Here is a 72,089-nt window from a genome sequence, read left to right on the forward strand (position 1 = left end):
TCTCTATATCTTACTCAAAGTATTGAGTCATTGTACATCCAACTCAATATTTTACTCTACCCCTTAGAGTTTTCTTATGGTCTTCAACTCCTTATCTTCCAACTATTGGACTTAGGGTTGGAATATTGGTCTGGTTCTAACTTATGGGTTTTACTTCTTCTAAGGTCTCGTGAAGAATGTTTGTGGTGTATCCACTCAATTGTGGACATCCAATGTGAATCCTTCAACTAAATGATTATAGATCTAGCTATTTGGCTGACAAAAATTTTATTTGTTCGATCACAAACTTTTGTTACAATTAATTAAATCGTGGACTATTTGTAATACCAACTGATACCAGCTGTGGTTATTATACCAACTGTGGCTATTTGATATCTAAAAATGGATTCTGTTATAGGTTCTGATCAACTGGACGAGACATCTTCTGCTTTATCTCGCAATATTGATCCTATACCAATTGTGGTCTTCTGATATCAACTATGGTCTTCTTATATCTGCTATGGTTTCATAGGTCATCTTTCTTCATTCAGGGTTTATTTTGCAAGAAAACCACTGTGAATATAGTATCCAAGGTGATTTCCCATGCATTCCCTCTTCTATATTAATTATGGATCTGCTTGAGCTTCACCATAATCATTATCTTTCTCACCTTCATGCTTCTTTCGTACTAAAGTACTCCTCTATTGAGGTAAGCATGAGTTTCTGATTGTACTTCCTTCAGAGTATTGTGGTTGCTTCCCACAACTTTACTTATTTCTTCTGATGAACCTTCATCTTATCTTCGGAATCTTTAGAATTCGCCACTTCCTCACATGAATATCATTACCCTCTAGATCTATAGCATCAAGTAAGAACTTGATATTGCAACATGCATTTGCATATCAAAGTCAAACTTCATGTATGGATCTAGTCAATCAATGAAAATCCAAGAAGATTCAGCTTTGTGCTTATATTACACATCATCATAAGCCTGAATATAATAGTTGAGTAAGACATCTCTAAATATCAGGCTCTGATGTGTAGTATACAACACCACATAAGATAGGTTTATATCGTGATACTTAGCACGAATACGTGAATTCTACTATTTATCTCAACATTTATCTTAATTGCACATTTGCAATGAGACAAACTTGAAACAGAATGGCCTAGGATAGTTAAAGTTAACCTAGTTTTCTTTGGAAGTTCTAACAAAATAGTATACCATATATACGTGCTATTGAGGACTACTTCTAGTGATACATTTAGTTCTAGCATGGCTACTCTGAATACCTATTTATTAGGATATATCTCCTATACTTCCAAGTGTTTCTATCATAAGACTATGGTCTGGATGTGCTTGGCACACTTCCCATGGTTTTTAAAACACAATTCTTGCACTATTGTTGAACAACTGGCTTCTTATTATTCTCCTCCTAAATATTTATGATGTTCCACTCCATCACATTTTGATTCTCAAGTGAATCTTATATGGTTACTATCATTACTATGTAGATAGGCATATTTTATTCCTATCCCTCTTCCTTATTTCCCATGATTGACTCATCATGGTCTATACTACTCATATCACTTGTTTGTATCACTTACTATCAGTTGTTTCACAAGTTTAGATAAATTTTACTTACCCTATTACTTGTCTGGGTCTACATCTTCTATTAGGATATCTTAATTATCTTCATCACTTGATATTACTTCTAGTGCAGGTCTGAGTAATTCTTATTTAACTATAACATGTGTTGGTTCACATCTTCCAATAGGATATCTTCCTTATGGTTGTACCCTCTCTTTGGACTACCATGTATTGTATACCAACTGTGATCTACTCATCTATGGTTTGAAGGACTTAATGTATGCTACATATTTGGGATTAGCTAACTAACTTCACTTAGGAAGGATAGATAAGAAAGGTTGACTCAAGTGTGTCAGGATTATTCTCAAGTGAATATCCATCTCAAGTCATAAGAAGTATTTGGTTTACCTAGGAAAACTTCCTATAGACACTACCAATCCTATAGGTCTCCTTTAAAGGGTTTTAATCCTAGGGTCAATCTGCCGGTACAATCGGGGCCCAAAATATCAGGGGAACAACCCCGAATCATCCGGTTTGGAACTGATACGTCTCAAATGTATCTATAATTTTTGATGCTCTATGATTATTTTACACCAATTTGTATATGTTTTGCTCATGCTTCGTTGAACTTTTATACATTTTCTATTAACAATGTGATACAGTGCTAGTTCCCTATTTTCTATTGTTTTGTATTTCAGAAAAGTTGTACAGGAAAAATTCTCGGAATTGGACGAAACAAAAGCCGAAATCAAAAAAATTCTGTAACGAAGACAGAGTCCAGAGGGGGGGGTCGAAGAAAGGCAACAAGGTGGCCAGACCAGCCCTAGGCGCGGCCTGGCCTTGGCTCGCGCCTAGGGGTGGTGTGGCCCCCTGGCCTCCACCTACCTCGCCCTTCCGCCTATTTATTCACGATCTCACGAAAACCCTGAATACCCGAGCCTCCATCCACGAAAAGTTCCGTCGCGGCTGCCATTGCAGACCCTAGCTTGGGAGGGTTCTGAAGCTCTTCCCGGCACCCTGCCGAAGGGGGAGATCATCGCATGAGGCATCTACATCGCCATGCCCGCCTCCGAAGTGATGCGTGAGTAGTTCATCTGTGGTGACCCAGCATACCACTGCATGGTGTAGTATGCAAGTCTGATATAACACCAATGAAACACCGTTCCACTAGTATTATATCGCTCAGAGTGGTACAACAGAAACATATGCGGGTCCAAGGTATGTCTATAGAATTACAACATCAACTCTGTTACATAAGATCATCATAGCCTCCTACTATACAATGAGGTAAAACTGCAAATAAATTCCAGAAGAACGACTCGTAGTCTAATCTTATCACGGACTCTATTAGTAGAGTATTTAACTAGCTACAGAGGCTAAGAATAGATTCTAGCTAATTAGGAGCTAGATTTAGGAAGCTAGTTCCCTTCTATGGCTAAACTAGGTTTTCTCCTTGATGGATGTGGTATCTGACTCCTCTGACAGGGTCCTGTATCTTGAAGTAGTTGTTGACGCCTCGCTCTTCGAGTTGCACTGTAGATCCTCCTTCGATGCCTCCATATCTAAGCAGGGGATTTAAGAGTGGGATGAGTACGAGCGTACTCAACAAGTTCATTATAGGAAAGAGGTGTTTAATGCACTAGCTACAGCATTAGACCAGAAAGTCTAATACCAATGCAGGTTTTCATAATCATTTCTTCAAAAGGTTGCTTTTATTCAGAAGAACTATGTCCGTCAGCCTTCACCGGTTTACTAGAACTTCATGGAGCTCCTTTCCGCGTTCGCGATTCCTTATCCCGAACGAGGAGTGACAGGTCACGGTTCTTTACACTCTGCAGAGGTGTGTTGCTTTACCCATAAGAGATCTTAACCTTGGTGCCAACCGGGCGCGCAACCCGTCCACACTTCCTATGGTGTGAGGCCCGGTATAAGGTCTAGCCAATCATGTTCCTCCGCTACCTCAAACACCCACCCTTTGTTGCATACTCCGACCCTGGGTCCACGCCGGCCCCATTATTCCCATAGATTTCAGGGTGGACTCCGACCACGACGTCAATGCAGGGCTCTACCATACATTCCTACGCCGGCAGATGCAACCCATCATAGACCTCATTACCGTTGGGACTTCTACGGGTTCCCACCCCTGCATCAAGTCTCGCAAGATCATGAGCACCCGGTAATGAGCATCCGTTGATGAACGAGAGGTGGAAACACTTTTGACTACTCCGTCCCACTCCGGATCTTATGGTTAACACGGATATTACGGCACAAGAATCACTGGCGACATTTGTTGTTTAATCCTAGATGGATATAACCCTTGCAATGGAACCTCCACCATATCAACACAATCCATGGTTCCATTGCCCACCACATAGTCATATTCATAGTTATGAAAATAGTGGTTTTGGTTTTTATGCAATAGTGATAACCATAATACTTTGCAAGTAATTTGATAGAAATACTCAAATGACATGAGCAAGTGATGAACTTGCCTTTCTTGGCTGCAAGGTTATGCAGACAAGGTCTTCGATGCGTAATAACTCCAAATTCTGAAATAGCATCATCGTCCGGTAAGGACGATGTTTAAAAGATTGGCAAGGATGTAATAATGCATAAGAATGAAATGCAATTCGCTCTAAGCGTGACCTAACCCCGATGATTTAGGATTAGTGAGTGGTAATGATTAGTTTAGGGTGTGTTGCATTTTTAGAGTGATTCACAAACAAGGTTCTTATTCAGGTGTGATTACTTGGTATTATAAACAGGTACTGTAATAAATAATAATAACAATAATAGCACATAACAATAACATTTGGTATAATCTTAACATGTAATGAATAGTGGCTGGTTTTAGCACTATATGGCATGGTTAATGATTAATTATCATATACTTTAAAAGAATAACTTTTGAAGAACATGTTCTTTAATAAAGAACAAGTATGATAATTAGGTTGAGGGGGTTCTATGGTTGACTATGGTTTCATTTAGTTTCTTGGAGTAAGTATTAGATGGATCACAACATAGTTGGATTCATCAGTACCTAGGGCTGGTAAGGTTGAGTTAAGCCTAGGCATCTTAAGTAATTAATTACACATGGGTGCTATCAAGATTGGTTTATCTTGCTAGTGATAGCTGGCTATTGTCTATAGGTCCTATTAGGCAGGGTTGATGATAATTCTTTGTTTACTTCAAAAGAATAACTTTTGAAGAACATACTTCTTAAGTAATAAGAAGTATCCCAATTAGGTTTAAGGTTGACTAGGGTTTGCTATTGGATTTACTAAGTAAGAAATAGTTGATTCCTAAGTAGGATGATTATTGATTATCTAACACTAATAGGGTTTAGTGGAGTATGGTTAGGTAATGCAGGTAATAAGCCTGGTTGCTATTCAGGTTCATCACAATGGTGTGATTCTAAGCATGGATAGGTAAGGTTAATGTCTCTGAGGTTTGGAGCTAGGGTTTACATCTGGTCAACCCCATTTGATCATCTAGGTCTGATGAAAATGAGCACAAGGGATACCCACCTATTAGTGATAGGTCTTTTATATTTTATGTGGACATGATGAGTATTTAGTTGCTACTATGGTTCTATGACTACTATTCAAATAACATGATCACATGTTAACTTGGGGTGCAGGTTTGGAAACCATTTAAGGTTCATATGAAGTAATGGAGCTGGGTTCTGAATGGCATTAAGGTTTTAGGATCCCACATGAAATTATGAACTACTATTTAAGGTATAATGGAACTAGGGTTTTCTAATTACCATCTAGTTCTAAGATTAATAACTTCATTTTAAAGTTGAAGTTATTATTAACTTGGGAATAAAAATAATATTGAATTTGGCATTTTCTTATTTTTAAAGAATTAATAATTAAGACAATTATTAATTAGGGTTTAAAATCCTTCTAACAAGGATTTAATAAGTTAATAGAAAAGGAAAAATTAATTTTAATGTTTTCCTTATTTACTTACTGGTTTTTATTTATTTTATGAAGTTTTCCTAATTATTGAATTTTTAATTGAATTTAGAATTAAAATTAAAGGCTTAAATAACAAGTATAAAATAATTGAATTTTTATAAAAATAAAAATTCCATATTATATTTTTATTGGATAGAGATTAATTTTCTAAGAATTTTGATACCTTACTTATATTTTTCTGAGTTATAATGAATTTTCTAAATTATTTCGAAGTTGCAAGCATTTTCTGGAATTCAAATTTGAAACGGATTAACTAAACGCACCCGGCCAGGGTACACCCACAGTCAATGACTGGTGGGGTCCTAGCCACGTCATCCGCCACGGTGGCGTCGAGGTGGCAGGGAAAGGCTGGCCGACGGCCGATTCTTCGATCGCCGGCGCTGGGCTGCTCCCGCGGGGTCATGCGCGGGCTCGTTAGAACCAGGGCGACGAGACGAACATGATGGTGGCGGCGCCGCTCCCTAATGGTCGCCGGAGCGGCGGCGGCGTCTATGTCCGACGGCGGCGCACGGTGGCCGACGGTGAGAGCGAGCTACGGCGCTAGCTAGGGCTCGATATGATGCTCAAATGACGCGCAAGATCACCTGGAGGCTTCCTGTAGGGTCGCCGGCGTTGATTGGAGACGGAGGCGTCGCGGCGGTCTCCATTTCTCTCGCAGCTCCGCGAAAGGGAACGGAGAAATTACTCCATCTCCGAGCTCCCCTCGGCTTGTGGCTCCACCAGACGAACGAGGACATCAAGGCGCTCCTCCTGAGCTCAACGGCGCGTGTTGGGGTGGTCGGAATCGTCGGGGCGGGATGGTTGCCGGCGAGCTAGGGTTTCGGGAATTAGCGCAATTGAGACGAAAAGAAGGGAAACTGAGGGCGTCCTTGCCATTTATATGATCTTCGGCGTGTGCTGGCGGTCAGCGTTGGCGGCGGCGACGCGGGACGTGGCGCTGGCGTCGCCGTGTCGAGCTCCTGTGCTTCCCAGAGACGAAGACGAAGACGTCGTGTTCCCCTTCGTATTGATCCACGGCGAAGGGGTACGTGGGTTGCCTGGGCCGTGCTGGGCTGGTGCTGATGGGCGGCTTACTGGGCTGCTCTGTTGGGCTGCACGGCCAGGTAAGGGTCCAGGTGGTTTTTCCCCCTACTCTTCTTTTTCTGTTTTATTTTCTGTTTTCAATTCTGGTTTTTATAATTCAAATTTGAATCTTCTTATTTTGCAGGTGTTTGACAATTGATATTAAGATTTGATAACAATGGTCACTGCATTATTTTATTGCTCAAGACAAATGTGTAATGCATGATTTTGTTTATATCCTTGTGGTTTCCTTTTTACATTTTTAATTAAGCCATGAATTTATGTGGTCTTTGAAACTCCTTTTCCTCCTTGCAATACAACTTTCTTTTGGATTATTTAAAGTGTATAATTAGTGCTCAAAGCATTTTAAAGATTATTATAAGGTCTTGGGTTCTTAATTGAGAGTTTGTTTCACTTACATATTATTTTATGGAATCACCTATTTATTGTAGTTTTGTAAATTCTCTTATAACCCCCTTTTAAGATGAACACTATTATTATTTTTGAAAATGTCTAGAGTAAATATTGTTCTCATAATGGTTTGGTCTTGATTACAAAGGTAAGTGATTGATCACCTCACATGGTTTTAAATAAAGGGTTTCAACTATGTTCATCTTATGCTCCATAATTAAGTATAGGATTTAACTAGTGAGCAATCCTAGGGTTCTAAGCATATTCACCTAATGGGAATTGGTTTGAATCTCAATTATGGCCTGGTTTTATATTATGATCACCATAGTGATACATAAACCAGTGTTGAGATTTAATTCAAGGTTGTAGAAATGAGATGACACCATTTTGCATGCTAGGGTTTAATCTTCCCTAACCATGGTAAGGTGTTTACTTACTTAATATTTCATGTGCTTCCTAGTTACTAAGGATTTGAGAAGTGGTTTTATCTTCTACCAATTAACTTCTATTGTTAACCTCAATTTATCATTAAAGTAACTACACTGGTTATAGTTCTTTTTATAGTTAACTTTGGTCATATGGATTGATGATTTCTCACCATATCAAGTATGGAGTTTTACTCTAAAGCTTTCTTAGATGAAGAATAAGTGGAATGTAGGTGTGGTAGAATTCTACTTGTGATCACCAAGTGGTTCACAAGTTAGGGTTTAGGATATAAGTCTAGGTTTGTTTACTAGTTACCTCCCTATGATTTCATGTGGGGAATAATATCTAATAATCATATTAGGGTTTAAGTTATCCTCACATACCTCAAGAGCATGATCATGGATTAGGCATGATCAACTTGTTCTTAATATCTCTACCTCAAGTTCTTAGGGTTTATGATCATCACTCAATTTATAATGATCAAGGTTTGGCTTCCTAAGGGATCTCTCATTAAATGGGTTTCTCACTTCCATGATCAAGCATTGTCTTGATGAACTAAGGTATAGCACTTCTATTTTATTTTCTAGGATGAGCTATTATGGTGGCCTTTATAATTGATATCCCAGGAGATTGCCTGAGATAATTCTTAGGGTTCTTTCCAGGGAATGATGATATAATCATCTGAGTATATGGATAGTTCTCTTTCCCAAGTCCAAGTGTTGCCTCATTAATTTGAGTGTAACACCATAACTTGAGTTCTCTCATATAGGAATAGTTATTCTAGGGTTTATGGTGTACTCCTAATATTTTAGTGCAATGGTTGTCCTTTATTCTTAAATAGGTAAAGCTAAGATTGGCATGATTGGTCTCTCTCTTATTTGGGAAGGACTTTAATACTAACCTAAGGTTAGGCTTCCTAGAGGTTGATGTGATCATCAATGTCTATGTTAAATATAAATGATTTATCTCTCTAGGAATTGTCTTAGATAATATCCTAGGGTTTCTCTTAGAGATGATGATTTGAATACTTGGATGTATATCCAAGGTTTAACTCAAGGTTTGTTATTGCTTCTCTAATAATTATAACAGAACTCTCACCTCTCTAGGTTTGATGTGTAATAACTTGGAATGGAGAAGAATATCTATTTCTGAAGGGGATCTTCTTGTTATAACTCCAATGTTGAAGTGGAGTGAATACCCTGAGGTTTCATGGTAGGATTAAGGATTAGTTTAAGACATGAAAAAGATAAGTGAAGAATGGTTTCTCCATTTTATTGTTACTTGGTTTGCAATTGAATTGGTGTTCATATGTTATGACAAGGATTACCATATTATGATCTTTTATAAGATCAAGTAATTGATCCTTGGTTAATATATTATTGTGTTAATTTTTATTTCCATTTGATCTAACCCCTTAGATCAAATCATCTTTTCCCAAAACAAGGTTTTAAACAAAGTCACATTGAGGTTTATAGCGCTTGACTTGATGAGCTACTTCAATTCCACCAAGGTCAAGTGAAGCTTCAGTTACTGTGACTGTTTTACTTTAAAGCGCGAAAATTCCCCAGATTTTCTATGCATGAATGCAATGCACACATCTGTTTCCTCTATTTTTGTAACCCCAATACCTGGGATATTACATCATCCCTGGACTATGGGTCCATAGCAGTAGCTAGATGGTTGTCTTCTCCAATTTGTGCCTCATGTTTAGATCTTATGAGCTTCCCTACATGATCAAGATCATCCTTATGTAATGCTACATGTTGTGTTTGCTGGGATCCAATGAATATTGAATACTATGTTGAGATCGATTATATATTCTTGTCATATGTTATTTGTGATCTTGCATGCTCTCTGTTGCTAGTAGATACTCTGGCCAAGTAGATGCTTGTAACTCCAAGAGGGGGTATTTATGCTCGATAGTAGGTTCATGCCTCTAGTTTTCTGGAAGAGTGACAATAAATTCTAAGATTATAGATGTGTTGTTGCTACTAGGGAGAAAACAACAATGTTTTATCCAAGGGTAATTCTATTGTTTACTTTACACACATTGGTTAATGCGATAATCTGTTGCTTGCAACTTAATACTGGAAGGGGTTCAGACGATAACCGAATGGTAGATTATCAGTCATAGACGCAGTTCGATTACGGTCTATGTATTATGTTGTAATGCCAAAACGAATCTCATAGTAATCATCTTGTCATGTAGGGTCGGTATTCTGTCAATTGCCCAGCTGTAATTTGTTCACCCAACATGTTATTTATCTTTATGGAGAGACACCTCTAGTGAACTGTGGACCCAGTCCTTTTCTTTACACTGATAAATTTATCTACTGCAATCTTGTTCTGTTACTTGCTGCAAGCACTGTTTTCTTTAATTACTGCAAACATCTCCTTCCACTCGATACATTTAATCCTTTGTGTTCAGCAAAACCGGTGAGATTGACAATCCCACTGTAAGTTGGGGCAAAGTATTTTGGTTGTGTTGTGTGCAGGTTCCACGTTGTTGCTAACATCGGTAGTGCGTCTTGTCAATAGTCAGCCAACAACACCTTCAGAAGTCACGTCTTTATCCTACTAGTCGATTAAACCTTGGTTTCTTATTGAGGAAAAACTTGCTGTTGTGCTCATCATACCTTTCCCTTGGGGTTTCCCAACGGTGTGCAATCTGCGCTCATTAGGAACTCAAGAATATCATAGCTAGAACTGGAGGGTGATACTGCCATGGGTGTTTTGATGTCACCCATACGTTATGAAACATACCCTTCTTGATAGTACTATTTTCTTAACGACTCAAGTCAATGTAGATCGTTGAGATACCGCTCTTTTCTATTTTTTCACCTTGAGGGTTCTTCATCCATCTATGCTTCATTCCAAGTTTGCTGGCCAAATGCTTTTTTTAGTTGGATGTAGTGAAAGCCACATGAATCTATAATATCTAAATAGGAGCAACCCACTAAGTTGATTTTTCTTAACATGCAAGCATGCCACCTCACCAGTCCATATAATTTATTTTTTCTGATTTTTCTTTTCATGAGAAATCTCCGGTTCGTGTATTTAATTCTCACATAAGCACACGATCGTGCAGCCCATCTATAATATCTAAATAGGAGCAACCCACTAAGTTGATTTCTCTCAACATGCAAGCATGCCACCTCATCAGTCCATATAATTTATTTTTTCTGATTTTTCTTTTCATGAGAAATCTCCGGTTCGTGCATTTAATTCTCACATAAGCACACGATCGTGCAGCCCATTATTGAGGCCACAGGCCTACAACACACGGGAGACACTAGCCTACAATCCATCAAAGAGCTCCAGATTGACATTGACAATAAAAGAAGCAATGAATCAACCGATCAGCAGCCACCGATGCTTCCTCTTCTCAATCAATCACCACTCCTCTCCCCCCGACGACCGGACAATTCATTTCGTTCAGTTCAGCTTCAGAATATCGTTCGTCCGACCAGTCCATCAGTTGGCTGTTTGTCTGCCCAAATTTAATATGTGTGCGATTGCTCTTCTGGTTTCTGTAATCGATGGGTCAGTATAAGAGTCTAGCAGCAAAGAGGGAGAGAGAGCGGTAGGATCAATTCATGTCATTCTTCCACTTGCTATCGTTTCTGCTACGGTGATTTGGAGGAGCTCAAGATGGCCGTGGACTCCCTGTTCTGTCCATATCCTCTCCCTCTCTGCAGTATGGTGGAGTGTGGATTGCCGTTGTTTTCTGCTCCAGCAACAGTCAGGCATCGACAACTCTGGGCTTACGTACCATAAACTGCTAGATTATAATGTTCATTCATCAAGGCACTCAGTTCAGATCAATTTTTACAGCCAGGGGTGCCTTGTGCTGAATTTTCCCCAGTTTTAATCTGACACCATAACATTCACAGGTAATATTGTCTGTTCATTGTTCCTGCAGCTTACGTTTTTTTATTGTTACTTTGCCTCAATACTTACATAGTATTGGCGCCTTTCCCTATCCACACCAGAACGTTACTATATACACTGGTTCGATTATTTGTACATCTCAATTCATCACACTGTATATGATGTACATTTATGTAGGACAGGTTTAATGCGATGAAGATTTTCTTTTGTTACGTACAAAGGAAATAGCAGAAGTAGAAATAATCCTACTTAAAGGATCAAGAAAAAAAAGGATTGTTCATATATTGGTATGCACAAATTTACTACTACTAACAAATTTCTTTATGTTGGATCATCAAAGTGTTGTGATTTTGCTTGATCTTTGGAGAAAAGTTTCAACCTTTACCCTGTTTTCTTCTTTCCTTTTGTCCGGTACTCCAAGGGAAATTCACTCTTTGGCGGCGAACTTTCATAAAAAAAAATCCTGACCGAGTGAGATACCAGAAATTCACTCCTCACAGGATTTGAACTCCAGCAGGAATACACGGTTACGCCTCTGCCTCATGTCGCAAGTACTGAAAAATCTGTTTTCATATTGTGATTCAATTTTTGCAAGACCGTTCATACTTTTGCGATAATAAATGTTATATTGGGTACCGTGTAAGGGATAATGATATCTATGCCAGCCAATATTTAATACTAAACATGGTTAAAAGTATTATATTGCTATGATATCTGCTTTCTTTCTTTGAATTTGACCAAATATTGGTCTTTTCAAACATTTGCCATATGAAGGTCTACATGAAATATTGTAAATTTAGATTGTAGCATGTAATTCCGCAGCAACGCGCGGGATATCATCTAGTATACATAATTTTGACATGCACTTCTCATGTGGATCAATTACTATCGTGAGATTCCTAGTAAGTTGCATCATGTGCCCATAAAAAGACCCCTGTAGCAACACATATTTTACCACTATTTTACTATGCATTATAAACTTCCATCCATAAGATGGGTTGCAAGGTGTGTGTTTCAAACTTTATACATGATACCATTATAGTTTTATTTCGTCACTTGGAATAGTATTTTCAGTACATAGGCTGCAACATTAAATACAATTTGTTTCCGTTTTTTAAGACCGTGGAAAAAAACATAGACCACCACGTGCAAATGCAAGTTTGCTAAGGGTGTGTTCGGTTGGTGTCACAGCATGGAACGTAATGTGTTGGACCTGCACCCAGAGCAGATTCGTGTGTTCGGTAGGAACTGAAACTAGAATGTAGCGATTCCTGGAAAACAAATATTCGGCATAGATTCGGAACTGGGCGGTACCTCTAAATCGGTGGAATCACTCGGTACCGAGGCGAGCTAACGAAAAAAAGAAAACCAATCTCACCTCTCACCCCCGTCCCGAACCCTATCTCACCCACCCCACGCACGACCCTCTCCCTCGTTTCCTTCTCTATGGCGGCGCTGGAGCCTCTCCCTCTCCGTCTCCCTCGGCTGCTCTATAGTGGCGCCCTCTCCCCCCGTCGACTGGAGCGGCGCATCGGTAGGCAAGAGCAGGCAGCGGCGCAGCGGGGCAGGAGCAGGAGGCGCAGCGGGGCAGGAGCAGGAGCAGGCGGCGACGGGGCAGGAGCAGGCGCCGGCGCATCGAGACCTCGAGCAGGCGGCGACACATCGGGACGGTATGAATCCACCCCTCCCCTGCCTCCACCCCCAACTCCTCCCTCGCGTACTGCAATCTGTACTTCTGTTGTATACATGCAATCTGTTTGTATACTTGCAATCTGTTTGCTATATGGTTCTGTACTTCTGTTTGATGTATAGTGGTTAGACAAATTTTGGTTCTATTTTGATAGAAAACATGCATTGTAGATGGTCAAGAGCATGAGTAAAAGGAAAAGACTGATTAGGGGAGGTGCTGTTTTTATGACACTGGTAGCTGTACTTGTTCGTGCTATCATGAGGAAGAAAATAAGACCCCGTATCACCTATGGCCCAAAGGAATGCAAAGGAGCTATTCAACCTTAGGCACTCATCTCTACGGGTGACGGTAGAGCGAGCATTTGGTTCTCTCAAGAGACGTTTCAAAATTTTAGATGATGCAAAACCATTCTTTACCTTTCCGGTGCAAGTTGACATAGTTGTAGCTTGTTACATCCTTCACAATTATGCACTATCCCAAGGGATTGATGAGTTTATCATACCGGAGGTAACATGTGAAAGATTGAGATGTCGCCTAGAGGGGGGGTGAATAGGCAATTACAAACTCTTGCGGATTTGTCTTGTAAGAATGCGGAATTAAACTATCGTTTAATTTACAAGCACAAACCCTAAATATGCTAAGCTCAACTAAGTGTAACAATAGTAACTAGAGCTAAGCAAGATAGGCACAAGATATATGTAGCACAAGTGATAGCAAGATATATGTACTTCAAGCACGATGGCTATCACAAGGAAAGAGAGCTCGGGTATAGAAATAACCGAGGCACGCGGAGACGAGGATGTATTCCCGTGTTCCCTTGCTTTGCAACAAGGTACGTCACGTTTGGAGGAGTGGAGGTCCCACGAAGGATTCCCCGCGCCACGAAGGCTCACCCTATTCTCCGAACCACACCCACGAAGGATAATGGCCCTTTCCTTATGGTTAGCTTTTCCTCCGCTCCGGAGATGGCAAGCTCCACAACCACTTCACACGCTCCACGAAGGAGAAGCCCGGGCCTCTTCACAATCTTCTTGAAGAGATCACCGGAGCACCAATCACCAAGCCAACTAGGAGGTCACCCTCCAAGAGTAACAAGCTCACGGTCTCTCACTCGAACAAATCGTGGTGGAGAGCTCAACACTATGCAATGATGCAAAGCAAGAACACCGGAGGTGTTCAAGTCCTTCACACTCAAATCCCACCAAAGCAACGAATGCTAGGATGAGATTGGAGAGGAAGAACAAGGGGGAAAGTCAACCAAAGACTCCAAGATCTAGATCCCGAGAGATTCCCTCACTTAGAGAAGAAACGGTTTGGTGGAAGTGTAGATCTAGATCTCCTCTCTCAAATCCTCAAATATGAGCAAGAATGGTTGGAGGAATCAAGGGGGAGAGCAAGTTCTTCAAATAGCAACAATGGAGGTGAGAGAATAGGAAGAACTAGTTGCTCAAGGTGGAAGAAAGGTATTTATAGCCCAAGTGGAAAAATAACTGTTGGGGAAAAAGACAGAAAAAACGGGCAGAAAAAAAAGCTCCAAAAAGTGGCCCAGCCGGCCGGCCAAGCGCCCGAGAGGCCGGTGGCCTTTGTCCGGTCAGGCCGGCCTGCCGGCGGGCGGGAGCGCGTGGGCCGCGCGGAGCAGCCAGGCCCAGGCGGGGCAAGCCGGGCGCGCCGGCCAGCGCGTGGGCGGCGCGTAAGGGAGGCGGCGCGCGGTCCGGAGGAGGCCCCGGTCGGCCGGGAGGCGGCCGGGTGGCCGGTAAGAAACCGGCGCTGGGCCGGAGAACGCCGCCGAGCCCACGGACCGGCGCCGGATGGCACGAGCGGCCAGGCCGGATTTGGCCGGGTGGGCCGGCGCGGCCCGGCGAGGCCGGGAAGCCGGCCGGCAGCCTCTCCCCCTTTTTCTTTTTTTCTTTTCTTTTCTTTTTATTCTTTTCCCTTTTTATCTTTTCTTTAATAACAAATGCTCCCGGACTCCGATTCGAATGAAACCAATTTTGTTTGGAAGATAACAACAAATGCTATCTTATAGAAAGTGAAAACCCAAGAATCTGTAGGAGGGGATTTTATCATGAATATAAAAGGTAGAACCTTATATCATGAATAACCGGTAAAATCACCCAACCTCGAAAACGCAATAGAAGATGCATGCGAACTCCGTTTTCGATGAACTTGAGCTTGTTGTAAAGCTAGCAACAAGCTCAAGAACCTCACACCGAGAAATACCAAGAAGCAATAAGAATGTGCAAAGTATGCAAAGGATTGAGCTCCCTAAGACGATGTGATCAAGTTACCCAACCGAAAGCCCCTCTTAATAGTGCGGCTATCTATCCTATAATCCGGTCTCCCATCAACCACCTTGAGACCGGTAAAAGGAAAACCTATCAAGGTCATACCTTTGCCTTGCGCATCCCATCACTTGATCATTGTCGCTTCGTGTATACTCGCAAATGCTCCCCCATACACAAATATGGGAAAGCTTCATTGATGCACATCTTCACATGTCCACTATCACCAAATGGACGGCAAGCTTCAAGCATGTGATCCACTCAAGATGCTCATCTTGAACTTGCCCAACTCACCCTTGTATCTTCTCATACTCACTTAAGATAGAGCATGGCTAATATTGAGTTCCACATAAGAACTCCATCTTCATTTCTTCTTCTTGATCATATCACATATATATATTCATACCGATGATCTTGATGCCAAATCACAAGGTATATCTTTATCTTCATGGCATCCATACTTGAATCCAACACATGGAGTACAAATAGCACCTATGGAATATTCCTTCATATAAACTCAATGAAAACATTAGTCCATAGGGGTTGTCATTAATTACCAAAACCACACATAGGGGCAATGTACCCTTACAATCTCCCCCATTTTGGTAATTGATGACAACCACAATAAGAGGGTTTATATAATGAATATTAGTGACAAGTACGCAACTTATCCGAGAATAAGTTGTATACAAGAGGTTGTATTTGATATGGTCAAGTAACACAAAGCTACTAGCCCATATCAAAACCGGCTCTACTCACACAACTACAACAAATGCAATGGATGTGAGTAGAACCAATATATATAGAGAAAACTCCCCCACAATGTATGCACGTGTGATGATCATGAATTCATTGCATACATTGTCAAGATTAACCTTTGGGATAGTTTCCACTATATATATACAACCATGCAAGACATATAAATGTGGAATGCATGAGAGGCAAAACACTTAAGCACAAACCAAACTTAAGTATAAAACCATTCCCTTAAACCCTCTAAACTTCTCCCCCATTGGCATCGATTGTCAAAATGGGTGAAAAATTGAGAAGGCCAATATAATGTGAGTTCCTCCCCAAAGTGTGCACTTCTCATAATTTGAGTGGAATCAAGTGCACATATCCAATGATGAATACTTGAAGGAAGTCAAACTATATTGAGGATCAAAGATTGCATAAAGATAACATGGTGAAATGAGCTTCAACAAGTAAAGCAAGCAATCAAAGATCCAATTGGACAAACAAAGATATCATGATAAGAGAGATATAGTGCTCTAAAAATAAGAAAGCTCCCCAAGGTTCGTGCACAATTTATAATGTTTGCATTTGAATACAATATGCACAAACATGGAATCCTCACTTCCTATATATCATTTAGAACTCAACAAAGATAAAGAGAATATGCTTATCAAGAACAACTTGAGTCCAACAATTACGAGATATGAGTGCATGAAGAAAAACAAATAAACCAAGCACTCATAAATCTTCTTTACCAATAACACTAAAATCAAAAGGATAAGAATATAGTTGGCAAAGAACAAGGATATCAAGGTGATGGATTAACGCTCTTATGTATATAAGTTTCTAAAGTGGACAAAATGATCCATAAAGAAACATCCACACACAAGAGGTTAACAAAATAAATACGACTAGATATCCGAAATGAAGTCATAAAATATACCAAGGATGTTTGCTTAGGAAGCATATATAGCCTATGGCTCTAATTTTCACTTATGGTATATGAATGAGCTTCAACCAAGTTAGATCTCAAAAACATTACAACTAACAATAAGGGAAGTAGAGCTAGTTGGAGTGTTTTGAGAAAGGCAACAAGTATCACAAATACGGATTTATTTCACAAATTCATCAATATTGCACACAAGAGCTCTTTGAGGAATTGATATGCAATGAATTGCTAGAGGGCATATTTGTGATAGGTGAATCATAAAATATGATATACATATATATAACCTATCATATGCATCTTCTCAAATTACTCAAATGTTCAATAAGAAGTTTTACTTTTAAAAGGGTTTTTCAAGAACCGCAATATTTTCGAAATAAATAGTTTCATGCCAAGATACAACCTACAAGAGGTTGGATGCTATATGAGAGTGCATGAATAAGATACTTGTTACCGAGATAGCAATGGCTTGATGTAGTAGATAAGAGTTCATCGATCATCCTAGCTTGACTCCAACTTTCATATGGTGACAACACCTTCCTTATAGATGAGATAAGCCTCCATTGCATCTCCAATGTACCTAAAACATCATTCAAGTACATCTTGGTCCCCAAACTCATTGGGTCCAATATGGTTAGACTAACCACAATATATAGGACACACTCCATATAAACATGTGCATATTTAGATGAAATTTGAATTTCATGCACATCTTAACCATTTAGGATTTGATGGAGTATATCCTACATAATGGATCAAAAGAAAGCAAGCATGCTATAAGTATAAACAAATTACATATAAGCATGCACCAAAACTTTTAAAGATCCAAGAAAGATATGCTTTGGACAAAACACCAAAAGAATTAAATAAGGCATAGAGGTGTTTACAAAACAAATTTGTTGTCCAAATTATATCTAAGAAGCAAATCTCAAAAGATTTGTTCAACAAAGTTCAACAAATGAACTAAGAAGAAACCATTGAGCATAAAGGATGAAATAAAGCAAACATTCTCAAAGATTTATCTCATTCAAGCTAATAAAATATGTAAGAAGGAATGAGATAGCAAACTCCCAAAAAGAGCAAGGTTCAAACAAATAAACCAAACCCTCTACACCTTTCACAATGGCACAATGTACCGTAAGGAAAAGGTTTGTCTTCCAAAACAAACACTTGATGTGAATCAAGAGAATTTATCAAAAGATTTTTCAAAGGGACAAGGAAGACACGTGGGAGCACAAAGATTTCTTGGAAATAATATAAGGAAATAAGAAACAATCCAAGGTGAAGATGATCCAAAAAAAATCAACCACATACAAGGTTATCAATTGTCAAAGACAATGAGTATATTGGAAATAATTTCCGGTGGAGTATTGACAATGTTAGTAAGGATCAACTTCACAATAAAAGGCATAGGATAAGTATATAGAATTGAGCACTATGCACGGATGAAGATTCTTGATAGCTTCAACTAGTCACACAATCACGCACGGCAATGATTAGAATAACTTGAAGCAAACGGTGTCCCAAATAAGATATAGAGATATGTATTTGAGGAAAAACCGCACCAAGAATTTCATATTCAAACAAAAGCCCACAAGATGAGTAATAAAATATTTTTATTAGGAATGGAGCTTGTTTGAGCAAACATGCCACCTAGGAACAAGATAATTAAGAGCATCAACTCTAAGTGGCATAACCTCATATGTTCACATTTTCTAGGCTTGTGATATGTACAAAACATATTACTCCCCCATAATGTGATAAAACATTTCTTCTAAATAAGAGGCAACTAAAATTCAACTAGAGATGATTAATGGATATTTAGAATTTGAATTTCTCATGAGTATGGCACACCACATAGTGACTAGATAATCTTGCAATATCAATACTAAGTGGTGGTACCCATGTACACACATTTTAAAGAAAGAGAGATGCACAAAGCATATCACTCCCCCAAAATGGGATGTTCCATTAATCACTTCAAAGAGAGCCAAATAAGATATCATCAAGATGCATTAGGCTCAAAACAATAAACAAGTATATGGTGAGTCAAACAAACATACTTGAACACACAAGATAAGCAAGTAAGACACAACACATACATACACATATTTGGTACAAAACCAAACATGCAAAGGGGCAAGTAACTTACAATAAACATGAAGAGTTGAAGTATAAGTTACCGCAAGGAGGAACATTGGATTATGAGATATAGATGATAATCCATACGACTTGGCTTGGTCAAAATATAATATATGAAGATCCCTTAATTCTTCATGAAGTAGCCAAGTCTCCAATGACCTCCAGATACACCTATTGATCAAATTTGAGCTTGTTGGTCCCCAACCAAGTTGGGTCCTAAGAGGTTAGTCACAATAGGCTTGGCAACCCAAATGGTTCTTTTCTTGAAACCACTTTGAGTTCCAACAAACTTGGCAAACACATTGCCATTCTTATCCTTCCCTAGAGAATAATCATCATCAACAATTATAGGGTTAGATAAGGTACCACCTAAGCAAGAAGAAGCAAAGTGCCCCTTCTCACGGCATAAGTAGCAAGTGTTCCCCTTTCTCTTCTTTATTGATTTCTTCTCTTGGGGAACATTATCTTGATTCTTCTTGGGAAGTGGCCTATCTTCAACTTGAGGTCGAGCATGAGCTTGACCTTGACCTTGCGGCCGTTTCCCTTGTTGTTTCTCACTCAAGTGCTTCTTCTTCTTCAATGGGCATGATCTAACATGATGCCCTTCAACCTTGCACTTGAAGCAAACCAACTTGGCCGGATCATTGACTTTATCTTGGCCCTTCTTCTTGTTGCTCTTGCTCTTGGACTTGTTCTTGTTATTGGAGTTGAATCCAAGTCCACTCTTGTCATTGGGGGATTGTTGCACACTTAGCATCTTGTCAAGTGCGGATTTCCCTCCATGACGCTTTTCTAAGTCTTTCTTCAAAGAAAGAACTTGGGCCTCGAGCTCTTTTATTTCCTCTACATGGTTAGTAGAAATACAAGTACTAGAGGAAGTAGAAGCTTCATTGTTAGAGCAACAAGGCAAAGTGAGTAATCCAACACAAGGTGTATCACTAGTTTGACTAGATGGATTACAAGGACTAGCACATGGCAATATAACATTTGTAGTATAGATTGTGCTAACATCCATATGAGGCTCACAAGATGTTACCTTTGTGATACTTGCCTCATGAGCTAACTTTAGCTCATCATAGGAAATTAGAAGATCATCATGAGAGCTTGAGAGCTTTTTATGACTTTCTTCCAATTCCCTATAATTGCTAGTTAGCAACTCAAGTTGAGCCCTTAGCTCAACATTCTCCTTTAAGGTCGATGCTTCACAAGAATTAGAGTTAGTAGCACAAGCATCAACAATAGTTTTCTCATTTTCATGCATATAGGATTCAATTTTTTGTGTAAGCATGAAATTAGCATGCTTCTCATCTTTTAGCTCATGCTTGAGGAGAGTGAATCTCATTTCCCCATTTTCAACATGGGACTCCAACTCCACTATGGTTTCCCTATATTTATTCAAGGTATCCATAGAGTGTTCGAGATAAGCACGAGCTTCTTTATTACCACGAAGAGAAGCATATACCATTGCCATATCATGCACCAAGATATTATGTTCTTCATCATTATCATCATCATCACTCTCATCATTAGAGGATGTGTTAGGAGTCAAAGTAGGAGATACCTTTGGTCCATTTGCCATAAGGCACATGTGCATACCGGAGGATGAAGATGAAGATATTCTTGAATCCTCATTTGAAATCATGTCTTGATCCATAGAGTGTTCGGTTTCCTCTACAATGTTAGTCAACAAGCAACTAGAGGAAATAGAAACATTTTGATTATGGGAGCAAGACAAGGCAAGCATATCCTCATGAGATCTATGTAAGCAATTTACACATGATATGCAAGGACTATCAACACAAGCATGTAGATTATTTTCAATGCAAGATGTGTTTAAGTCCAAAGAGGAAACATTGCAATGAGATAGAGATGAAGAGTCATCACTATTGAGCACAATATCAATATTGCAATTTCCCTCACCACTCACCATATCATTACCTTGTGTCTTGCAACACGTTGGTGAAGTGGAAGAAGATGATGACTCATCACGGCCGGAGGTGGAAGCAACTTGGAGCTCTTCATGATGTGAAGAAGAAGAGAGCTCCTCGGAGTCACCACCGACCAAATGAGAAGTGGATCCACCAAACATTTCCTTGAGCTTGATCCACATCTCATGAGACGACTTTCGCTTTATATATATCAAGAACCTACGAAAATCGGGTCTCAAGGAGAATAAAAGCTCATTAGATACTTGAGCTTCAAGATGTAAGTTTTTCTCATACTCTAAAGATAGATTTTGAGGATCCATCGGAGGAGAAAAACCTACATCTAGAAATTGCTCAATGTTTGGACACAAGGTCCGAAGTTTACAAAGCAAGCAATTTCGCCACAAATGATAATTTGTGCCAACAAAGATAATTGTGTCATTGTGCACTAAATTACTAGCCGACATCTTTACTCTCAAGGCGGTGAAGCCTAAAATAAGGAGAGACCTTGCTCTGATACCAATTGAAAGATCGAGATGTCGCCTAGAGGGGGGGTGAATAGGCAATTACAAACTCTTGCGGATTTGTCTTGTAAGAATGCGGAATTAAACTATCGTTTAATTTACAAGCACAAATCCTAAATATGCTAAGCTCAACTAAGTGTAACAATAGTAACTAGAGCTAAGCAAGATAGGCACAAGATATATGTAGCACAAGTGATAGCAAGATATATGTACTTCAAGCACGATGGCTATCACAAGGAAAGAGAGCTCGGGTATAGAAATAACCGAGGCACGCGGAGACGAGGATGTATTCCCGTGTTCCCTTGCTTTGCAACAAGGTACGTCACGTTTGGAGGAGTGGAGGTCCCACGAAGGATTCCCCGCGCCACGAAGGCTCACCCTATTCTCCGAACCACACCCACGAAGGATAATGGCCCTTTCCTTATGGTTAGCTTTTCCTCCGCTCCGGAGATGGCAAGCTCCACAACCACTTCACACGCTCCACGAAGGAGAAGCCCGGGCCTCTTCACAATCTTCTTGAAGAGATCACCGGAGCACCAATCACCAAGCCAACTAGGAGGTCACCCTCCAAGAGTAACAAGCTCACGGTCTCTCACTCGAACAAATCGTGGTGGAGAGCTCAACACTATGCAATGATGCAAAGCAAGAACACCGGAGGTGTTCAAGTCCTTCACACTCAAATCCCACCAAAGCAACGAATGCTAGGATGAGATTGGAGAGAAAGAACAAGGGGAAAGTCAACCAAAGACTCCAAGATCTAGATCCCGAGAGATTCCCTCACTTAGAGAAGAAACGGTTTGGTGGAAGTGTAGATCTAGATCTCCTCTCTCAAATCCTCAAATATGAGCAAGAATGGTTGGAGGAATCAAGGGGGAGAGCAAGTTCTTCAAATAGCAACAATGGAGGTGAGAGAATAGGAAGAACTAGTTGCTCAAGGTGGAAGAAAGGTATTTATAGCCCAAGTGGAAAAATAACTGTTGGGGAAAAAGACAGAAAAAACGGGCAGAAAAAAAAGCTCCAAAAAGTGGCCCAGCCGGCCGACCGGCCCAGGCGCTGAGGAGGCCGGTGGCCTGTCCGGTCAAAGCCGGCCACAGGCGGGCGCGTGGGCCGCGCGGAGCAGCCAGGCCCGAGCGGGGCAAGCCGGGCGCGCCCGACGCGCGTGGGCGGCGCGTAAGGGAGGCGCGCGCGGTCGGAGGAGGCCCCTGGTCGGGCCGGGAGGCGGCCGGGCGGCCGGTAAGAAACCGGCTCTGGGCGGAGAACGCCGCCAGGCCCACGGGACCGGCGCCCGGATGGCACGAGCGGCCAGGCCGGATTTGGCCGGGTGGGCCGGCGCGCGGGCCCAGGCGGCGGCCCGGCAGCCTCTCCCCCTTTTTCTTTTTTTCTTTTCTTTTCTTTTTATTCTTTTCCCTTTTTATCTTTTCTTTAATAACAAATGCTCCCGGACTCTGATTCGAATGAAACCAATTTTGTTTGGAAGATAACAACAAATGCTATCTTATAGAAAGTGAAAACCCAAGAATCTGTAGGAGGGGATTTTATCATGAATATAAAAGGTAGAACCTTATATCATGAATAACCGGTAAAATCACCCAACCTCGAAAACGCAATAGAAGATGCATGCGAACTCCGTTTTCGATGAACTTGAGCTTGTTGTAAAGCTAGCAACAAGCTCAAGAACCTCACACCGAGAAATACCAAGAAGCAATAAGAATGTGCAAAGTATGCAAAGGATTGAGCTCCCTAAGACGATGTGATCAAGTTACCCAACCGAAAGCCCCTCTTAATAGTGCGGCTATCTATCCTATAATCCGGTCTCCCATCAACCACCTTGAGACCGGTAAAAGGAAAACCTATCAAGGTCATACCTTTGCCTTGCGCATCCCATCACTTGATCATTGTCGCTTCGTGTATACTCGCAAATGCTCCCCCATACACAAATATGGGAAAGCTTCATTGATGCACATCTTCACATGTCCACTATCACCAAATGGACGGCAAGCTTCAAGCATGTGATCCACTCAAGATGCTCATCTTGAACTTGCCCAACTCACCCTTGTATCTTCTCATACTCACTTAAGATAGAGCATGGCTAATATTGAGTTCCACATAAGAACTCCATCTTCATTTCTTCTTCTTGATCATATCACATATATATATTCATACCGATGATCTTGATGCCAAATCACAAGGTATATCTTTATCTTCATGGCATCCATACTTGAATCCAACACATGGAGTACAAATAGCACCTATGGAATATTCCTTCATATAAACTCAATGAAAACATTAGTCCATAGGGGTTGTCATTAATTACCAAAACCACACATAGGGGCAATGTACCCTTACAACATGGACCACCCATCCAATTCTTACATCAAGGCAACAAGCAAGCGACCAAAGGGCCATGGTAACTAAAAGTGAACAAATTGCCGAACAAATGTGGCAAGATAGGCAAGCCATGTATGAAAATTGATGAGTCTGGCTGGATAGATGTTGTAATAATACATTTTTATGCAACCTTTTGATTGGCTGGACAGATTGTGCCATTTTATAATTCAAAACCATGTATTTGTGATGTTGTAATGCATTTTATGCAACCTTTTGATTGGCTGGACAGATTGTGCAATTTTATAATTCAAAACCATGTATTTCTGATGTTGTAATACATTTTATGCAACCTTTTGATTGGCTGGACAGAAATGGATAATGATGCAGTCACCGCTGCAAGTGGCAACACCGGTAAAAGTGGGCAGGCAGTGTGGACCACCTCCATGACCAACATGATGTTGAGCCTTTTGTGTGACATGGTTGCTAGTGGGAAGAGAACTTCGTTCGGATTCAAGAAGGTTCATTTCAATGAAGTTGCTACAGGTTTGAATGAACATTTCAAGCTAGCTATCACGGGGGATCAAGTTAGCAACCATCTTAAGAAGTGGAGGAAAATTTGGGGGAGGATAGTCCAATTGAAGAATTTGAGTGGAGCTCTATGGGATGAAGATAATTGCATTATTAAGCTAAGCGATGAGCACTATGCAGGTCATTGCAAGGTAATCTTGTAATTAACACTAGCATGCCACATTTTGTGTACATTATGTAATCATTTGCATGTTTTTGTGTAGGAACACAAATCTGATGTCAACTACTTGAACACTCCCATTGAATATTATCATGCCATGAACACTATGTTTGGCACAACTACTGCTACGGGTAAGCATGCTAGGTCCGGGAATGATCCTCTCTCCAATGACTTAAATGAGGAGGACAATAGTGAGGTGAATGTTGGCGAGTCATCTAGTTCCAAAGCACCATCATAAAAGAAGGCCAAGGCAATGCAACTTGAAGATGATGCGCTAGTTACCACTCTCAAAGATGGGTTCAAACTTGTAGCTGAAGCTCTTGTGAAGTCTGGTGGAGATGACGATGCTATACCAGATAATCTTTGGGATGTTGTCTCCATAGTTCCTGGTTATGGTGAAGGTGAACTTGCTCACTACTATGCTCACCTTGTTGACAATCCCAAAATCGCAAGAGCTTTCTTGTCGCTTAGCCTTTCTAACAAGTTGGTTTGGGTTAGTAGGTATGTGACCAAGAACTTTGGTTAGGTGTGATGGCTGGTATGTGAACTTGCCATGTACGGAGTGTAATAAACTTCGATTATGTCTGCTTTTGGATGTTTAGTATATGAACTTGACATGTATGGACTGTAATGAACATGGTTGAACTTTATCGTTTTTAGATGAACTATGTGGTACTGTTGCTACCTTATGAAATTTCGGTTGAAATTTGTCTTATTTGTGATCTCGTATCTGTATATGTTTGTTGTTGTATATGGTGAATTGTTTTTTGTTAAAAATACAAAGGAAATGCCGCCAAAAACTTGCATGGTACATGGTAAAAAATGAATGGAGCTAAACCTGTACGTTTTGCATCATATGCATATGGGAGGTATTCGCACCATTCTTATGAAAAGGGTGAGCTGAAGCAGATTCTTCTCATTCGTACTCTCCAACCGAACACAGCAATTAGAATATATCCATTCCCTATTTTGCACAAACCGAACATAGGAATGGAACCAACCCATTCTCAAAAATGGAACCATGACATTCCATCCCTTTTGGTTCTGCAACCGAACACACCCTAAGAGACGAGTTTCCTTGATTGAACTTGCAACCGGAAAAATTAATTTGCTGCTGCATGCTAGTTGTTATCGTTATACTGTGTATGACTAGTCTTGACATACCGGCTGGCTTCATCGCCTCTAAGGAAGAGTCCAACTTTTGCTCCTGTCATAGGAGATCTGGCCTCTCTCTCCTTGTAGAGTGGTTGTGGCTAGTTTCAAATAGTTTATGGGTACCAGTTAGAGTTCATTGGTTTGTGCATTTTTTTTGTGACATGTTGTATTTCTCTTCGTAGCGTTGGCTCGTAGGAATAGTTGAGCTAGTCGAGATGACTACATTGGTATCGTTTTTGGTGGGTTTTCCTTATTTCATACTCAATCTTGTTGATTGCTCAAAAGTATATGAAGAATTTCTTGGATGACAAAGAGAAATTTGGATGCCAAATAAATGGAAGACATAATTATGTTTGAATGACACACAGTAATATTTTGTGAAGCTAGAAAAAGAAGATTTAAAGAGGATTAAGTGATTAATCGAAGAATGAAAAAACCGGGAAGCAAGCTACATTCGGTCATTCCCTCCCTCTGTTCTCCCCTTCTCCTTCCTTCCACCTGACCAAACAACAGATCTGACAGCCAAGCTCTCTTCTCTGGGTCTCGGTTGCCTTCGCTTCCCGGCCTCCAGATCCCGATCTCCATGCCTCCTCTCCCCTAACCCCCACCACCGCCGGACATACGCCGCCGCCATGGCCTCGCGCCCTCCCCTCCGCACCGTCTCCGCCGCCTCCTCCTCCCACTCCACCGACTCCCCCACCGCCGCCGCGGCCCCTCCCGGCGGCGTCCCGCAGTCCATCACCGCGCTCCTCAACAACCCGCTCCCCTCCGCCTCCTCCGCCTCCTACTGGCTCCCGTGGCCCCCGCCCACCTCGCTCCCCGACGCGCCACCCGCGCCCTCCCACCCCTGCGACCTCTCCCGCGCCGACTTCGCGCCCTACCTCGCCGCCGTCGCCGATCCCTTCTCCCGCTTCGCGGACATCCGCCTGCACACCACCGCCGAGCTCGCCACCCCCTCCTCCCCCTCCTCCGGCCTCGCCGCCTGCCTCCGCGAGGTGCCCGCCCTCTTCTTCAAGGAGGACTTCGCGCTCGAGGACGGGGCCACCTTCGAGTCCGCCTGCCCGCTCGCCGACGGCGCCGCGCTGCAGGAGCGCCTCGGCCAGCAGCTCGACGTCGTCGAGGCGCACCTCGTGCAGGAGATCGCGCGCCGCTCCGCCTCCTTCTACGAGGCCCAGGGCCGCCTGCGCGGCCTCGACGGGGAGATCGTCTCCGCCGTCGGGAGGATCCGGGACCTCAGGGAGGTCGTGCGGGTGCTCACGGGCGACCTCGTCGGGGACGCGCAGCAGGTGCAGGACCTCAACGCCACGCGGAGCAACCTTGTCGCGCTGCAGGAGAAGCTCACCATCATCCTCTACGTCAGTCAGGCGCTCACCGCGCTCAGGCTGGTCAGTGCCTTTTCCACACATTGCGTTGGATAACCAATGCGGCTGCCAGAATGGTTTATTCATGTCCTGTGTTATCATTATTTCTCTCGTAGTTGATGACAGTCTATCCATCACGTGTCAAGTATGCCAAACCAGAATACTCAATGTCATATTTCTTCGCGAAGGATTACGAGTCGAGCACTCAAGCCTAGTCACCCAGGGTACAGACTCATGGGCTAGTCATGTGACTGTGTAGGTTTTCAGTTGGGAAGCAACTACCGACTCAATGACTAGTCTCACCAGTAGTCTTGAGTAGTATCTTAATCCTAGTTTCTCTGTGGGGCTAGTAAGTGTGATTATACAGCTGGTCTGCGATGCCGTGCCTAATGGCTTATTTGCCAGTTCTTTCATCTACTACCATTTTTTGCAGCTGATTTATTAGTTGACAATAAATGCGCTGCATGGAACTCCAGGAATTGCTAGGCTATATGCATGGCATTGTTTTTCTTGGAATGCATATTTCTCATCTGGTACCTTGGAAGTTACTAATGTCAAGTGCCAAATGTAGTTACGTGGAAACGCAGTGTCTGTTCTTTATTACAATAGCAAAATGAATTAAAGGGAAATTGAACCAACCAATGTTTGCCATTCTATTTTCCAGCCTCTGCCAGATCAGTAGTAAGCTATTTCATGCAACCCAATCATCTAGAATGCCTGACCAGGCATCCGGATCTGAGTTGTTTATCCTTAGGCAACAACTATTTTTTTTGTTTTGCTTTTGTACTGAATCATATCAAAATACCTATTGCTTAAAGGATTGTTTGGCCTTTATATTTCTGTGCTTTAGTTTGTTAATCTTTTTCTACATGTGCAGCTTGTGCTAGCAGCAGACTGTGCTGGTGCACTTGATGTCATTGATGACCTGCAAAATTTGCTAGTAAGTTGCCTATATTTTTACCTTTCACATGACCTGATGGCAATGTTATCTTAACATTCGTATGTAATGTAACTACTCTTTGTCCTCCATTTTTGTCGATGCTTACTGAAAACAAGATAAAGTTGCATTGCATTGTTGTATTCTCGCTCATGTACGAGTCTGAGAAATATCGTAGTGTTTCAAACTTTTACTTGCTACAATCCTCTTCTGGATAGCGGATGCCCCATAGTTACTGTTGGCGATGCTTATGTCTTGCCAAAAGGATTTATTGCAGAATCAAACGGAAACCATTGTATCTTACCACCCTTCACTACAAAGTATTCTGGGATATCAGATTCACCGAGGAACTGGCATGTTTTACTTCAGCAGTGAGTTGCGAGGCAGTGTTGAATCTGACAGGGTATAATAGAGTCTAGAGTGCTGAGTGGCGTTCCTCTAATCGTGATTTCTTGAATGATCTCCTCTGTGTCGCGGCCTTACAAGATACTCGTGTTGCTGGAACTCTGAGCTTGTCACAAATTAGTATCCATCTACTACTGGCGATATGTTGCGATGAGCATGTCGTGTGTCAACTGTGATCGGGATCATGGGTTGCCCCACGATTCACAAAAATATTGGATCTACAACAGTTTAACTTTAACGGGCAATATGAATTTACAGTGTGTTTGTTTAGAATCAATGCCTTAGAGCATCTCCAGTCGCGTCCCCCAAAGTGTCCCCCAAAGGGATTTGGGGCGCGCCGGACAGAAAATGCGTTCCAGCCGCGTCCCCCAAAGCCCTTTTTTGTCCGGCGCGCCCCCATTCGGTGTCCGGCGCCCCGAGCCCGTCCCACAGGGGACGCACCGGGGACGCCGGACACAATGAAAAGCGAGACGGGGAGTGGCGGGGCCGACCCGTCAGCGGCACAGGGAAAATTCGTCTCACACTCCCGCCAAATCCCGCCGCTCCCGCCAAATCGCGCCTATACCGCCGCGCATTTCAGGCCTCCCAAAACATATCCCGCCGCCGATTCATTTCTCCTATCCCGCCGTCCACCCGCCGTCCACCCGCCGGCGCTACCCTCTCCACATGGCGCCGCCGACAGCCCCCAAAAAGATGGCGAAGAAAGCGGCCAAGAAGCCGCCGGGCAATGGGCGAAAGGGGCGACAGCGCCGTTCGCGAGGCCGCGGAAGGCGCCGGCTTTGAAGAAGAAGCCTGAAGGATGGACCGACGATGAATGGCAGCAAGATTGCCTGCGCCGGAAGCTATCGACGGCGGAGCGGAAAGGACGGAGGGCGGTGGAGCTGGAGAAGAAGGCTCTGGCGGCGCGCCGGCACCGGCACATGCGGCCGGGTGTATCGCCGCCACCAACGCGAGCCCATATAGTACGAACGTGCCGGTGTACGTTTCGGGAGTCTTCTCTCCGTCGTCATCCGCCTTCTACAACGACGGCCCCTCCGGCACTCCCGGGTGCGTGACGCCTAACTTGTCGCCGCACTACCAGGACGCGCTGCCGCACGGCGGCTTCAACCCCAACAACCTCTACTCCCCGGCGTACGAGCAGCGCGAGCCAGGACCCGGTCCGGACGGCGTCCCTTTCACCGGCCGCAGGGGTCCGCTCGAATACGACGGCGCCGGTGCTGAGGAGGACGGCGGGGTTGAGGAGGAGGACGACGAGGAAGAGGACGACGAGGAGGACGAAGAGGGCGGCGAGGAAGAGGACGACGAGGGTGCCGGTGACGATGATCTCGTGGAGGTAGACGCAAACGGCGTGAGGACGAAGAAGAAGAAGAAGGCGTCGGGCACACGTGGCCCGAAGTGGACGCCTCTGGAAGATCTTTGTCTGTGCGAGTCGTGGGCGACGGTGAGCCATGACTCCATCATCGCGGCGCCAACCAAAAAGGCGGGAAGTATTGGGCGAGGATCAAGGCCGAGTTCGATGAGCGCAAGCTCATCAACAGCGACTACAACAAAGTGACAATGAAGAGGAGCCAGAAGGCAATGTCGACGCGATGGGCCATCATCCAGGCGTCGGTGAACTCCTTCCATGGGTACCATCAGGACTTAGAGACCAGAGGCGACAGCGGCGCCGACGTCGCCCAACTGGTACGACTCTTTCTTCCATAATCCGTAGCGCCTACATTGTGTTCGATGAAATGACTCTGCTTCCTTTGGTTAGTTTGATAGGGCCATGGAATTGTACTCGAGGCACTCGGAAGGTCACAAGCCGTTCGCGCTGATGCATTGCTATAGCAAGCTCAAAGTGAATGAGAAATGGCGGTTGACGCGCCTGTCGCCTTCCAAGGGGAAGGACGCCATTGATCTGGACGCGCCGCTGGCAACTTCGACAGGGCGTCCTACTGGCAACAAGGCCGCCTTGGCCGACGCTGCGTCGTCTGAGAAGACGCATGCGTCGATCACGAAATGCCTCGCCGACGTCTCCTCGACCTTTCTCTCCCGCGCCGAAAAGAACGACGAAAGGTGGGCGGAGCTGCTCAAGAGGCAAGAGGAGAAGCTGGAGCTCAAGAAACGCAGGGACGACATGTCCCTGCTGAGAACGTCGAACGTCGACAGAGGGAATGTCTCCGCGGACGCGAGCGGCGCACAACTTCTTCAAAGGCCAGATTCTCGACGACATCGAAGCCAAAATGGCGGCGGCGGACGCGGCGGCCCGGGCAGCGGCATCGGCGGCAGCGGCGCGCGAGCAAAGCGGGCGACGCGTCTTCATCGCTACGCTGCGTCGGCCTGCGTCGGCGACGGAGCGGACACACCATGCACGACAACGAGCGGATCGCGACGAGGTCGTCGTGCTCGACGATGGGCCTGCGTCGACTCAGGATACGACGCCGTCGCCCAACCCCTCCCCCTTCTTCTAATTTGCATGCACCACCGGTCTGTAATATGATCGCGCGCCCAGTACTTTGATCGATCGCCGCTACTCTGATCGCGACGAATCGGCGGGAAAGATCTCTTTTGAATGCATCTATTTGAATTTCTGATTGGGGGCGGCGTTTGGGGGACGCGGCTGGGGAGCGACGTCTCCCAAAGGCGGCACAAACAAAACACGTCCCCCAAACGCTCGATCCGGCGCGGTTTGGGGGACGGTTTGGGGGACGCGACTGGAGATGCTCTTAGTGTGGTAATATCCAACTGTCCATCTTTGTCTCTTCCTTTTCCCGAATAAGTATTTTAGGATGCTTGCATGCAGTTCAAAGGTAGAATTTTGTTATGATCTAGTGATCTATATCCGTTTGCTGATTACCCTTCAATTTTCTTCAATCTGGATTCTTATAGGTAACTGATAAGAAATATATGAACCATGAATAAATGTGTGGATTAAGTTATATTTTTCTTAACTTAGAAGATGCCTTAAAACTATAAACACATCATCCTGCAGTCTGCAGACATGTGTAGTATGTGTAACTTATTCTCATGATCCATAAATTCTTTCTTTTCTAAATCAGGATACTGATGAACTTGCTGGGCTATATTGCTTTCGACATATTCGTGATCAATTGGGAACATCATTAGATTCAGTCAACAGGTATCATTGTACAAACTAAGCATATGCCTTATACTCAATACAATCTTCTCTTATTGTAAGGGACAAATACTTAGTTCACAGGAGTTTTAGCACAACAGCTTGGATGTGAAAATAGATGCCTTTATGTGCTTAGAACACTATGAACTCTGAAAGAAAGGTTGTGACGTAATCTCTACCAATGCTTGTAATCTGATTTATAAGAACATGAGCCAAGTACTGTTTTTTTACTTCAATTGCCATTTCGTCTCACACACAGAAAGGGAAACATATATGGATAGCATAAGCAGATTTATATTATAGTCTATCAGAGATGTTCTTTGGATTTTTTTCTGTCCTTCAGTAACTTGCTGTTTAACTTGATATTCATTCTTGTAGCATTCTTTCAGCAGAATTTGTGCGGGCTGCGGTTCCTGATGGAAAAACTGTAGATGCAATGATTTCGTCAACTGTGAAAAGGAGGACTTCTATGCCCCTCAATGGGACAGAGCATGAAGTATGTGCACTTTCAGTTTGCTGTTTGTCTCTTAGTTGGCACATCTTTACCTCATTGTAATGCAATGCATTCGTGCTGAGTTTTTTTGTACGTTTCTGTTAGCTTTGGAAAACAAGAAAATTAGTTAACTAGAATTTTGAACGAACATGAGGAATGAAGTGAGGTTGAGAGATCTAGAGGCTAAGAACTGGCAGAGAGTATAGATAGTGTACATGCAGATGCTGTTTCTACTTGCACCATTGGCTTCGTGAATGAATTCAGTGCCAAAGAGGCAAGGACCATATTAATATCATTTCCTTGCTGTATATTTTTAAGATATGTCTATCACTCTATTTGTTTTAGGATTTTTTTAATATTTTGGTAGCTTCGTATGCATATGATGGAGGCAACATAGTTTTCTTGATGACTAAATTAATTTAGAATTTGTTTGTGTTTGATGTATATCCAGTATTCCAGTGAGGCAGTGCCTACCGACAACATATGATCCTTACAACACAAAATGTGACTAATGCACTACACCAATTCTATATACCATGTCTGCTCTGGACATTTTCAAGCAGTTTTTGATCTCCAGTAAATCAGATTGTGAAATACGAATTTGTGTTTCAATGATGGTCTGTTGCATTTCATCACACTACCTTTGTTTAGGTTATGTCGTACTCTCTCCTTGCCACAATGTAGTGCATATAAGATTTTTAAGAAGTCAGACGATATTAGCTTTGACCAAGTTCATTGAGAAAATTATCTACATCTACCATACCAAATGTATACCATACAAAAATATACGTCATGAGGAATCTAATGGTATTGATTTAATATTTTAGATGTTGTTATTTTTTCCTACATACTTGGTCAAACTTCATGTCATTTGACTTTTAAAAATTCTCATATGCACTACGTTTTGGTATGGAGGAGTAGCTTATAAGCTACACTATTGTGGTTATGGTAAAAGATGTTCAGCTCGTTCTCTTCTCTTCTCTTCTCTTGATTGATGTGCATCACCTCAATGCAGGTAAGCGTAGATGAAGAGGAAAGCTTCATTCTCAGAGATCGTCTTCTTCCCCTCATTATTTGCCTGTTGAGAACGGTTAGTTCTGTGAGTTGTTCCCGTTAAATTAATTTGGAGATTCACATGGAGGGTGAATATGCAGAAAAATTAGGTGTCCTGTGACTACAACTCATTTCATTTAATGTCATATAGTTATCAATGCGGTGGCCGTAGAGTGATAAGAAATATATATATAGTTATCAATGCAGTTGTACAGAAGCAGTTTCATATTTATTTGAGCTATTTAGCCACACAATTAGCACAATGACGTTCATGTTTGAGAACAGTCAGTTCTGTGAGTTGTTCCCATTAAATTAATTTGGAGATTCACATGGAGGGTAAATATGCAGAAAAAACAGGTGTCCTGTCATAGAGTTATCAATGCGGTGGCCGTAGAGTGATAAAAACATATATATAGTTGTACAGAAGCAGTTTCATATTTGTTTGAGCTATTTCACCACACAATTAGCACAATAACGTTCATGTTTATTCAAAATGTTTGTCACTCATGTAAGCTGGGTTTATGGGGGCCTTAACTTATACTAAGAGACTATCCTTGGTCCGCGCAAAAAAGGCACATCTAAATACCTTCTAAAATTTCGTTCGCACAGAACATCAAGTTCAGTTTTCCTTGAAAAGGTTAATCTCCTGTGAGTTTAAATAGTTGAGTGGTGTAATTTTATTTTTATTTATTCCTGGATATCTGATATATTCAGCGAGTCATTAGTCCATGTGGAAACAGAATGATACGGTTCATATTTATATCTTGCAGGACAAAGTTCCTGCAGTGCTAAGAATTTACCGGGATACACTTATTACTGTTATGAAAGCTTCAATCAAATCCACAGTTGCAGAGATGCTTCCAGTATTGATTTCCAGACCAATAGATTCTGATTCCGTAACTGGAGAGAGAGCTGCTGATTCTGATGGTCTTATATTTTTTCTTGATTCAACTTTTTTCTTCATAATTTGCTACTTCTTACACTAAACTCCTGTTTTTAACTGCAATTGTGCAGCTGGAGGCCAGTCATTAGCAAATAAGCTGCGAAGTCTATCATCTGAAGGGTTTGTTCAACTTTTGTCGGCTATTTTTAGGATAGTCCAGGTAAATTGATTTCTTAATATGACATTCTTTTTCATTTCCTCTGGATGGAGATGATCTGCTAAATTTGATCTGAATGTGTGTCTCCTTTCTGTTGCGCAGTACTTTAATGAAGCTTCTAATACTAGGTGACATATCGATTGATAATTTGATATGTTACCGGTCGGTCATTTAAAGTCCATAATTTTGAGTTACACATCTCATGCCTTCATACATAAGATCTTTTGTTGTTATTATAAGAACATGCGACATATATGTATCTTCACAAAGACTATGTGTTCATTTTATAACTTTATCAAGTTAACCCTTAATACACATAAACATATCTTTGTGAGCTACATAACGTGTTTGATAATGGCCGACAACTGTTTCAAATATCAGCCTATTTATTGGAAATGCTTGCCCATATGTCATATCTTGGCAGTAGGGATGAGATACTGAGATGCTCCCGATATATTGGCAGAAGCAATAGATAGTTGGAAGCTTGCCTTGGATGTTCCAGCCCTGCTTACCCAGTTTTTCTTGATACACCAAATATTTGTCTGTACAGCTCCTGAGTTATTCTTAGTGGCAATAATCTAACTTAAAGGAACATATTTAGTGCAAATTCCTTACTAGGAGTAGGTACTATCATGCATTTGTGGTGATTCTCTTGGTTGGAGAATAAAATAAATTCCTGGACAACAACAAGAACAATAACAATAAGAACAATGACATTAAAGCCTCTTTCCCCAGTAACTTGTCCAGGAGTTCTCTGAGGTAATCCTAAACATGTTATGTTATCATATAGCATTCCTAGTCCAAATTCAGTTGGTGCTAAGAGAAGCAAAAGGACGAAAGTGCTAGCAGTCGCAAATAAAAGAACAAAAGAAGGAAACCAATTTACCACTCACCGCAAACTTGACCTTTTCTCCTTCTCCCCTTTAGCACATGACATAATCTGGTTGGAGGGTCTATAGGAAGTTAGATTATATTGTACCTCCAAATATTTATTTTGTACCTCCACAACATTTGGGAGGGTTTTCCAGTGGATTTGATGCCTAATGGAAGAGTGTTTTATCTAATGTGAAAATAGTGACTGTAAGATGAGGCTGAAATCTTTAATTAGAAATGTTGTTAGGTACATATATGATATATCTAAGGTTGTCAAAATAGCGATCATACCATCATTAAAATCTGAAAGATGCGCCACGATTTAAATCAGAGTTTCTGTTTGAGTGCTAGGGGTACTTCTGACAGCTAACTCATTTAAACCAGAATCTCTCCATTGATTTTATAGTTATTTAAGCATATTGTAAATATTTCATGCTGGTTGTTATCTAAATGGAATAAATAACAAACCAAGACCTGCTTGATCCTGCAAGAACTAGAGTTTCCATATTGGTTTGGTGGGGGCCTAAAACTAGTGTTTACGGGGATGATTGGAGTGTTGTGAGGTATTTGTATGAATCTTCAGTGGCGGTGATGGAGTTCCAGGAGGTGTTCCAGGGGTCCTCGCGCATACATCACGGCGTGGTCGAGCGTGGCGCGGGACCTTCTTGCACTGCAACCACCAGCACTGCCGCGCGCCCAAGCGGAGGCGCATCTCGTGAGGGCCAATTCAAGAGTGAGAGAAAGAAATTGGGGATTGGAGTTAGAAGATCATGGTTTTAAAGGCGTCGCCTAGGCGTCGCCTAAGCGACGCTTAAGCGTCCGAGCGGTCTGAGACTCGAAGGCGTCGTCGTCGCCTTTGACTTGAGCCTAAGGCGTCCAAAAGCGTCGCCGAGGCGTCCCAAGTCGTCGCCTAGGCGTGAAAATCTCCGCCTTCCTCGCTTCTGGACGCCTCGGTCGCGCGGGAAACTGTGCGATGGCGGGAGGGAAAACTGAAATTGGCGGTCCTGGGAGGGAAATTGGGGGCCAGGGATGGGGAAAGAGAGGGAAGAGAGAGAGGGGAACATACCAGGGGAATCGATTGGGAGAGAAGAGAGAGAGGAGGGAGCTAACGGGAGAGCCGGCGGTCAGCGACGGGAGAGCCAGGAGAGCCGGCGGCGCTAACGAGTGGAGGACGACGTGCTCGTGTGCGCTGTTCCTGGGATCGCTAGGGTTAGGCTTTAGATAGTTAGTTGGGCTTTTTGGGCTGAAAGGGGCTTTTGGGCTGAAAGAGGACGACGTGCTGGTGTGCACGTCCAGCTTCAACTTCAACAGAGGCGTCGCCTTGCAACGCGCCTTAGGCGCCTATGCGTCCAGGCGCCCCCCCATCGCCTTGGGACGCCTTGGCGCCTTTAAAACCATGTAGAAGATACATATGACATGTCGGCCAGCACTGCTAGTGAGAGTAGCAATTTAGGATTTAATTTTTTTCTTTAAGAAACAAATACAAGGTTTGATTTGGACCAGGATTCAATAGTTCAGGGTACAAACGACAGGGATTTGAAGTTCGGGCTTTATTTTGCGGAACCTGCACGAGGTTAAGGTTTAAAATAGACTTTTTCCTTCCTTTTGCTGAAATTTTGTAGTGTTGACAGGATTTTTCTAGCAAGCTGCAAATGTTGCTTGCTTGAAGCAAAATCTATTAAGCTGCAAATGTTGCTTGCTTGAAGTAAAATTAAATAAAAAATATCGTGTGATTAACATTTTTTTTGTAAATCCAGGTACATCTGCTGCAAGCAGCTGAAGTTAAAAAAATAGTTCAGTGGATCATGAGAAACCTTGACGGGAACATACATACTGATGCAACAAATCCTGTCGTACAACATGGTCGAACGGTTGATACTTCCCAAGAGAATGACAATGGTGTTACTTCACGGGTCTCAAGTACTGTTACACGTAGTCCTACTAAGCTTTCCTTGTTTCAAGGAAAAGCAAATGATATGTCCAGTACAAATTCAATAAAAAATGTTCGGTAAGTCGAGTTACAAGTTGTTTGTTCCATAAAAACTAAGTTAATACCTGATGTTATGCTGATGCTGATGTCAGTTGTGATATCTGTTTAGCACATCAAGTTAACTTTAGTATTTTATTATTTGCATATCTTAATTATATGTAATAACGTGAAAAGCTTGAAATTCTTGCATTTTCTACAGGGCTGATGTGTTAAGAGAAAGCACAGAAGCAGTTTTTGCTGCATGTGATGCTGCACATGGACGCTGGGCTAAGCTGCTAGGTGTTCGTGCTGCTCTACATCCCAAGTTAAGGCTTCAGGAGTTCCTGATCATTTATAATATAACAGAGGAATTCATAGCTGCTACAGAAAAGGTTATTTTTCCCGCTTAAATAATATGCACATATATCCGTATTAATTTCTTAAAAGCAAATTATAATTTTGTCTTCGGCTCTTGTCCTCGTAGATTGGAGGCAGGTTAGGTTACAACATTCGTGGGATTCTGCAGCAACAATCAAAGCAATTTGTTGACCATCAGCATACTGTTCGGGTGAGTACTTATAGTTTTGTTGAAGTTGAGTTTTACAATGTAGCTCTGAACTTAAAAGGTTGTTTCAAATTTCACCAGTACGGTCAGAAGCTTTTAGAGTATGAAGTCTTTAGCCTTGTCCTGCAGTTCCCTATAGATTTAAATTCACTTGTATACGATTCAGCCTTTCGGGTGTATTTGGCAAGCAATATTATTTACACAACAGCGGAGTTCACCATGAATAAAAAACCTTGTGATGAACTGATAGTAGAACAAATGAGGACAGTATGGCTTACAGAATTCTCTGTCAAAAACTCGAATTTCTTCGAAAATTATAATTAGGGTTTGTCAAAGAATATTCTAATGTAGTTTTTGGTTTGACATCAATCTTGGTGCATAGTTGACACACAATTTGTACAGTTTTTGTGTACTGAATATTTTATATTCTGTGAAGATGGCAAAAATTAAGGCAGTTCTTGACCAAGAGACGTGGGTTGCTGTTGATGTTCCCGAAGAATTCCAAGCGATTGTTCTGTCACTGTCATCAACTGACTTTCCTGTTAACGGCATGGAGATTCCTAGCACTGATAGCAACTCAAAGTTCAGTGAGGATGGAATTTCGACAGCTCAAGAACCATCATATTCAACGGAAAACAGTGTTGATAATGGCAATGCAACATCTGTGACAGGCCATGAGAACAGGGCTGAATCCACTTCTCCTCAGATTGAAAATAGTGTTGCTGGGCATGTCAAGTCAATGTCGCAAACCATTGTGCTTGGAGGTGTTGGCTATCATATGGTAAACTGGTTAGTCATCTATATTTATCATTTAATAGTTCAATTCAAGTTGCTCTCTTTTGTAAAGCTTGCTATGCTCAGAACTCAGATAGATTAAAAGGAATATTGTGCATTCCTTTTGCTTTCAAAATTTAGATAGCTGCATTCAGTAACAATCTCTGTATTTATTGTTCCTCTGTATAGTGATATACTTTTTCGTCTTTGTTTATATTTCTTGTCATTTTATCCGTGAGATCATCCGCTGTTCTATAATGCTTCAATTTTGGTTTTCCAGCGGCTTGATATTGCTGAAGATGCTATCAGAATATGTTGACATCAGTAAATGTTTGCCATCGTTATCTTTTGAGGTGGTCCAACGTGTTGTTGAAATACTAAAGCTTTTCAACACTAGGACTTGCCAACTGGTTCTCGGCGCAGGTGCCATGCAGGTACTGTAGTTCTTAACAGTTCGTCCTCATCATCTAAATGTGAATACAGCTCGTACTTTGCTGTGGCAATTCTTCATTGTGCACCTTTGTTTTCCACTTATTATCTGGATTATTTGTCTAAATTTTTAAATAAGTAAGCCTGCACTATATGAACTTGTATATGTATGGACATTTTTTTCTCACAAAAGAAAAAAGAAAACACTATTTTCGGGAAAAGCCAAAAAGGTTGTTACTATGTTTGAAAATAGCACTTTATTTTCCTCAGGCCTTAACCAATCTACAGAGCTGATTTGATGTAGTTATGCAGCCACTTTTTTTGTGGTCAAGAAGTTAGATATTCATAGTATATTTTCCCTTGGTTCTGTTTCAGGTATCTGGTTTGAAATCAATTACTTCTAAGCATTTAGCATTGGCGAGTCAAATCATCAGTTTCATACATTCTTTGATTCCAGGTAAGCATTTTTTTTTCATAAATCTTTTGCCATATTATATAACTTTTATGGTATCCATAAATTCTTTTATACTTCAAGCATAATCATAGAGTTCTGAAGGCTGAGCCTTATCTTATATAGTCACTTCAAGTGATTGTAAGGTAGTTGTACAAAAAGTGATTGTAAGATGCCTTATCTTTTCTGATTAGATGTTTTTAGTTGATCAATTTTGAGATTTTGTGCATAGCTGGTGGGATTAAGGTATGGGAAACTGAAAATCATGGCTCTACCTAAATGATATCTACAATACCAGCTAGAAGCAGACACGTTTTCTCTAGAACCGTTGCTATTTTGGAAATATGATGTAGAAGGGTAAGGAACAACATAAGCTTGAAAAAATACAAGCAAGTAACCAACTAATTTCTGGCTAAGAGACCAGTACCATGTTTAACCATACTGTGGGTAGGATGCAAACCCGAGGCTTTTGGCTAGGTTCACCAGGTGTGCAATTCCCATCTATTTATCCAGAGCCAGGTTCACATACACAATTTGACTTCTTTTGGTTGGTCATAGACATGATTTGCTCGGCAAGTGCTACCCTTCCACTCTTCTACCACATAACCATTTTGCCAGCAGGCCAACTGAACTGGTGATTGGTGAAGCCTCTAACAGCCCACTTCGCCACTGCAATTGGCTGTCCATGTTATGGTGATCTTATTAACATCTCCAGATATGGCAAACCAAATTATGTAAATTCTCACCTTAGCACCACGATTAATCCGACATCCTACTCCCTTACCATCTAGATGCTAATTGCGGCAGGTGTAGTAGCTTGTTGCTTCTCATGTGCTGCAAGAACCGTTCTCAAATCTAGCTCTTCTTTGAACAAAAGCTCAAATCAATCCAAGCTGTGTGCATTCTAGATGTTGTTGGTTTGGTTGGCCCATATCTGATATACCCTCTTCTTGATTTCTTATAATGGACGTGGATGGTACGAGATAAGACTAAATTGCTATCTGACATCAATAAGAGGGACCGCTAAGAGCAACTCTAACAGAGACAGAAAAACACGCCGAAACCGAAAAATTCCGGTGACAATACGGGTTCAGGCCGAAAGAGGCCCAGAACGGAGCCCGAACTCAGCGGCCTGGCCCAAAAAACGAGTTCGGGGGCCCGAGAAACTCGGCGGCCGCCCCGTATTAAAACGGGCCGCGAAGGGGAGTTCGGTTTCCAAACCCTACTCCCCTCCGCCGCTAGCACTCGCTCCGCCGCCGCCAGCCTCCTCTCTGGCAAGCAATTCCGCTGACGCTGCTCCGCCGCTGCTGCCACCACCCCTCCCTTCGCAATGGCGCGCGCAAGACGGAGCGGTAGGGGAGGGGGCCGAATCGGCAGCGGGAAGTCGGCACCGGGTGTGCGGTCGGAGGCGGACTGCGCGAGGCGGGTGCTCTCCGACGGAGCTTAGAAGTAGGCGGCACGAAAGTGGCCGCGTAGGTTCGCGCGCCGGGTGGCGCGCGAGGAGGCGCGCGAAGTGGAAACCGAGGCGCCCCCCGCCGATTCGTGCAGCCCGCTGGCTCGTGGAGCCGTGTTTTTGGTTCGGATAAATGCGGGCTCTACTAGCATTCAGATTAGAAACCGAACTCGCGAACTGAAAAACGGAAAATCAAATGTCGCGGGAAAATTTGCTGCGATGATCTTGCAAAATGAAACCAACTCTTGCTCCGATCGAGCTACATTCGAAGATAATTTACAAATATTAGCCAAAATACTTCACTAACCCTACCGCGCTCGATAATTTGACTAATTAAACTACGAAATTACCCCCGGGATTGTCACTGGGGCTGTTCTTGCGGCGGAGGAGGGTTTTTCCGCGCCGGCGACGCCCTAGCGACGACGAGCGCGGCCACCTCGAACGGTGCCGCCTCCACGGAGCTCCCGCAGGTGAGAGGTGGCCTGTCTGCGTCGTCGTCGCCACGCGGCGGAAGCTCCGGCATCGGCCAACGCGCGAACCTACGCGGCCACTTGCGTGCCGCCCGCTTCCAAGCTCCGTCGGCGCGCCCGCCTCGCGCGGTCAGCCTCCGACCGCACACGCGGCGGACGCGGTGCCGACTTCCCGCCGCCGATTCGGCCCCTTCCCCTACCGGCCCGTCTTGCGCGCGCCATTGCAGAAGGAGGGGTGGTGGCGGAGCGGCGGCGGAATTGCTCGCCGGAGGTGGAGCGGAGATGCGGTGGAGCTGCAGCGGCGGCGGGGGAGTAGGGTTTGGAACCCAACTCGCCCCCGCGCCTTTTATAAATACGGGGCGGCCGTCGATTTTCTTGGGCTCCAGAACTGTATTTTCGGGCCAGGCCGCGATATCGGTCTCTGTTCTGGGCCGATTTCGGCCTGAACCCGTAAACTCGCCGGAATTTTTCGGTTCCAGCCCCTTTTTCTGTATCTGTTAGAGTTGCTCTAAAACTAGATCTTGGTAGATTTTCACTTGCACTTGTTTGTTTTCGTTGAACTGTCCGCATTGGTGGCAGGGATTTTGCTGTGCCTAGCACATGGGTGATAGATCTATTTCCGTACATGCATATACAGCCAACCAAATGTTTAACATAGTCGATCTAAAATGGTACTTTATCGAATCAATTCACCGAATATGCAACATATATCCGACAAGCATGTCTCAAATTTTTTTAGGCAGGAAGAAAAATGTTCACTTTTTCAGACCCCTGTTTGGAAATCCTTGGAAGTATATGTGATTTTGATTTTTTCATTGGTCTGATCATTTCTTGTTTGAAATTGCAGATATCCGGCGAGTACTTTTCATGAAAATACCTGAAGCACGCAAACAGCTGTTGATGTCTGAACTGGATAGAGTTAATCAGGTACGGTTACTGATTTATATATTTGACATTTCATGAGTCAGGCTAGCCGATCTTTTTTTTCCTGTAGTTGCATGAATTTCGTTTCTTACAAGTTTCTAGGAAATAACAGGACTACAAGGTTCATCGAGATGAAATTCATACCAAGCTAGTCCAAATAATGAGAGAGAGATTGCTAGCAAATCTCAGAAAACTACCGCAAATCGTGGAAAGTTGGAATGGACCCGATGATAATGATTTGCAGCCAAGTCTGTTCGCCAAAGCTGTTACAAAGGTAGTTTCACTTTAGATCATTATCAATGGAGGCATCTCTTTATCATTTAATTGCGATTTCTGGCCACACGTTTTGTGACTGTTCAATGATGTACCAGTGGTCTTAAAATGAGTATTAATTTCATTTGTTGCTGCAAGGAAATAGCATCTTAACTCATTTATTAGACTGTCCTTTATCGTCTTTTATTTATAAGAATCTGGTTTCAATTGTTGTCACTAATTTATGTTATTTTTATTCTATCACAGGCCTACTTTCAGTTTGCGTTAATTGTTGTTGAAGTTTTGTTCATATTTTTCTTTTGCAGGAAGTTACTTATTTGCATCGCATCCTTTCTCAAATACTGCTTGAGGTTGATGTGCAGGCAATATTCAGGTGCAGTAATCACCCCTGAACATTTCTTTAGCACTTCTTACACTTTGTATCTTTAGAATCTTTGGGGCATATCTTTTATTTGAGAATGGTGAGATTATCAGTTATGATCTGCTATGCAGGCAATTCCTTGTATGTAGCTGGTTAACTTTCCCATGATATGTATGATACTTTAGTGAAACACTGAACCTATAATAATTAAATATCTTAGTTCTCAAGTATGTGAGAGCAATTTCTAAGTTATTATGTTCTCTACCACATCTCTTATGATGAAGGTCAGTTCATTGGGGTAACAACCATACTGAGGGCCATTCAGCATCACTGAAGGCTAGAGATAGTAGAGAAAGGTGAGACCATATACTGGGGAATGGGGATAAAAACCTTTGAGAGAATATGATGATAACAATTCCTAACATATTAGGTCTAGAGAAAAACGAATTCAAGCTATCTAAAGATAAGATGCACTGTAGGTTGAACTACTTATTTGTAGCTAAAATACTTTGTCCCTGAAGAATGCAACTATTTTTTCAAACAGAATATAAAACTCTGTGACGTAAGTGAGGCTGTTCATGCTGAAGTCACCACGTGAACAGTACCCATATGGGCTTCATGTGAAAATGGCCTTTCCCCTACTTTCGTTACAGTTAGCACCACTAGTTCTACTTCTGATTTTTATGGTACTTTGTGGTTATTCTGGAAATAATTATCCATAGCATGCTTTCCTTGATAATTTTTGACATGTTTGTGTAAGGACGGTTTGTTATTATTTGTTGTTCCCTTGCAAGATCGTATCAAATGCTATTATCCTCTGACCCCTTAATGCAATGCAGACAAGTAGTTCAAATATTCCATTCACATATCACAGAAGCATTTTCAAAGTTGGATGTGAACAGTCCTCAGGCAAAGAACAGGTACTAATACAACTTAGACATTATTTTTCATTGAGTTACAGGCATTCTGTATCTATATTTTTCTAACACTGTAATTTGAACGATTGCTGAACCCAGATTATGTCGAGATGTTCAACATATTCTTGTATGTATTCGAAAGTTGCCTGCTCAGAACTTCAGTGCTGAAACTGTTCGAAATTATGGTCTTCTTGACGAGTTCTTGGCTGAGAAGTTTGGGACTAAAGTTGACGAGTGATTGACATGTACATTAGGAACTGACTCCTGTCTGCAAATGTTCAGTGGTGGTAAATATGGTAAATGGGAAGTTGCTCCAAGATATCACAACTGTTGGCATAAAATCCTGTGCAGGTATACTTTAGTTTCATTCCCTTGTGACTTGTTGCCTTGCTGTCATAGAAAATTATATATCTTCAAATTTAATTGGAAAGTTAATCCTGGTTTGCTTCTCATGGCCTTCCTGAGCATCTAATATAAAGGTCTGCGTAAGCGGTGTCGAGTTGTATCCAAGGGGTTTAGTTGGAGTATTGTGAGATACACTTTGGTTATCCATGATAATTTGACAACCAAATGTTCATGTTTATCTTAAAAATAGTTCCGGACCTCAAATTTTTGCAACCTGGAAAGTAACATGCAACTCTGATTTCCATGCAGGTATTCCTACAAAGGATATCGAAATCAGAGCGCTCTCTATGACGACAATTACCAAGTCAGTGTACACAGTAGTGCTTTGTGAGACCATGCCAATAGTTTTCCACACCTGAGCAGAAAGTTTTGCACCGTACTTTTGCCATGTAGCATTTGATCTTTTGCTTGTTCCACCCCTTTTGGGGAAAGCTGATATCGGTTAGATGTTGGCTATAGAGCCATAGAGGCAGAGGGAACCTGACAGTTTCGGCAGCACGGCCCATTCTTTGCACATTGCGTCCTGCTGTCAGGTGCAGTGTATTGGATATCCTGTTGATGCAGCCAATGTATTTTGTCCTGTAAGGTTTGTAACTATTCTTCTCAGTGCAGTAATAAGTAATTGTTTACTGTTAGTACAGGCAAATATTCAAACTATACGTGGGTACTTGCAGAAATTCTGTGCTTAGGCGCACCCACTTTTGTTTATCTGTACAAAAAATGTAACTGCGGGTTATAATTTTATTCCCAAAGCCTGGAAATTGATTAAACATGGTAGCTTTGTTGTGCGTCGCTGTCTGCGATTTCATAAATATCACTACTACCTCCACCCCAAAAAGGGGATATTTTATAATATACCACACTTTTCTTTGATTCTCTATTATTTACCATGTGACCACCACATGTCAGTGACAATGACAGGTGGTGGTCATGTGGTAAATAATAAAGAATAAAAAAAGTGTGGTATATTATAAAATTCCCCCCCAAAAAGGATGTTGTAGACAAATCTGTGACATCTTTTTGGTACAGAGGGAGTAGTTATTTCTGCTGGAGATTTGATAAATTTTCAAAGCCTTATAATGTTATATGGTTTTGATGTGCAAAACATTCTTGAATTTCTGGTAAACTTGTTTCAAGTGCATGAAAATGCCAAAGTCTGAATAAAAGTCGAGGTTGCAAGCTGCTTTTTGTTGGTTTTTTCTATATACTAGCAGGGGCTGGCGCGGCGGCACGCCGCGCCCTTATGTAGCCTTGATGAAGAACAGAAAAAAAAAACTACTGCAATGTAATTAAAGGATGAGCATCTAAGACGGCTCACCTTTTTAGTACCGAGATTTCTTATGTTGTGCACACCTTACACTATGAATGAAGATCTGTGTGTGATAAGCAAAAAAAGTACTTATAAAACACTAAGTGATAATACGTTCTATTGAACCTATGAGGAAATGTGTGAGCCATAATATTTGGTTACAACCATTATTCAAGGCATGGAGAAACGAAACAGGAATGGGCGGATTGCATTTTGATAGCCCTATGTGGAACTTGTCATTCCTCGGTTTGAATTTGATCATGCACCGGGCTGCACATCTCTCGACCCAGCCTCCGCTTGATAGCTGAAAGAGACAAATCTAGTAGTATATGTTGTGTTCTGAAATACACCAAAACCCAACTATGCAAACTAACCAACGGGACAACAGTTAGATCAATTTTATATCAATACATTACCATATAGGGCCTGGCGGTATGTACTCTACATATTGCTTCATTTCCGTCCAATATCAATGGAATCCCGTGGAACATCAACTCCTAAAAGATATCTAGTGTACATCAACAACTATGGAAGGCAATGACAGAAAGTTAGATATCCCAATTTTGCATACCTAAAGCTCATATCTTTTACACTCGAGCACACAAATTGCCTTCCGTACGAAGAGAATCAAGGTAACCAATAATTGCAAGAATGAACAGAGCAATTCTTATATTTGTATAACTTCTTTTCAATCGAATGTATAATTACTACCATGATTAAAAAAATTATGTAACTTCCGAGCATAGCTAAATAATTCTAACCAAATATACAATTATTCGAGGCTGATTTCTTTCAAGCATCAATGGCCCATACCTATGCTTACGTAGTATAGCCATAAAAAATGACTTCTACCAATTTTTTATTCAGCTCCATGTAATTTACAAAACAAAGTGTAACAATGCAACAATGATAGGAGCCAGAGGTGCTTATGATAGAAAATTTCCAGCAACATCAGGACGTGGGACCAAAGCAAGAACTTTCTGAAATTAAACATGAGTGAGACATACAAACCTGCCATACTTGTCAGCATAAGAAGTTTGAGGGCAAGTACTCGCAAAACTGGAACTGAGAGAAAAAAAAAAAGCGAGTCATAATTGAAGAAATTTTGGATTGCCTACATTTCACAAAATAAAAATTTGTATCAGCATCTCTCTAGAATGAAACAGAAAGAAACCCTCCAAAGATATACAATATCAGTACTGATACTGATGGTAGAAAAAGAGTGACCTTCAGATCAAGCGGAGATAATACATGTAGTAGAAAACATAAATAATTTAAGAACCTATAATCAACCTACAAATTTGACCTTCACATAAGTAGTCTTGAACCGTCATCTTGGACGAAATATGTAGTGAGAAAATATATCTTACCATGCCCTACCGCTTGTTTAACGCTTCTATATAGAACTTGAAACATCAAGAACAGAAGAGAATACTTCCTAATAATGGGAACAACCTCTCGAAGTTTTGACCTGAACAACAGAAATCCAAGGCAATTAGCATCATTTTGTACCAGTCATCTTGCAAAAAGGATCTTTTGTTAACAAACAAATAATGAAAACAATGAGATGATTTTTAGGAAAAATATGCTAATTCTGTGTATAGGGAGCAAACCAGGAAAAGTTAAAATAACTGACACAAATTGTACTATAGTAGGATCTGATGATACCACACTCTTTTACTTTACTCTACCTCATGGGTCGTTATACCGTAGGTTTATAGTCTTGCCTATGAAGTGATGACTCCAAGCCAAGGTGCCTAGAAGTGGCTGGATTGGTTGTTTCTAGGATTGCTCATGGCCAATGACCTATGATCTATGTTGGTGCTTGTGTGGATGAGCTGCTACATCGCGGGCACAAATTGTTGGAGGCCCCGTCTCATTGTTTGGAGCTGGAACAGCCGAAATGGAGGTTTTCTCCATGGAACTTGTGAAGACTGAGATGTTGGAGTAGATACCAATGGTAAAACTATTGTTTACCCATGCAGCACAATTTGATTATGGACTGTCGACGCAGCAAATGTTGCTTACTTGCTAAAAGTAGGGAAGAATATTGTTTAATCCTTGAGTAACGGATAATGAAATTGGAAAATCATATTTTTAATATGAGAAGCATGTGTTCCTGATATATGTCGATAGTCTAGAGGTGATCTATCTATCCTTCAGCTCGATCTCAATTAATCTCATAGTTTAAAATAGCGGGCTATTTCATTTAGCCGCAATTTTTTTGGAGGCTATAAAAGGCTATAGCCGGGTTATAGCGGGCTATTCTATTTAGCTTTTTTTTTAAATTGAAATATTTCAGTCATATCTTACCAAAAGAAGAGGAAAACTATGACTCAAATACGATTCGTGATACAAATTCTTCATCAAATAAGTATTCAGTTATTCAACTCACAAATTTTATCTAATTATATTGAACGCAAATTCGGAAAACAAGAAATAAAAAAGAGAAGAGAAGATAAATTTAAAATGCACGAGGTTTAGCGGCTAAATTAAAGGCTAAATAGGGGCTAAATTGGGCTATAGCCGGCTATTAGCGGTTTTTTCTCATTTAGCCTATAAAGGGCATAGCCGCAGCGGCGGGTCTCCCGGAAGGCTATAGCTGGGCTATAGCCGGCTATTTAAAACCATAATCTATGTTGGGTAGCAAAATGTGTATCTTGTCTTTCCAATGAAGCTAATGTGAACATAAAATCTGTAGCACCATGTTTAGTTGCAAACAAAGCAAGAAATAGGACTTGCCGATGACATGACCACGACAACGATGTGGATGTTGTTGATGGATACATGCTTTCTGACGGACTCTTCCTCAGCCAAGCCATGAATGTGCCACATCATGTCGTCTCAAACTGAGCAAAAGAAACAATACAAAATCTGTTACCTTATGCAAATACAGAGGATCAAATAAATAAACGGGCCGATACACCACAAATGAAACATATGTTATGAAAATTCAAATGATTTTCACTATATACTCACTTATTGGATTCCTTCGTAGAATAAATCTACAACATTCATTGGAGTCATTCACTTCGGTGGAAAACAACGGCAAGGGAAACTAAAATTGAGCGCACACATGCATTTTATTTCATTCACAACTGTACATATATGCTGAAAAGAAAATAATGACCAGTCATAATACATAAACCACCTTCTTTCTAGCTCTTCACACATGTGAATGATAGAAGTTATACCGTGATGGGCTCCACACAGTGATGAGTACATATGTTTACACAAGGAAACTGTACATGTGCTCTCAAGCAAAGTGAACATGAGCTTCATACTATTTTAATTATAATGCATAAAGTGGTACCCTTTAACTTAGTATAGTATTTTAGGTAAAACTTAGGGCGCTCCCGATGCTCTCGAACCTTCATAACTGGATAGCATGGCATGTGCAGCCTAGATTTCGGGGTGTGGAGTTGCACAATACTCTGATGATGTCCCATAGAGATAGAATTTTGTCAGACATTTCGCTGATAGAGTGTGTTATTGACCTCCAAATTTCCCATTTCAAAGAATCAGCTGAAATTACTGGATTGTTCACTAAACAAGAAGTTGGAAAGTCTCCCTTGCGGGTATAGGCCAGATGCCAAATAGTGAAATGTAATTGGTGAACCAGCTGACCTACAGTCAAGCCCCCTAATACTCATAAAAACTCCTTTTTCATAATTTTCCATGCAGAAACATATACATAAAAGCATTAACGGAGAAAAAGTAGGGCTGCTAAGATACGCTCGAAGTCATGGCAGCAAGTGACTCAGGCAAAAAAATAATTTAATTAATCCTTCTTAATTTGTTTGTTCAGTAACAATGAATGCATGTCCATGCCGTAAATGTGAATATCATTTGTTGTGTTCAAAGTGTCAACACATAATTTAGAGATGAAAATATAGCAAAATTTTGTGAAGCTAAAAAAAATGCTTGCCAATAACTTGTAAGACATAACCAATATATTTCATACCGAAGACAATATGCAGTGAAGTTTTCTTTAAGTTATTTGTCATGAAAAAGGACAGAAATCCCAGGATAAACAAAATACAAGGTGACTTTCTGCAGGAGCATGCATTGAAGCATCAGACTTTCCACTGAAAGTTCTATTTAAGTAGAAAAAATCAGATCAAATAAAGAGGATGATAAAGATACAGGCCTAAACATCCCCACCATTAGCGGTACTAACAACTCATGTTGCTATTTTAGACAATGATAGTACAGTTAGTGTTGGATCTTACCTAATAGTAAATTTCTGTTCACTTTTGCTTCCAAAAAGTTGTGTTTGAACCTAGCGTGGTCCGAACAAATAATACACCTGCTACCATTTTTGTTAACTTACTTAGTGGCAGCAAACACAACTCCTGCTAGAGCTTTTACACTACCTTGGTAAGTACAGAAACTCCATATATTTATAAGGATTAGTAAATAAGCAGCACGATCTCCTAAAGATGTTTGTGGCATATATCTCAATATGAAACCGTGGTAGTCGGTAAAGCAATCAAAAAGGGAAAATGATTCCTAAAAGGAAGTCAGGTGCCTTATTTAAATGGAAATAGTAGTTGTCACCAGACTAAGAGAGGTCCTGGTAAAACTCTCAGGGATACTCAAGACCGATGAAGCTGAACTGCGTATTCTTTAACTAAGAATCAAGTAGTAGCATAATTAAAAAGCAAAAAAGCATGACCTGAACTGTCAATGTGCCTGATTATATTTTTACTTCTACACTAAGAGTTCATGTTTTTACGAAACAATACAAAAAAATTCAGGTTCACTGAAGCACCCATTCAGAAGAGATGTCCATACTGAAATAGGGTCTAAAGGTTTTTCTGCTTTCTTACTTTGAAGTACTGCATAGATTGAACAACTGAAACACTGATCTGAACTGCAGTATCACACACATGAACGTTTCTGGATAATAATATTACATGTTACAGAGTAGTGCTAGCAATATCATGGTATTCTTTTTTACACTATGAAAGTCACATATGCACCAAGTTGATTGAGTTTTCCTTTGCGTAGAAAAATGGTAGTATAGCTATCACAATGACTGGTCGTATATTTACAAAGATAGGGCAAGCAGTGATATTATGACGATACAAAAAAAGATAATGCTACTGACGAAGTTGTAGTATATAAAATCTATATTATAGTATATTCGTTTGCAGAGGAAGGCCTGCACATCATTTCTGATAATTCAAGTATTTATGCACAAGGAAATGGTAGTAAGCTGAGGCATTGCAATCTACTGATTTGTGGAGGAGTAACTCACGGTGAACAACAATGAAGTCCAACTCTTATGAGTTTTACCGCGTCTTGATCCCTATATTCCCAAGTGCGTGCAATTCACACAAGAACTTTCCACTGATAGCCTCAGGAGAATTCTACATATTTGCACGCAGTATGACTTCTTAGTATAGATAGACGCACATTGCAAGGCAATCGAAAGGTCAACAATGCAACTCAGAGGAATATTAGTTTTCTTACGAACATAAGAATGTTTAATTTCGCGTAAAGGTTGAGAAAAGCAGGACAGGAAAGGAAACTAAATAAAGGAAGGAAGGATGCACAAATTGATTTATGATGAGTTCACTTCTCGGAGCCAGGTGTCCTCGGAGCTGTCAGAACTGCAAGTCAGCCTGTGAACTGTGAGAGCAATTGCAGAGAATACGGAGATGTGATGATGATAAAAAGAAGGCGGCGACAATGAAATGAAGAGTGGACCGAAACAGCTATCTAATTCTTTTTGAAGCCACTATATTATAAAGTATGTAGTGATAAAAAAAATCATAATGAAAGAAGGCCTTCACCTCCATTTCTCAATATCATTTTCATTAAGGGGTCGTAGAAGCAAAAGCTTGCTGGAGGCCGGCCAGATTCAGAAGTCTGCTGAAACTCCATTAGTTGAATTCCAGAAATGCACATGGAATCGAGATTAGCTCTATGCAAAATAGCATGAACAGATTTAAAACTGAAGCTTCTCTGCATCTTACAATCTGAATCAAGGCAGAAAATTTGCTCAATCACGTTCTAACAAAATTTCCCAAATGGCGCCTCCATCGTTGAGATATCAGTACAATAGGATACCTAAAAACGGTGATTGTTTCACCAATTGTTCTAGAATAAAACTACTCCTATCATAGATTATGCAAACGCCTAAATCAATCGTGGATGGAAGACCAAGGGATACGGGGTTGATAGCAGCTCAATGTTGCAGACGGTACACACCTGCTGGCAACTCTGTGAAAGCCGGATAAGACCATGGGCCCATGGTGGCGTTCTTGATGGGAACTGCCCAGCGAGTGCAGCTCGCGGACGACCTAGGCACTGCTAAGGGCACACCATGTGCCCAGAACAGCATGACCCGAAGAAGCCGGCAGCCAAACTCGAATCTAGCCTTGAAAAACGCTGGTGTTGGATTGGGGGACACAAGATCCGGCGGATCCACATCAGAATTATGGAGAAGAGCCCCTCCATCGTCCATCCTACTGGTCACCATGGATAGGAGAGAGCAGAGTAAGCAGAAAGCCCATCCTCAATCATGACTTATTGTGAAGATAGGGCAACTCACCTCGAGGCAGATTCTCGTCCCTTTCACATCCGACCACCTAGCTTGGCCGACGGTGATGGATGGAGGGATGCCTGAAACGGGGGCGGCGGAGGGAGGGGTGGCCGCTGGTGATGGGAGGGTGGAGGTCGAAAATGGGGGCCGCGGATGGAGGGGACTCCACCGCGTGCAATCTCGTCGGAGTTCATAGGCGGCGGGCGCTCCATCCGAAATGCTTTCGTCCCGACGCAGCGGCCATGGCGTTTCCACACCACCTCGCCTGTCGTCGGAAGAGAGCCCTGGCGCAGGGGTAATCCAGAGGCGAGGTAGCATTGGCCTGCAGAAGTGCAGGGGCGCGCGTAGCTTCGTCGAGAATAGCGGGCCAGGACTCCTAGATCGTTCGGTCAAAGCGGTGATGAATGAGACAATTTCTAATGGGACCACGGGCCAGAATTGCTCACAAAATTCTATACGGCACCGAATCTGTACACAGAGAAAACCCCAGCGAAAATTAAACCATCCAAAGGATTACGTGTTACCACCGTAATAATCTGAAAGAAGTCTCAAAATTCCCACAAAAATCGAAGTGGTTCACGTTTAATATAGTAGTTATTAGAAGATAGTGGAGAAATAATAGTAACTTACTTTTTTTTTTTCTGGCGAAAATACTTAGTTGATGCCACAAGTCATCTGATCTGAATACTGAGATTCGTGTAAGTGGAAATAGTCGCTCCCTTTGATTCTGTTGATAAGATTATCAAGTTTCTTTTTTGTAGTTGTCTAGTAGTTGTTTCACAGTACTGGAGCTTTGAAAGAATTTATGTGATCCTAATTTAACGAAATCCGAATGATCGTTATTTTTGATTGATCAACGCAGCAAACGTAGTGTCAGAAAAGAAACAGAGCAAATGCGTATGTACGTTTTCAAATAATAAATGAAATGAAATAAAATAAGCAAAGTCGAAACATTATCCGAGTGAGTATTTTCCGTCGACCCAATGAATAAAAAACCAACACATTTTCGTGAGGACAAAAAGAAAAAAGAAAATGGTTCTTCTCCTCCCGTCCCCTGTGCCACGAGCACCGTACGGAGCAGCAGCCGCGTCCACGTCGTCGCCGTTATCCACTTTCCTGCGGCCAAGGCGTCATCCTCTCGCCGGCGTGCGCTGCTGCGCTCGTCGGACCCCTCCGCCCGCCGCCGTTGGTGAAGAGGCTGCTGCTTCTTGGGCCGCGGCCGTGCCATGGAAGGCCACAGTCTCCGGCGCCCTCGCTCTCACCTTATCCATCTCTTGCTGTAAGTTCATCTTGGTCATTTTCGAGAACCTGTTCATCTTGGTCATGGGCAGAAAGAGAAAGCGAAAGAAGTAGTACAAATTTTACAGTCGAGGAAGTGCGTAGTTGCTGCTATACATAATAATCCGTCTCATGCCTACCTGCAGTTGTTGGTTTGGCCAACGCGAAGGCTGGGGTCAACAAACCGGAGCTGCTTCCCAAGGAGTTCACCACCGTCATTGATGTCGCTGGGTTTCTCTCCTCGGGCCAGGTAAACCCAGACCTCGAATCTTGTAGGAGCTGTTGGATGATTCAGGACTATTTGCAAATTTGATTATTTTGGCAGTGATGATTGATATCCCTGTCATGCCACGGTGCTGTAGAAACACAACTGTGCATTGACATGTTGTACCCAACTCTGACTACTTAGTGGAAAACAAAGTGTTATCTGTATATATAGCTCTTATCTTCATAAATCTTGCAGTAGTACCTTTTTTTTAATCTTTTTTTTGCACTGATGTTTAGTGAAAGGAAATCACTGCTATTTGATTCAAGTGTCACGCCTTAAATTGTTAGATGTAGTTCCTGATGCGCTTTAGCATGTCATACTACTGGCCTATAAATTTCTAGCTTACAGTGAATTTTGTTTCAAAGGGTAGGCTCTACACATTTTATTCTGGTGCTAACAATTGAACTACAATGCTGTAATCGATAGTTGCTGACGATTTGAACTCGCTCTTAGGAAAATCGTTTGCGTCAAGAGATACAAGACCTGGAGAAGGACACTGGGTACAAGTTGAGGGTTCTCGCACAAAATTACCCTGACACTCCAGGTGGCATTTGCTTCTTCATTCACATGTTGCACGGTTCTCGCTATTATCACATTTTTTTTCATCTTCTCTGTTATAGATAACAGGATGCCATGACTGTGCACATGTATCATATCACGTATGATTGATTAAGGCTCCCTTCCACACTTTTTACAGGATTGGCTATAAAAGATTTTTGGCAAGTTGATGACCGAACTATCGTGTTCGTTGCAGATCCCACATTTGGTATGCTACTTCTGTTTTAAACAGAATCTTCGTACTGGATTTTCTTGTTCCTCTATGCCATGTCTAGTTCGTTACCTGAATAGCAAAAGACTGATCCCCCATTTGAATTGGAAGTTCTGTTCTGCTTAAAGTTCAAAGTTAGAGCAGTTTCTAAATCTTAGTGGTGCAATCCTTGAAAACAAATGAAAGCTGGTGCCAAGGCTTTCAGAAATAGTCAGTGACAACCAAGTTCACACTCGTCCCTGTGACACCACACCATGCACGCACGTGATCCTGACCCGGAATTCCAGATTTATTACATGACAGCACATTCTAATTTTGAAAATAGAAGTGCACCCATGCATTTACTTAGATGCTGCGTGCGCGCACTCGTGCTTGCTGGCAGGATAAAGTGCTGAACGTACATGGCTGTGTTATTGCAGGTAACATTATAAATTTCAACATTGGTTCATTGATTGATCTAGACATTCCTCAGAGCTTCTGGAGCCGTGTTGCGGGGAAGTACGGAAACATGTTCTACTGGAAAGAAAAGGTTGCGTTCTTTTTTAAAGGGGTTTGATTAGACATAAAAAAACACTTGAGAGAAGATCATAGTGCAATATTGCTTAGAATTCCTGTAGCTTTTCCTGACCATGCCTTTGTTTTTGGCACATGGAGCAGGGAGAAGATGCATCAATTGAAGGTGCTGTGACAGCAATATCTCGCTGTCTCAGAGAGCCCACAGGGCCAAGTAACTGTTCGGAAGTATTTTAGAGGCGAACGCTCAGCGTGGAAGGACTGAAACACGAGAAGGATGGTGCATACTATGTACAGAATCGGAATGTCGCAGTTACAGAAACTAAACGTATTTTCCCATTAATTTTTCTAATCAAAGGACATTTTTTTTTACCACTTGGTCCAACGCCGAAACGATTCAACTACTGCAAAAACCGCAAAACCCGGAGAAAAACCAAAAGAACAGCCGAAAACAGAAAAGAAAACAAAAAACCGGGAGAACCAGAAAGAAACCAAACTGAAAGGTTCTGAAAACTTCTTTTTTTTTTTTTTTTTTCGAGAGTGCGCCAATGGCGCACCTTATCTTTATAGAGGGGGAAAGAATATTTACAAGAGCCAAGAGACGCTACAACCAGCTCTCTTGGGGGAACTCCACAACTCACACAAGCCTACTCTCGCGGCACGACATCACTCCCTCCTACCCTAGCTAACTCCCAAAGCTTGAACTCCTCTGTGACACTATCTATAATCTGCAAATGATCAAGTTGTTTCTGCCGATTCCAAAAGTCCTAGCATTTCTTTGCTTCCAGAGGGTCCAGGCCACCAAGATCACCAAGGTATCGAAACGCTTTATGTCCTTCTTGTGCACCCTATCTCTCGTCGCGTTCCACCAGGCCTGGAAAGAGCGGCGCCCCTGCGGTTCCTCCACCTGTAGATTCCATCTATTTAAGCAGCCAAACCAGACCATTCTCGCATAGGGGCACTGGGTGAGAATATGGTCTACCGTGTCCTCCTCTTGCAGGCAGGTGTAGCACGCGTGAGTGTGATCCTCCAGACCATGCCTGAACCTCCTGTCCGCCGTCCACAGTCTGTATCTGAGCGCAAGCCACACAAAAATTTTGCACTTCAGGGGCGCAAAAGATTTCCACAGCGGTCTCATCGCCTCCAGACTCCAGTGCTACCTGCTACGCAAATGGGCTGCAGCCCAACGGGATTCCCGCCTGGGCGATGCCCATTATTGCATGCAATGAGCGTGCAATAGGGTTTACCTATTCTCTGTCCAATGCGGGCGCTACCTAGCACGCTGCACCAGACGCGGACGGGATAGGTGAGGTCAGGCCCGTTAGCGAGGGCGTACAGTTTTCTTAAGGTGTACGGACTTATAGTACCAGTGGCGCATCCATGCCACAGATGTACGGTATCGGTGGGGCATTCAAGCCACACCACTAAAATCAACCAATTAGTAGCGTGTCCTTCTTAAAAAAAAGTTAGTAGCGTGTTGTATATGCCTTGCAAGTAAGTGTACGCGCCGCTGGTAGCCTTTTGAACACGCCACTAACGGATTTCCTGGAGCGTGTATTTTGTTTACATTACGACATATTATACGGTACATGTGAACATCGAAAGCAGTAATATATCGGTTCAATCACTCTTTAAATTAGTTCACCACACATATATCCATATACATACCCAAATAGATGTTACTACACCTATTTATCCAAATAAAATCTTTCACAATTATTATGTTTATCATCTAAAACCTATGCATCACTCAAAGAGATACAATAAGTACATGATCAACAGAAGCATGACGAGGGCCACCATCGTCGTCCTACTAGACGATGCAACTCCATGCTGGTGGAGGGCAACTCCATGGTTTCCACCCTTTTGCTCCGCTAGGAACTGCAAATAATCTTCTTCTGCCTCCTCTAAGATATTAAACTTTTGGTAGCCGTAGTTGCGGTACCGTTCACTTGTTTCTGGCACTACCTCCAGGATTTTGAACTCCTAGAATATCTATCGGGGGGATGACCCCCGGTATGCCAAAGGCATGCCAAACCGGATGGTGTGAGCCATCGAGATACCGTTTAAAGATTGTTCCGGAAAACAAAGGTTGGATTGTGACTAAGTGAACCATACCGGTATCCCAGGAGGGGTATACCGGAACCGGCTAAGAAGGTACCGGATTACCGGTACAGACTACACTGTAGCACGTCGGCATGACTGGTCAAAGATGCTCTCAAGAGCTAGAAGACAAAGATGAGCGAAGCACTTCAGCTTTAAACGAAGGCATGACGCCAAAAGCAGAAGATGACGTAAAAGGTACCGGAGGATGTCACCGTTCCTGATTAAAGGATTACCGGTGTCATCCCGGCCAAAGTGGCTTTGTAAAGTAGTTTGTCTAGTCAAAGATGTCATTAGGGTTTCCTAGGGTTTCTTCCCCTGTAAGCCACCCTCTCCCCTATATAAGGAGAGGGAGCACCCCCTTGTGCGGGTACGTGATAAATAAAGGTGATAATAGAGAGATAGAGGTCTTACGAGATTCACCGCTGTTAGAGAGTACTTGTACAGTACATCTTCAACCTCTGGCCAAGGCCAAGTTCACCAATAAAGATACCGGAATCCATCCGGAGTTCATCCCATCCTTACCAAAACCTTCCCCCGAATCATCTAGCGCACATTCGGCCCCAAGTTTAGCCATCCCATGGCATCTGTCTGTTCACTACGACGACAGTTGGCGCCCACCGTGGGGCCAGCAGCTGCGCTTGCTGGAGTACATATTCGGGCGGGCCTCCTCACCATCGCCGGCAGCGTCGAAGTGCTGGTGGTTGGCGCGGCTGACGCCGGCAAGGGAGCTGCGGCGGAAGGCGCGGGACAGACGAAGTCCACGCGCACGGCCAAGCCGCCGACCGAGCGCAACCAGGAAGTTGCAGGTGCATCTACAGCACCACCGGAGACTCCTCTTCAAGCGGCTATGAGCGTGCTGGCGACGCCCATCGCGCAGAACATCGATCCGGCTGCGGCACAGGCGGAGCTGGAGGCGCAGCGCCAGAAGTTGCTCTCCGGAGGCGCAAACATCATCCGGGTGGAGCGTGAGCTGAACCTGACCCTACGTGAGTATAACGCAGCCCATGGCTTTGCTTCTGTTAGTGCTCAGGCTGCTAGAGTACCGGAAAACTGGCTTAGAGCTCGTAACCTAGACCAGGATCTGCGTAAGGAAGTTCTTGCCGGAAAAAGTGTCTATGCGTCGCTGAGCATTGTAGAGAAACCTAAGTATAGCAGTCCGGATAAAACCATAAAGGCTGCTAGGGCTGCAATAGAGCTGTGTGAATCGCTTACCGGAGACGCTTTGGCAAAACAGCAAGAGCGTGCTAGGGAGTTGCTCGACATGATTCAGGAACAAAACGCTGAGCAGTTTGCTAAGGTAAACAAAGCTACGGCTTCAAAATCTGTGCGTTTTACAAAAAATGCCGGAAGCAAGTCCCAGGGGCAAGCATCGTCCCCCCATCCGGACAAGAGAAAAGAAAAAGAAATGAATGCGCAACAAATGACTGTGTATGATTCGGTACTTGCCGGAAAATAACAAGCCGGGCGACACGAGGCCGGTAGAAAAAATCAAGGGGCAGTACGCGGGTATGCCGGAAAGGGCTACGCCGGAAATGATTATGCTGGTAGAGAAGGAAGCAGGCAAAATTATCGTGCAGTGATACGTCTCAAACGTATCTATAATTTCTTATGTTCCATGCTAGTTTTATGACAATACTCACATGTTTTATATACACTTTATATCATTTTGATGCATTTTCCGGCACTAACCTATTAACAAGATGCCGAAGCGCCAGTTCTTGTTTTCTGCTGTTTTTGGTTTCAGAAATCCTACGCAGGAAATATTCTCGGAATTGGACGAAACAAAAGCCCACGGTCTTATTTTCCACGGAGCCTTCCCGAAGTCCGAAGAGGAGACAAAGAGGGGCGACGAGGAGGCCACACCCTAGGGGGGCGTGGCCCCACCCCTGGCCGCGCCGCCTTATGGGGTGGGCCCCTCGAGCGTCCCCCGACTCTGCCCCTTCGCTTATATAATATCTCCGTCGCGAAAACCCTAGTACCGAGAGCCACGATACGAGAAAACATACTGAGACGCCGCCGCCGTCAACCTCATCTCAGGAGGTTCTGAAGATCGCCTCCGGCACCCTGCCGGAGAGGGGAATCATCACCGGAGGGCTCTACATCACCATGCCCGCCTCCGGACTGATGCGTGAGTAGTTCATCCTTGGACTATGGGTCCATAGCAGTAGCTAGATGGTTGTCTTCTCCTCTTGTGTTATCATGTTTAGATCTTGTGAGCTGCCTATCATGATCAAGATCATCTATTTGTAATGCTACATGTTGTGTTTGTTGGGATCCGATGAATATGGAATACTATGTCAAGTTGATTATTGATCTATCATATATGTGTTGTTTATGATCTTGCATGCTCTCCGTTGCTAGTAGAGGCTCTGGCCAAGTTGATACTTGTAACTCCAAGAGGGAGTATTTATGCTCGATAGTGGGTTCATGCCTCCATTGAATGCAGGACAATGTGACAGAAAGTTCTAAGGTTGTGGATGTGCTGTTGCCACTAGGGATAAAACATCAATGCTTTGTCTAAGGATATTTGTATTGTTTACATTACGCACAGTACTTAATGCAATTGTCTGTTGTTTGCAACTTAATACTGGAAGGGGTGCGGATGCTAACCCGAAGGTGGACTTTTTAGGCATAGATGCATGCTGGATAGCGGTCTATGTTCTTTGTCGTAATTCCCTAAGTAAATCTCATATTAGTCATGATGATATGTATGTGCATTGTTATGCCCTCTCTATTTGTCAGTTGCCCAACTGTAATTTGTTCACCCAACATGCTATTTATCTTATTGGAGAGACACCACTAGTGAACTGTGGACCCCGGTCCATTCTTTTACATCTGAAATACAATCTACTGCAATCACTGTTCTCTGTTGTTCTTTGCAAACAAACATCATTCTCCACACCATACGTTTAATCCTTTGTTTACAGCAAGCCGGTGAGATTGACAACCTCACTGGTAAGTTGGGGCAAAGTATTTTGATTGTGTTGTGCAGGTTCCACATTGGCGCTGGAATCCTTGGTGTTGCGCCGCACTACACTCCTTCACCAACAACCTTCACGTGGCCTTCATCTCCTACTGGTTCGATAACCTTGGTTTCTTACTGAGGGAAAACTTGCTGCTGTACGCATCACACCTTCCTCTTGGGGTTCCCAACGGACGTGTGCTTTACCGTCACAAGCATACAGCAAGAGCAGCGTATGTGGAGGAGGAAATGCCTCCGCCAAGGTACCGACAGGCAAGGGCCGCGGTACCGAAACGTTATGATGAAGCGGATTCAGGAACTGAAAGAATTGCAGCCTACCGGAATCCTTTAGGAGAACGGCTAGGGGAAAGATGCCAACCAGACTGGGATGCGAGGCACAGGCTGGATAGGGTATACTTGTTTGAAATGATCGAGGCAGAAAGTCCTCCGGGCCCAAAATGCTTTGGCCCACGAATCATGAGAGAGGAACCACCGGTTCGCAACTTCCAGTTGCCGCGTGACACAAAAACATATGATGGCACTACTAAGCCGGAAGACTGGCTTGCGGACTACGTGACCGCAATTTATGTTGCTGGCGGCGGAGGAACCGTCACAGGCGGAGGAAACCGGCGCTGGGCCGTGAGAATCATACCGTCCTTCCTGGTAGGACTGGCACGCATTTGGCTTAACAAACTGCCGGCAGAAAGCATAAATGGCTGGTTAGATTTTGAGGAAGCTTTTGTGAGTAACTTCAGCAGTACTTACCGGAGGCCAAACAGGCCACAGCAGCTCGCTTTATGCGTGCATCGCTCTAATGAAACAGACCGGGATTACCTGTCCTGGTGGAACTCCACGAGGAACTCATGCGAAGGAGTGATAGAGGCACAAGCCATTGCATGGTTTTGCAATGGGTGCAGAAGAGGCTCACCGCTGTGGCAAAAGCTACAGAGAAACATGCCAACAACTTTGGCAGAAATGGTACGTGTGGCAGACAGCTACGCATTGGGAGACCCAATGCAACCGGCAGTGCAAGCCAATTCGGCGCAAACAAGCCAACCACGCCAGGATCAATACCGGGATAACCGGCACAACAAGAGAAGGGAAGATTTTTTGGATCGGAGGTACGGTCCGCAGCAAGTAGCCGCGGTGCAGGATAACTCCGGCGCCAGCGGAAGCCAGAGGCAAAAAACCGGATCGCAGCCATGGGCGGGTCCTAAAAAACAATGGGTTGAAAAGAAGCCGTGGGGCGAGAAAAAGAATTGGCAAGAACATGCAAGATACACCATGGAATCGGCTATGGAACAACCATGCCGGTGGCACACTCCAAATCCGGCAAAGTCGGCAAACCATTTGACAAAGGATTGTTCTTGGACCAAGTACCTGATGTTGAAGGGTGCAGTAAAAGATGCGCAAGCACAAGGCTGTACTACGATGTTGCCACCATCGCAAGACATGTTGCGCCAACAGCTTCCACCACCGCCGGCGCTTACCGGAGCAAATGCTCTACCGGTACAGCCTCAGCCAAACCGGCAGCAGCACCAGCAAGTTCATCAGGTGGGAGATGGCAATGGCCAACCGCCACCGCCGGCACCTTTAGGCCGGAATATTTACCAGGATCCGGACTTGTGCTGTGTTGTGTTCGTTACTGAGCCAACAGATAGGCAAAGCGTGCATCGCCATTCCATGGAGGTAAACGCTGTGATGCCGGCAATCCCAAAATACATGCTGTGGTCAGATCAGGAAATTACCTGATCATTCAGGGATCACCCGAAAATAATGCCAAACCCTGGACGATACGCTCTTGTTGTGGACCCAATCATGCATGGGCCAACGACTTGAGTCCGGTTCAGCAAGGTGCTGATAGACAATGGGAGCAACATAAACATTATGTACCGGCACACCATGCGTACGCTGGGAATAACTGAAAACATGCTACAACCAACTCACACTACGTTCCACGGAATCGTTCCGGATTTGTCCTGCTCACCCATGGGAAAAGTCCGGGTGGATGTGTCGTTTGGAGGACGCGATAATTGCCGTGGAAAACATTCTGTTCGAGGTGGTGGACTTAGACAGTCCTTACCATGCGCTGCCGGGGAGACCGGCGTTGGCGGCATTTATGGCCTCAACCCATATGGTGTATCTCAAGATGAAGATGCCGGCACCCAGTGGACCCCTAACCTTGGTGGGAAACTATAAGATCTCATTGGAAACCGCTTCAGCCGGATCAAACCTGGCTGAATCTCTGGTGATTGCAGAGGAAAAAAGAAGAATGCAAACTGCAGTTGCGCTTGCTCAGTCCTCACAGTTGAGCTTAGCGGCGATGAGTGGCAACTTGGGCACACCGGCATTCAAGCCAACCAAGGAAACAAAAGACATCATGCTGGACCCGACATTTCCTGAGCGTACCGTTCGTATCGGTGCTAGCCTAAGTAAGGCATAGGAAAGCGCGCTCGTCAACTTCCTCCGTGAGAATCGGAATATCTTTGCCTGGTCTACTGATGACTTGGTAGGTGTTCCGAGGGAGTTGGCTGAGCACTCTCTGAATGTCCGGAAGGATGCGAAGCCGGTAAGACAGCCCTTACGCCGGTTCGCTGAAGACAGGAGGAAAATCATTGGAGAAGAGGTGACGAAGTTGCTGGTTGCTGGCTTCATCGTGGAAGTGTTGCATACTGAGTGGCTAGCCAACCCGGTGCTAGTTGAGAAGAAAAAATAGGAGGACCCCAAAGCTCCAAAGGTGTGGCGCATGTGCATCGACTACACCAACTTGAACAAGGCTTGCCCAAAAGATCCTTTCCCCCTACCCCGGATCGATCAAGTGATTGATTCTACCGCGGGTTGTGAGCTGTTGTCTTTTCTGGATGCTTATTCCGGTTTTCACCAGATTCCCCTGAAAAAGGAAGATCAAATAAAAACTGCGTTCATTACCCCGCACGGGGCTTATTGCTATGTCACTATGCCTTTCGGTTTGCGCAATGTTGGTGCAACGTACCAGCGCTGCATGCAAAAGTGTTTGTTTGATCAAATTGGAAAAAATGTGCAAGTCTATGCGGATGATGTCGTGATAAAGACTAAGGTCAAGGAAACCTTGATCGATGATCTGAGGCAAACGTTTGACAACCTGAGGAGGTTCCGGATGAAACTCAATCCGGCAAAATGCACCTTCGGTGTTCCTGCCGGCAAACTGCTTGGCTTTCTCGTATCAAGCCGGGGTATAGAGGGTAATCCGGTAAAGATCCGGGCCATTGAAAGAATGACTATACCACGAGAGCTTAAAGACGTGCAAAAGTTTACCGGTAGCTTGGCATCGCTAAGCCGGTTCATAAGCAGGTTGGGAGAAAAAGCCCTGCCACTTTATGCTTTGATGAAAAAATCCGATACTTTTGTCTCGACCCCATAGGCAGACGCAATGTTTAAAGAACTGAAAACAATGCTAGCCACGGCGCCAGTATTGGCTTCGCCTTTGGAAAGGGAGCCTATGCTGTTATACATAGCAGCAACAAACCGGGTTGTGAGTGTTGTAGTTGTGGTTGAAAGAGAAGAGGAAGGAAAAACCGTGCAGAGGCCGATATACTACCTGAGCGAGGTGCTCTCCCTCTCAAAACAAAATTACCCTCACTTCCAGAAAATGACCTATGGCGTGTTCATGGCCGCCACAAAGCTCAAGCACTACTTTGAAGAGCACCCCATGAAAGTGGTGAGCGAGGCACCTATTTCGGATATCATGTGCAACAAGGATGCTAGCGGCAGGATTGCCAAATGGGCAATTCAGACATCACCATATGTGCCGGTATACGAGAGAAGGGATGCCATAAAATCACAAGCCTTGGCTAATTTTCTAGTCGATTGGGCGGAAATGCAATACAAACCGCCGGAACACAAGATAGAGTACTGGAAGATGCACTTTGACGGATCCAAACTCAAGGAGGGTCTGGGTGCCGGTGTGGTTCTTACTTCACCTAAGGGAGATCATCTCCGGTATGTTTTGCAAGTACATTTCAGGGCATCAAACAACGTCGCTAAATATGAGGCTCTGATCCATGGGCTCAAGGTCGCAAAAGAAATCGGTGCGCACCGGATCATTTGCTATGGTGATTCAGATCTTGTGGTGCTGCAATGTTCCGGAGATTGGGATGCAAAAGATGCCAACATGGCCTCATACCGGTTTCATGTGCAAAAGATTACCGGCTTCTTCGAAGGGTGTGAGTTTCACCATGTGCCACGCGCGGAAAATGAAGCCGCGGATACGCTCTCTAAGTTGGGCTCCTCCAGGCAGGAAATTCCTCCCGGAATAGCTTTGGCACACCTAAGGGTACCATCGATCAAACCAAGTCCGGAGTTGGAGTCAATTTTCGTACCAGAGTCACATGTTGTACCAATGGACATTGACGAAGGAAACCCGGGGACTACTCTGGTAAACCCGGGGACTGCAGGATCTAAGCCGGAAGAGGCTATGCTGGTGGATAGTATGGAAATAGACGTACCGGTCTTTCTGGTTCGGGAAGCACCAACTTGGGTTGAACCTATTATGGAATTCCTGATCAACGACGCCCTGCCTGTTGACGAAAATGAGTCAAAAAGAATCCAAAGGAGATCCAAGGCCTACACAATCATCAATGGTGAAGTGTACAAAAGAAGTGTTACCGGTGTCCTCCAAAGATGTGTGGAGCCGGAGGAAGGAAAAGAAATGCTGGTGGAAATTCACCAAGGAGAGTGTGGGCATCATGCCTCATCAAGGGCACTGGTGGCAAAAGTGTTCCGGCATGGATTCTACTGGCCCACGACATTGGAGAACGCCGAGGATTTGGTACGAAAATGCAACGGGTGCCAGCGGTACGCCAAGCAAAACCATACCCCAGCATCCGGTTTAAAAACTATACCGTTAACTTGGCCGTTTGTTGTGTGGTGCCTTGATATGGTTGGCCCATTTAAAATGGCAAGCGGAAAAATGACCCACATCCTAGTGATGGTGGATAAGTTCACCAAGTGGCTTGAAGTGAAACCTATCGCAAAGTGTGATGGGCATACGGCGGTGAAATTCTTGAAAGATGTAATCCTGCGGTACGGCTACCCGCATAGCATTATCACTGATAATGGGACAAACTTTGCCCAAGGAGAATTCAAAAGATTTTATGAGGATAACAACATCCAGCTGGATTTGTGCTCAGTCGCACACCCGCAAGGCAATGGCCAAGTGGAAAGAACCAATGCTTTGGTGCTTTCCGGTATCAAGCCGAGGCTCATAGAACCGCTTGCAAAGACACCGGGATGTTGGCTCGACGAGCTACCGTCCGTGCTGTGGAGCATATGAACAACACCGAACCGGTCTACCGGATACACTCCTTTCTTCATGGTTTATGGGGCGGAAGCCGTGATACCAACCGATATCATTCATGATTCACCAAGGGTTCAACTCTATACCGAAGAAGAGGTAAAAGAGGCCCAAGAAAATGACGTGGACTTGCTAGAAGAAGCAAGAGAGCTGGCTTTGGCAAGAATAACCATATACCAGCAGAACCTCAGACGCTATCATAGCCGGAAGGTTAACCCGAGAGTGTTCCGGGAAGGGGACCTGGTGCTACGCCTAGTGCAGCGCACTAAGGGGCGCCACAAACTCTCACCTCCGTGGGAAGGACCCTTCATTGTAAGCAAGGCTCTACACAATGATGCCTACTACTTGATTGATGCACATGATGCGAAGAAGGGAAAGGCAGACAGGTCAGGAGAGGAGACTAAGCATCCATGGAACATAGCTTTGCTGCGTCCTTTCTATTCCTAAAGATGTGCTGTAAGGAGTTCCTTTGTGTACCTTATATGCTATGAATAAAAGACACCGGCACCTCGAATGAATCTCGGGGACTGCCTCTACCGAAACTGCATGCAATGTGTTTATTTTTTCAGTTTACCGGTTGCTTGTTGGGCATTTTTTTTTTCGGTTTAGTAACGTGCTAAACCTACCTGAGTCTTCGACTTTGCTGCTGTCCGCAACCCGGCTTCATGGCAAGCAAGATAAACTGGAGGGAACTAAGCACGCGAAACATGAAAAGAGGGAGTGAGAACAAACAATCCGGAAAAAGTCTAACTAACCCCGGTTATACCGGTTTTTTGTGAAAAATTTCGATTTTTTCTAAGTTCAAGAAAGTGCTTGCTTGGCAAAAGAACTTTGTGACTCATACGCCAAGACACCCAGAGAGGTAGGCAGAGCCAAAGCAAATGAACCAAGTGTGCATCAGATTGGATGCCGAAACAATTCCAGAATCTTCATAGTGCAAGATAAAAGCAAACAATAAGCAAAGTGCTAAAGTAGCATACAAACTTAACTTCATAAGTTACCGGTAGGAGATACCGGCATAAGATGTTATAGCACAGCCAAAAGGAATGGCAAAGTATTATATTACATCATAAACCCCGGCATCCCTGGGTAGAATTTAACGAGCATGGTTTTTGAGATAGCTAAGTGTGACAGATACAAACTGAGAAATATTCAGGTAGTAGGGGGCTGCAGGCCAGCTTCAGGAGCTTCCGGAGGGGCATCGCCTTCTTCCGGAGGAGCTTCGCCTTCTCCGGCTTCCTCCTCCTCGTCGTCCTCAACATCTTCTTCCTCGTCGTCAGAGAGTGCATCCTTGACGTTGGGGAGAGGAGGGATGAAGGTGCGTGATGATCCACAAGTATAGGGGATCGCAACAGTCTTCGAGGGAAGTAAAACCCAATTTATTAATTCGACACAAGGGGAGACAAAGAATACTTGAAAGCCTTAACATCAGAGTTGTCAATTCAGCTGCACCTGGAAACAGACTTGCTCACAAGAGTTTATCAGTAGTAACAGTTTATAGCAGTAGCAGTAGTGAAATAACAGCAGCCGAGTAACAAAGACAGCAGTAGTGATTATAGTAAACAGCAGGATTAAAATACTGTAGGCACAGGGATAGATGACGGGCGTTGCATGGATGAGAGAAACTCATGTAATAATCAAAGCAGGGCATTTGCAGATAATAATAAAACGGTGTCCAAGTACTAAGCAATCCATAGGCATGTGTTCCGTATATAGTCGTACGTGCTCGCAATGAGAAACTTGCACAACATCTTTTGTCCTACCAGCCGGTGGCAGCCGGGCCTCTAGGGAATCTACTGGAAATTAAGGTACTCCTTTTAATAGAGTACCAGAGCAAAGCATTAACACTCCGTGAACACATGTGATCCTCACATCAACGCCTTCCTCCGGTTGTCCCAATTTCTGTCACTTTGGGGCCTCGGGTTCCGGACAGCGACATGTGTATACAACTTGCAGGTAAGATCATAAAACAATGCATATCATCATGAAACAATAACATGTTCAGATCTGAGATCATGGCACTCGGGCCCTAGTGACAAGCATTAAGCATACCAAGTTGCAACAATATCATCAAATTACCAATTACGGACACTAGGCACTATGCCCTAACAATCTTATGCTATTACATGACCAATCTCATCCAATCCCTACCATCCCCTTCAGCCTACAACGGGGGAATTACTCACACATGGATGGGGGAAACATTGCTGGTCGATGGAGAGGCGTCGGTGGTGATGATGGCGATGATCTCCTCCAATTCCCCGTCCCGGCGGAGTGCCAGAACGGAGTTTCTGGTCCCGAGACGGAGTTTCGCGACGGTGGCGGCGTACTGGATGGTTTCTAGCGACTTCGACTTCCCGTCTCGCGTTTTTAGATCGAAACCCTTAAGTAGTCCAGAGGAGGGCATCAGAGGCCAGCCAAGGGGGCCACACGCTAGGGTGGCGCGCCCCCCTCCTGGGCCGCGCTGGCCTAGTGTGTGGGGGCCTCGGGCCTCCACCAGGCTTGCCCTTCTGGCTCCGTAAATCTTCTGGAAAAATAAGACCTTCGAAAATTCTGGGGATTTTCCTGAAAGTTGAATTTCTGCACAAAAAATGAGACACCAGAGCAATTCTGCTGAAAACAACGTTAGTCCGTGTTAGTTGTATCCAAAATACACAAATTAGAGGCAAAACAATAGCAAAAGTGTTCGGGAAAGTAGATACGTTTTGGACGTATCAACTCCCCCCAAGCTTAGCTTATTGCTTGTCCTCAAGCAATTCAGTTAACAACTGAGTTCGATAAAATAACTTTCACGAACACATTTGTTCATATGATGTAAATATTCTCATGATATGGACAAGTACTTAGGCAATTCATAATAAGATACATGCAAATAAGATCATCTAATAGCTATGTCAATCATGGAAAGATACCAACAAATTAATAATAAGCATCATGAATCATGTCTATCAGCAGGATTGCAATGTTCATAAAAGGATATGATAAAGTGGTATCTCGCTTGCCCGTATTTGAACAGCAAAACATAAATGCCCAGGCACCTCTGAAGTTCATGGAAAGACTAGAAATAGAGATTGTCAAAGATAAAAGCATCAAAGTTATACCACAATCAATCATATTTTGGGACAAGCATATTATACTAAGATTGACAGTTGTGCTCTCAAGAAAGTGCTCAAAGAAAGGATGGTGAGACAACATGAAAGTAAAAGATTGACCCTTCGCAGAGGGAAGCAGTGATTAATATGCGCTAGAGCTTTTCCTTTTTAAAACATGAGTAAAATTATTTTGAGAGGTGTTTGTTGTTGTCAACGAATGGTAATGGGTACACCAACTACCTCGCCAACCAGACTTTCAAGAGCGGCTCCCATGAAGGACGTTATTTCTACCAGCAAGGTAGATCATCCCTCTTCTCTATTGTTTACACACGTACTTTAGTTTTATTATGGGTGACACTCCCCCCAACCTTTGCTTACACAAGCCATGGCTAACCGAATCCTCGGGTGCCTTCCATCAATATCATACCATGGAGGAGTGTCTATTTGTAAAATTAAGTTGCTTACTGATGAATCAGGGCAAAACATGTGAAGAAAATTATTAATGAAGTTATTAGTTGGGGCTGGGCACCCCGTTGCCAGCTCTTATTATGAAAGTCTGTCAAAAGTAAATGACAAGGTTGAAAGATAAACACCACATACTTCCTCATGAGCTATAAAACATTAACACAAATTGAGAAGCATTTTGAAGGTTTAAAGGTAGCGCATGAGAATTTACTTGGAATGGTTTGAAATGCCATGCATAGGTATTTATAGTAGACACTTTGGAACAACTTGGTTTTCAGGGGTTCGGAAGCACGAGCAGCGTTCCCGCTCAGTACAAGTGAAGGCTAGCAATAGACTGGGGAGCGACAATCAAGAGAGCAGTCACTGTCATAATCATGCTTGCGGCAAAATTAACGGAGGCATAAAAGTGATACAAGAACTCTGAGGCAAAGTAAATCATCGAGGCTTAATTGACTTTTGTTCAGTCATATGCATGCGTGAGCATGTGCCAAGTCGATTCAAATGAATTATTCAGAGGAGGATACGACAATGTCATACCTATTTATGAATAAAACAATGCAAGCAAACATCCATGACATGCTACTCATATTAATAAACTCGGAGCTAAACATGAGAGATCATGAACTACTAGACTTTCTTAAATGACATATACCTCACATGAACCAACTAAGCATGCTCACATGGATGAGTATATGTACAAAAATGAAAACAAATAGAGTTCATACCAGCCTCTCACCACAGTCAAATTGTCGTAGATCATCATTATTGCCTTTCACTTGTGTAACTTGAATAATATGGAATGAAAACCACGCTCCAGCCACCGAAGACCATTGAACTCATAATGAACTTTACAAAACCAAAGAAGAACATCAAATATTTTTGGTGTTTTTGAATTGGAAACAAGAACAAAAGGAAACAAGCAAACAAAGCAAAGTCTTTTTGGATTTTCTTATAGCAAACCAACGATAGCAAATAAAGAAAAATAAAAGCAAGAAACCAAAATAAACAAATGGTGAAGAGAAACAACAGAAATATTTTTGGTCTTTTTGTGTTTTAGGAAAGAAACAAAGCAAGAACAAGAAAATGAAAACTAAAAGAGTCGCATAAACACAAAACAGCAGGAATTCGTCAAACTTGACAGCAGTACAGTAATCGAGTTTTAAGAAATTCTTCCGCTGCCCAGATCGAAAAGTGTTAAACTAATGAAAGTTAGATAACAACCTGGGGAACATGCAAAAAAATTGGCTTCGCAAAATAACCTTCTGGCTATTTTTGAGAATTTTTTTGGTATCAGTCCAGAATCTGTTTTTAGGCAGCACTTCCCCAAATATCATCTTCCTCTTATTAGAAAACCACTTAAAGAAACTAAACAAGTATATACAAGTATCCATCAACCATAATATGCAAAGAATGAGTGATGCCGGTATACCTCCCCCAAGCTTAGGCTTTTGGCCTAAGTGGAGTTCAACCCCAGCGAGGGTCAGTGTTCCACGCCGGTGGATCATACATGGCGTAGTCATAGTAAGGTCCCTGTGCAGAAGAAAAGGGCGAAGGCTCCACATGCCCAAAATGTTGATGCGAAGAACTTGCTGCATCGGATGACGAGTCGAGGTGTTCATCGGCCTCCTCCGTGCCGTCTCTTGCATGATGGTCATCTCCCTCCAAGTATGCATTCAGTTCACCTTCCGTGACTGACCAATCCTTCCTGGAATCAAAGTCAAACAGAACAGGTGCATGCAATCCTACTAGTCTTTCAGTTTTCTTAGTTGTTCTCCAAGTTTTCTTATAAAATGTTATCTTGTAAGACAGGTTACTCAAATTAGACAAATCAGAAACAAATTCATGTTTAATCATGGAGACTATGTCAAGTTTCTCTACGGAAGTTGAATATCAAGATGGTGAGGTTCTACACCATGCATAGCTAATAAACGAGAGGCGATGAGACCTCCGCAAATTCCTCCCTTCTCACGGTTAGTAGCAAGTCTATGGGCTATCAAAGCTCCCAAATTATAAGTCCTATCACCTTGTAATGCAGCAGCTAGAAATGCTAAATCCTGGATAGATAACTTACTTGCATTCTTTCTAGCAAGAACGCACTTGGTGATGAAATAAGCAAAGTAACGAATAGCTGGGAGTTGAATACTACTGATTTTACCACCATCCTCTGAGAAGCTTCTTCCATGACAAATCATCTTGTAGAGATTCAAGAGCTCTTGCGGCGATCCCCTCATCTTCTCGCACGATCCCCATTGCGACACTCTAATGGCTGCACAAAAATCATTGAAAGGCAAGTTGACAGTTTTATTATAAATTTTGTACCGAACCATGGGGTTAGATTGAGACCAATTGAATTCAAAATCCTGCACTACAGACATAGTCAGTTTTGCATATTGGCATGGTTCATCAACAACAAAATTATCCAACCCTGCACGGGAAATTAGATCTTGAACATCTCGCAAGATTCCTGCACTTCTCATAAAATCTGTGCACGAGTAGTAAGAGGGGTATACTCCCTCTTCGCGGTGAACTCTCATGACTTGTTGCACCTCCAATTCTTGTTGGTTTAGTTGATGCCTATTCCACCCCATTTTCTGAAATTTTCAATAAACAATATAAAATTTGATTTGGTGACATATAATTGAGGGAAACTACTATAGGAACTTGCTAGAGTACTAAACATGCATCAAAACTAGTTTTTACAACTTAGAACAAGCATGCAAGCTCACTAAACATGTTACCTACAGCAGCAAAATATTCAAGATATACTCAACCAAACAAAATTCTACTTGGATAATCGGAGGAGTCACATACCGGAGAGCAAATGTGCCAAATTTCAGACAGAAATCTGGGCTGAGCAAAGAGATCGAGAAATCTTGAGCTCTTGAGCAGAAACACGAGTGAGAGAAAGCTGGTGCTGGTTTTTTCGGGAGAGAGAAGAGAATGGGAGGAAGAGATGAATAAGTGAGGCAAGGAGGGGCCCACACAACAGGGTGGCGCGCCCCCTTGCTGGCCGCGCCGGCCTGTGGGGTGCCACCCTGGGGTGCCCCACTGGTCATCCCCAGGTGCGTCTTCGAAAAATAAGACCAACGGTATAATTTTTGTGAATTTTTGAAAACTTTGAAAAATGCACATTTCTGGGTATTAAATTTATTATTACTGGGCAGAAAAAGATTTTGAAATCTCTAATTGACTAAAGAACTTTGCAAAACAAAAGTGCTACAGCAAATAGAGCAAGTGGAGGAAGAAAGAAATGTTGTTTAGCTCCTCTATGCATATAAAAAGTATTTGTT

At 42.9% G+C, this 72,089-nt stretch overlaps 2 protein-coding genes and 1 long non-coding RNA gene across 14 annotated transcripts; 2 read left to right on the plus strand and 1 right to left on the minus strand.

The window, feature by feature from the left end:
* The first annotated feature begins 26,293 nt into the window (after positions 1-26,293).
* LOC127331156 (vacuolar protein sorting-associated protein 54, chloroplastic) lies at positions 26,294-44,940 on the plus strand. Its single transcript, XM_051357216.2, has 19 exons — positions 26,294-27,206; positions 28,060-28,122; positions 31,566-31,645; positions 32,021-32,138; positions 33,151-33,225; positions 33,959-34,115; positions 34,203-34,291; positions 36,919-37,169; positions 37,351-37,522; positions 37,615-37,698; positions 38,132-38,484; positions 38,750-38,903; positions 39,274-39,355; positions 42,120-42,199; positions 42,309-42,470; positions 42,775-42,842; positions 43,670-43,750; positions 43,847-44,098; positions 44,402-44,940. Exons 1-18 carry the CDS (start codon positions 26,454-26,456, stop codon positions 43,983-43,985), a joined length of 2,961 nt encoding a protein of 986 aa, XP_051213176.1. The 5' UTR covers positions 26,294-26,453; the 3' UTR covers positions 43,986-44,098; positions 44,402-44,940.
* Positions 44,941-45,486: 546 nt separating this feature from the next.
* LOC127331157 (uncharacterized) lies at positions 45,487-52,389 on the minus strand. 11 transcript variants are annotated; one of them, XR_011751358.1, is made up of 7 exons: positions 52,024-52,389; positions 48,441-51,940; positions 48,204-48,310; positions 46,832-46,932; positions 46,473-46,526; positions 45,878-45,986; positions 45,487-45,765 (listed from the first exon to the last, which is right to left on the minus strand). It is a non-coding gene; the product is annotated as an uncharacterized lncRNA (long non-coding RNA). The 11 variants fall into 11 exon arrangements; XR_011751359.1 differs by having other exon boundaries at positions 46,473-46,575; XR_011751360.1 differs by having other exon boundaries at positions 45,487-46,526; positions 48,441-51,338; positions 51,681-51,940.
* A 624-nt stretch (positions 52,390-53,013) lies between these two features.
* Positions 53,014-55,214, plus strand: LOC127331159 (thylakoid lumenal 15.0 kDa protein 2, chloroplastic). Of its 2 annotated transcripts, none has more exons than XM_051357217.2 (6): positions 53,014-53,293; positions 53,439-53,542; positions 54,014-54,137; positions 54,258-54,326; positions 54,749-54,858; positions 54,987-55,214. In XM_051357217.2, exons 1-6 carry the CDS (start codon positions 53,047-53,049, stop codon positions 55,077-55,079), a joined length of 747 nt encoding a protein of 248 aa, XP_051213177.1. In that variant the 5' UTR covers positions 53,014-53,046; the 3' UTR covers positions 55,080-55,214. The 2 variants fall into 2 exon arrangements, with proteins under 2 accessions (XP_051213177.1, XP_051213178.1); XM_051357218.2 differs by having other exon boundaries at positions 53,015-53,293; positions 54,014-54,104.
* Positions 55,215-72,089: the final 16,875 nt, after the last annotated feature.

Source organism: Lolium perenne, chromosome 2 (genome assembly GCF_019359855.2).
Source record: "Lolium perenne isolate Kyuss_39 chromosome 2, Kyuss_2.0, whole genome shotgun sequence".
Lineage (NCBI taxonomy): Eukaryota > Viridiplantae > Streptophyta > Magnoliopsida > Poales > Poaceae > Lolium > Lolium perenne.

What these genes read in the sequence shown, in the direction of transcription:
- LOC127331156 (XM_051357216.2), top strand. Translation starts at nt 26,454, where the DNA reads ATGGCCTCGCGCCCTCCCCTCCGCACCGTCTCCGCCGCCTCCTCCTCC. An exon ending in AACTGGATAGAGTTAATCAG is followed by an intron (nt 42,200 to 42,308) that starts GTACGGTTACTG and finishes AGGAAATAACAG; the next exon opens with GACTACAAGGTTCATCGAGA. An exon ending in AGTCCTCAGGCAAAGAACAG is followed by an intron (nt 43,751 to 43,846) that starts GTACTAATACAA and finishes TGCTGAACCCAG; the next exon opens with ATTATGTCGAGATGTTCAAC.
- LOC127331159 (XM_051357217.2), top strand. Translation starts at nt 53,047, where the DNA reads ATGGTTCTTCTCCTCCCGTCCCCTGTGCCACGAGCACCGTACGGAGCA. An exon ending in CACCTTATCCATCTCTTGCT is followed by an intron (nt 53,294 to 53,438) that starts GTAAGTTCATCT and finishes GCCTACCTGCAG; the next exon opens with TTGTTGGTTTGGCCAACGCG. An exon ending in CTTCATTCACATGTTGCACG is followed by an intron (nt 54,138 to 54,257) that starts GTTCTCGCTATT and finishes CACTTTTTACAG; the next exon opens with GATTGGCTATAAAAGATTTT.